The sequence below is a fragment of the Protopterus annectens genome, chromosome 1.part1 (assembly GCF_019279795.1).
Source record: "Protopterus annectens isolate FY-2018-M chromosome 1.part1, PAN1.0, whole genome shotgun sequence".
NCBI classification, from domain to species: Eukaryota; Metazoa; Chordata; order Ceratodontiformes; family Protopteridae; genus Protopterus; species Protopterus annectens.
The window spans coordinates 1098141802-1098213890 of record NC_056726.1 but is presented as its reverse complement, the minus strand read 5'-3'; positions in this window follow the sequence as shown (position 1 = coordinate 1098213890).

The following is a 72089-nucleotide window of genomic DNA, read 5'->3' as shown; positions in this document are numbered from 1 at the left end:
TATATAACATTAGCAGTTACTTACTAGTACACTCCATTCTCAAATTCAAAACCCATAAACCATCCTGGTACATACCTCTCAGCCTTCAGATATTGAAATAGGAAGAAAGGTATTTGAAAAATAGGAAACTCCAGCTAAAAATCTGGACATCTTATAAGCAGAAAATTGGAATACAAATAGCACATAACTTTTCCTGCTTCCAGTAAGAATTTGGGATGCTACTCAGAGACATGTTTAAAAACAGAGTGACAAAAATGAAGAAAAATATAAACACATTATCCAAACAGGCAATGCAAAATCTGTATCAAACAGGCAATGCAAAATCTGTATCAAACAGGCAATGTAAAATCTGTATCAAACAGGCAATGTAAAATCTGTAGACGTCAATGAGCTATGTGTCAGAATTCTACTACACGGGGCATGACTTGGATGATGGCTGCAGAACAAATTTTCTGTTCTGCAGTATTTCAACATTTCCGACAGGATTTATTCACAAAATGCACTGATATCTACTTGAAAACAATAAATCCCAAAACTGGAAGATCTACGCTTTACATCGGTTTAACTTTCATCTTATAATTCTGATATTTTTCTGCCAAATTTTAAAAGAGAAAAAAGTGAAGAAACTACAACTGAAGGAACACGAATCACCAAGATCACTCAACAGGACAACTGTATGCAAAAAGAGCTGCGGTCCACGCTTACAAACATTCAAGACTTAATGCTGAAAATTGCTAAACTTGATTTTAAAACAGACAAAATTAAAGACACTACCAAGCAGACTGAATTATTAAATGATGTCCGGAAGCAACAGAAGGCCCAAATGATAGCACTAGAAGAGTCAGTACCTGACATTGACTGCAGACTAATAGAAGGGGAAAACAGTAAAGAGTTCCTTCTACAACAAAACAACAAACTTATTAAAAGGATTGATGATCTGGAGAATAGGTCTAGATGGAATAACATAAGACTCTATGGTATACCGGAGAGAATAGAGGGAGACAATATGGTGAGTTTTTTTAACTACTTGGCTCCCAAAAACTTTAAATTTATCAGAAGCTTTATCTTTCAGAATTGAGAGAGCCTATAGATATTTATGTTCAAATACCTTGAATAGCAAAAATATGCATCTCAAATCCATCATTGTTAAATTTATGTCAAGACAAGACAAAGACCTTATTTTAAAGTCTGATTGGGCACTCTCACCTTTGAAACTAGGGGATCAGATTGTTAGATTTGTCAACGACTACTCCTCACTTGTTATTTCAAAAAGAAAGGCTTGTGTTCCCCTTATTAAATCATTACAAAACGCTGGTATTAAATCTCAACTACTCTTCCCTGCCAGAATAAGACTCTCTCTACCAGAAGGAACAAAAACCTTTGAAACATGAAGATATCAACAGCTTTGTACAAGAAAGAAACTTAATAAATTCAACGGACGTTATGGACAGCAGTAGCACATTAAGAAGAGAAGCTACAACAAAAAAATGAATGGTCTGTGAAAGAAAAGAAAAAATGCAGAGACAAATAATTCATAAACGTATTTGTAATGTACTACAATGCAACTTATTCTACGTCATTTTGAAATCCCACAAGCAAGGTGATACATTTTGTTTGACTTGTTTCTTTTCCTTTCTCCTTCCCTTTCAAAACTGAAAAAAAGCATTAATAGTTAAACTGTATGTGACACTGCAAAATTTACTAAAGACTTTAGATCAGAAATTAGATATTTTTTAAATGTCAAGTGAATTTTTAATCTCCAGGGAAGAATATAAAAAGGTGTCAGTCATATGCTGGTGCTTTGCTAAATTGACTTTTACAATTATCTTTTACTGCTTTACTTCTTTGAGGAGTCATTCTGCAACTATTTATTTTATTTTATTTTATTTATTTATTTAACATTTGTTGACCGGGAATGTAATAATGGACGTTTAAAATTATAACAGTTATAGGTGAAATAAGTTTACTCTACACTCTCACTTAACTAAACAATGCCTTAATTTAAAGTTTAGGATGTTACTGTATATCTAATTAAATTATTAATTGAACAGAACTGGTTAATTTATTGTTTATTTGTATGTTTGCCAGTCAAAAATATGCATTTAGAGCAAAAATTAATGTTTTAATACATCTGCAAACATTTCTAGCTTCACTCTACAAGCAAAAATTCCCACCAGCTTACTTTAGTTGCTGTTTAGAAAGTTTCTGCAGCAGGCTTGAGTGCCTAAAGGACTGTAAAGGCTCCATTTTTGTGCAGAGACATCAGAGATGACATACAGGAAGTAATAAACTGCGTTTGACCTTTTTACCTGAAGTTGAAACCAATGGACCAATCGGATTACAAAACGGATGTTGCCTTGCTTCCTTTTCAATTATTTTTAATGCTTTTATCGAAAATGTAATGCAAGTAATGAATCTATTATTTAATAAGCTTAATATATATATATATATATATATATATATATATATATATATATATATTAGTGATATTAAGTTTTAACAGTTTGTTGGCCTTTTTTAAATAAAAATGGGCATAACTTTAATGCTTCACAAGTCAAACGGCTGTGATATAACAGTTAACTAGTTCTGAAATGTTCTGTGTGGAGATATTGGTAATCTTTTAATAAGTAAATGAAACTGCTAAAAACATCCTGTTTCTGCTAAGAAACAGGAAAGCTACAACAGAAAAGTATTATACAAAGTTAAATATAAATGAATGTAATATTAATATTGTTTTACTTACTAAATATTAGTTAACATGTTTTGCAGTTTAAAAAAGTTTCTATTCAGATGGTGTTTATAAATGGTTTTATATGTATTACAAATATGCAATATTATAAAATGGAGGAATATGACAGTAAACAGCAGGAAGAATGTTAGTGAATACGATCATTGATGATTGCTTACTCTTTGTTTACTAGTTATCATCTGCCTGCTCTTTAAATTGTTGGTGTCTTTTGGATATAGAAACGTGAACTGTATCATTATGTATCCAAACGTTTGACATGGTAGGGTCAAAAGGTTCTATAATTTAATTATATATTACTTATAAAAAGTATAATTTGAAGTACTAATAGTAATTCTCCCTCACATTTATGTTCTACTGTGTAATGTTCTGCTTTTTCCCCTAGGTAGCCTGCTCACCAGGTAAGGACTCGACCACAGCCCACCAGGTAAGGACTCGACCACAGCTCACTAGGTAAGGAGTCGGCCACAGCTCACCAGGTAAGGAGTCGGCCACAGCTCACCAGGTAAGGACTCGACCACAGCTCACCAGATAAGGACTCGACCACAGTTCACCAGGTAAGGAGTCGGCCACAGCTCTCCAGGTAAGGAGTTGGCCACAGCTCACCAGGTAAGGAGTCGGCCACAGCTCACCAGGTAAGGACACGACCACAGCTCACCAGGTAAGGACTCAACCACAGGTCACCAGGTAAGGAGTCGACCACAGCTCTCCAGGTAAGGAGTCGACCACAGCTCACCAGGTAAGGACTCGACCACAGCTCACCAGGTAAGGAGTCAGCCACAGCTAAAAGACTATTTATGCTTGTTTTGGTCTGAATGTTTGTCAGATGTTATACACTGTATAAATAGAAAAGGAAAAACTGCAGAAGTTGTCTAAATAGATGTATTAGCAAGGGTTGGGACAGTGGCCTAATGGTTAAGGTGTTTGCCTTACAAGCACAAGGTGCAAGGTTTGAGTCTCACAAGGGATAATTGGCTAAGCTTAAAATGGCTTGCAAGGACAGTTATCTTAGTACCAATCTATGAACCTATCTATTATGACTGTGATATGGACTTCCCTCTGTGTTATTTACTGTAACATACATGCATTACCCTAAAAGGTTTCCAGAGCACTAACTAATTTGTTCACTTGTTTTTGAAAGCTTTCATAGTGTTTGTATTGAATTGCTAGCCTATACTGGATGAAACACTCTACTCTGTAGCATTTGAAATTTTATCATGCTATAACCCTGCCCTACATTGCAAATGTGCCTTAATCTCTACAGTTATAGCTTAACTAGCTAGAAAAAGACTTTCTTTTACTGTTCTTTGTTGTTTCTACAGTAGATGCATTGCTTGAAGGACAGGACAAATGCTTTATTAATACTAAGGTGTCCTCAGTCCATTACTATGTTTTGCGTTAAACATGAACTAGACTCTCTGGTACCCTGGCTTTTGCCACCCAAGAAAATTATTTTCCTGTGCCACTGTTGAGCAGAGCCACAGAAGTGATCCCCAGGGTGAATTTCCTATCTCTCATCCAATCATCAAGATTTTTCTTGAAGAGTACTAATGAGGAGCTTTGTTTGATATAGATAGGTAGTTTATTCCAGAGTATGGGAAGTCTCTGGGACAGTAATCTATCCCTCCAGCATGTCCTGTTTATTGTGGTGAAAAGGTTTATGTCCCTAGAGCATGCAGCTTGGAGGGATTGGGATTTCTTTAGGTGTAGCATGTCCAACAGCTCTGGGTTTGACATAGCTTTATATGTTAGGCAGAGATCACCTTGGAGTAGGCAATATGCTATGGAGTAAAGCTGGAGTTTTTTGAGGTGGTCAGTGTAGGGCATTTGTTTGAGGCCAGTAATCCTCTTTGTGAGGTACTTCTGTGGCCTTTCCAGTTGCTGCAGATGTCTTGTGAGGTACATTCCAAAAGGGGCATTGTACTCTATAATGGGTCTAATGAGTGTTGAGTAGAGGGGAACAATGACCTCTTTTTTCCTGGATGAGAACCCTTTTATGATGAGGTGTGCCATGTAGAAGGACTTCCTGACTACTGTGGCGATGTGACTATCAAAGGAGAGACTACTGTCCACCTGGGTCCCAAGGTCCCTTATCACACATTCGGTGTTAAGCAGATTGCTGCCTATGTGGTAGTTCATGGGAACAGAGTTTTTACCAATGGGGAGGACACTACACATTTTGGAATTGAGCTTGAGGCCATGGCTCTGACACTAGGCATCTGTCTCGGCGAGGCCCATCTGTAGGATGTCCACATCATTTGGAGACTTGACTATGGCTCCTAGTTTGCAGTCATCTGTGAACTTAATTAGCCAGAGGCCTTCTGTGTTAGCATGTACTTTAGAGAAGTAGATACCAAACAGGAGAGTTTCCAGGATGGAACCCTGTGGTACCCCACTTGTCACTGCTTTGAGGTCAGATTTGGAGTCTGCAACTTTTACAGTGTGGGTTCTGTCAGTGAGCCAGTTGACAACCCATCTTGTGATGTAGGGATTTATACCTAGTTTAGTGAGTTTAGCTATAATTCCAGAATGGGGGATGGTGTTGAAAGCCTTGGCGAGGTCAGGATAGGCTGTATGAACCACCTTACCCTCATCTACGGTTTTGGTGACTGCCTCAAAGAAGTCGATCAGGTTCAGGAGGCATGATCTGCCTTTCACAAACCCGAACTGGGTAGATCCAGAGTTTGGAGGTTACCAATTTCTTTGTTTATGAGTTCCATAATGATACATTCCATGGCCTTGCAGACCAGGCTCGTTAGGCTAATAGGTCGATGGTTCCCAGGATCAGTGGTGGCTCCCCCTTTGTGGAGAGGGATAACTATTGCTGTGCACCATTCAGTGGGCACAAAGCCTGATGCGAGGCTATTATTGAACATGGTGCTTATGTGGGGAGCCAGTTCGTTCTGAAGTTCTTGTAAAACGCAGCCTGGGATGTTGTCCGGTCCCATGGATGCTGTATTTTTGGCTTTAGAGAGTGCAGCTTTTACCTGCATAGTTGTGATTACAGGGACTCTGCATTCTTCCTGTATAGATATGGGCCCTTTAGGGGTGGGGAGGTAAAGTTAGCACTGAACATGTCTGCCAGGATGTTGGCAATATCAGCTGGTTCTGTAATTTTCATGCTGCTGTGCTGTAACTCAGAGCAGATCTGGGTGTTTCCATTGAGATTCTTGACATAGCTATAGAATGCTTTGTGGTTGTCCTTAGAATTAGTGGTGACTTTGTTTTCGTAGCTAGCTTTGGTGGATCTTATAAGAGATCTCAGCTTCTTACTGAGGCTGACCAGGGATCTCCTCCACTCATGGGATTTTACTCTCTTTTGCAACAGTTTCTTCCTTCTGTTGTACAGTTTGTTTATGGCAGGGGACCACCAGATTGGCTTCCTTTTTTTGGAGGATAGCATCTTGGTTCTGTTTGGGATAGCACGATCCATGCACTCATGTAAGTGCTTATAGAGTGCATTTGTGTAGGATTCAGCAGTTGTAACTGTATTGTCCATCTGCATGGGTGTCATGAAGTTCACCACTTCTGTCTTAAGAAGCATGAAGTTGGCTTTGGAGAATTTTTTACCGTGGTTTCCTTAATGGGGGTGGGTGCAGGATGTGGATATCAAGGGTGATTAGCTTATGGTCAGATCGGACAAATGAGGAGTTGACTTCAGGTGTGGAACACCAGTCATTCATGTTGGTAATGGCTAGATCTAGGATATTGTTGCCCCTGGTGGGGGTGTGAATACGTTGATCCAGGGTATTGGAGTTTATGAATTTCAGAAAGCATTGAGCTATGGAGTTGGTACATGAGTAGTTTCCCCAGTTAATGGTGGGGTAGTTGAAGTCACCCATTATTAGAGTGTTTGGTTGAACCCTAATATTTCCCAGTACATCAAGAAAAGAGGAGTGGGAATCCTGGGGCATGGTGGGGGATCTGTAGCAAGCTACAATTTGGATTGCAGTTTTGCCCAGAGTTAGTTGCACTTCGATAACCTTGGAGGCATTATGCTGAGCACCTAGCCTGGAGGTGTGGATATCCTTAATGAATATGGACACACCTCCACCTTTGGTGTTTCGGTCCAGGTTACATGGCTGAAAAGTGTGGTATGAGTTATAGCCTGGTAGTGCAGGGGTGCTCTCTGGAGCCTTGAACCAGGTCTCACTCACTGCGCAGATATCGATGTTCTCCATTTTAAGGAGTGCCTCGAGTGAGTGCATTTTGAGATTTAGACTTCTAGCATTGAGTAGCATTACCCTCAGTTTTTGCTTGCCTGTTCCTGTTACGGTGGTGAATTTGTTATTTGAACCTTGCCTAAAAATGGCACTATAGAGGCAGCAAGAGCCTTAGCCAGTATCTGGAATCCCAGGTGTGACAGGTGAAGGCCATCTGTGACAAAGCATTGTGGTCTGTCGACCATGTCATCCCAGGCAGACAGATACTGGATCCCTTTAGAATGACACCAGAAGCGTAGCCAGTTGTTGAAGTTAATCATTTTGTCATTGTACTGCGGTATCATTTTGGGTGATGGCAGAATGCTACTTAGGGCTAGGGTCATACCTGCCTGGGCTACAAGATCAGAGAGCTCTTCCATGCCTCTTTTCATGTTGTCCAGGGAGGTACATCTCAGGTCATTCACACCAACATGGACAATGACAGAGTCATATTTGTACTTGTTGTGGAGTGACCTGAGTGGGTGGGTTATGTGGCGGATCCTGGCACCCAACAGGCAGCTGACAGTAACCTTCTCCTTGTTTAGCCTGGAGAGTGGGACATCAGTGTGCCTGACTATAGAGTCACCTATGACTAGTGTGTTGGGTACGTTGTTTTGCCTTATTGGCTGTGGTTGAGTGGCACACTGAGTCTGTGGGCTATGTGTCATTTGGGTTGTGTTGGAGGATGGAGGTTGCTTGCGTTTCTGCTTTGGAGGTCTCTGTTGCTTAGACAAATTATTATTGAGAGCCTTTGCGTATGTTTTTGTGTTACTATGTGTGGATTTTGGTGGTGTAGATTTAATGAGACTATGTGATGAGTGTGGTGTGGTGCAAATGTTTGCCTTCTCCTCATGACTGTCAAGTTCAGTCTTGTTTGGAGAGAGCTTTACCTCCAGTTTTGCTAGATAAGTGCATCTCTCACAGGTTGTAGTGTTGGGTGGTAGGAGGAGAGGGTTGTCTGTGTGCATGAGGCAATTTCTACATTGCCTCAAGATGCCCACATTCATCATATAGACAGGAGAGAACACTGGGAGCTGACCCTTGGACATGCCTGAATAAAAAAATATTTACCTCTAGATAAGTGAGGAAAGTGAGTACAAGAGCTGCTGTTCTATAAGCAAGTGAGAAAAGTAAGTACAAAAACTGTTTTCCTCTAGGTAACGAGGAAGGTTGAGTGCTATAGTAATTGGTAGCTTATTTTGTGCTTACAAGTTCTGAACAAGTGATGAGCATGAATAAGCAAACTTAAGTGCTAAAACTAAGAATCTGTATCTGCACTAGACGAGTTGCAGGCTTTCAAATCAGAAAGTTGAGAGAGATGGAAAAGATTGCCCAAACGGCCAATAACTACAATTTCTGGGCCAGAACCACTCCTTATGTGGTAGACAGGTTACCTAGTGCTTACCACTCCCACTGATAAGCTAGAAGGCTTCCCTCCAACACAGAAAGGCTTGGGGGGGCTCAGAAGCTTACATACAGTCCTGGATACAGCAAATCTGTATCTGGAACACTAGTTACAGGAAAGGTAGGAAACAGGCTTACAATTTTTTTTTTTTACAGAAAAGTAGCAAAAACAGTAGTAAAAACAATTCACATGCAGTGCAAGCTAGCACAGTTGAGTATGCAGCAATATTAGACCAAACACAGTTTAAAAAATGCAATTAAATTAAAAAGGACTAAAAGCAAGTGCAGAAAGAGTTTATTAGGTAGAATGTGGTAAAGAGATGGGACTGGGGGGGGGGGTGTCCCAGATCAAATCTACAGTGGGGCGGGCAACTGCAAAAGCCACCAAATTTAAACTACAAGCCAAAAATAAGGTGAGTGGGTGGGACAAAACAGTTTCAACAGAGATCTAAGCAACAACTAACAGTACAAACTCTAAAACCAAAAAAATATACTTGTCATTTATTTATTTGACATTTGTTAACGAGGATAGCACTGAACATGTCTGCCAGGATGTTGGCATTATCAGTTGGTTCTGTAATTTTCATGCTGTTGTGCTGTAACTCAGAGCAGATCTGGGTGTTGCCTTTGAGATTCTTGACATAGCTATAGAATGCTTTGTGGTTGTTCTTAGAATTAGTGGTGATTTTGTTTTTGTAGCTAGCTTTGGAGGATCTTATAAGGGATCTCAGCTTCTTACTGAGGCTGACCAGGGATCTCCTTCACTCATGGGATTTTACTCTCTTTTGCAACAGTTTCTTCCTTCTGTTGTACAGTTTGTTTATTGCAGGGGACCACCAGATTGGCTTCCTTTTTTTGGAGGATAGCATCTTGGTTCTGTTTGGGATAGCACGATCCATGCACTCATGTAAGTGCTTATAGAGTGCATTTGTGTAGGATTCAGCAATTGTAACTGTATTGTCCATCTGCATGGGTGTCATGAAGTTCACCACTTCTGTCTTAAGAAGCATGAAGTTGGCTTTGGAGAAAATTTTTACTGTGGTTTCCTTAATGGGGGGTGGAGGCAGGATGTAGATATCAAGGGTGATTAGCTCAGATCGGACCAACGAGGAGTTGACTTCAGGTGTGGAACACCGGTCACTCATGTTGGTAATGGCTAGATCTAGGATATTGTTGCCGCTGGTGGGGGAGTGGATAAGTTGATCCAGGGCATTGGAGTTTATGAATTCCAGAAAGCGTTGAGCTATGGAGTTGGTACATGAGTAGTTTCCCCATTTAATGGTGGGGTAGTTGAAGTCACCCATTATTAGGGTGTTTGGTCGAACCCTAATGTTTTCCAGTACATCAAGGAAAAGAGGATTGGGAATCATGGGGCATGGTGGGGGATCTGTAGCAAGCTACAATTTGGATTGCAGTTTTGCCCAGAGTTAGTTGCACTTGGATAACCTTGGATGCATTATGCTGAGCAACTAGCCTGGAGGTATGGATATCCTTAATGAATATGGACACACCTCCGCCTTTGGTATTTCGGTCCAGGTTACATGGCCGAATATTGTGGTATGAGTTATAGCCTGGTAGTGCAGGGGTGCTCTCTGGAGCATTGAACCAGGTCACAGTCACTGCACAGATATCGATGTTCTCTATTTTAAGGAGTGCCTCGAGTGAGTGCATTTTGAGATTTAGACTTCTAGCATTGAGTAGCATTACCCTCAGTTTTTGCTTGCCTGTTCCTGTTATGATGGTGAATTTGTTATTTGAACCTTGCCTAAAAAAGACACTATGGGGCAGCAAGAGCCTTAGCCAGTATCCAGAATCCCAGGGGCAACAGATGCAGGCCATCTGTGGTAAAGCATCGTTGTCTGTCAACCATGTCATCCAAAGCAGACAGATACTGGAACCCCTTAGAATGACACCAGAAGCTTAGCCAATTGTTCAAGTCAGTCATTTTGTCCTTGTACTGCGGTATCATTCTGGGCGATGGCAGAATGCTACTCAGGGCTAGGGTCATACCTGCCTGGGCTACAAGATCAGAGAGCTCTTCCATGTCTCTTTTCATGTAGTCCAGGGAGGTATGTCTCAGGTCATTTACACCAACATGGACAATGACAGAGTCATATTTGTACTTGTTGTGGAGTGACCTGAGTGCGTGGGTTATGTGGTGGATCCTGGCACCCAACAGGCAGCTGACAGTAACCTTCTCCTTGTTTAGCCTGGTGAGTGGGACATCAGTGTGCCTGACTATAGAGTCAGCTATGACTAGTGTGTTGGGTACGTTGTTTTGCCTTATTGGCTGTGGTTGAATGGCACATTGAGTCTGTGGGCTATGTGTCATTTGGGTTGTGTTGGGGGATGGAGATTGCTTGCGTTTCTGCTTTGGAGGTCTCTGTTGCTTAGACAGATTGTTATTGAGAGCCTTTGCGAATGTTTTTGTGTTACTATGTGTGGATTTTGGTAGTGTAGATTTAGTGAGACTATGTGATGAGTGTGGTGCAAATTTTTACTTTCTCCTCATGACTGTCAAGTTCAGTCTTGGTTGGAGAGAACTTTACCTCCAGTTTTGCTAGATAAGTGTATCACTCACAGGTTGTAGTGTTGGGTGGCAGGAGGAGAGGGTTGTCTGTGTACATGAGGCAATTTCTACATTGCATCAAGATGCCCAGATTCATCAGATAGACAGGAGAGCTGACCCTTGGACATGCCTGAATAAAAAAACTATTTTCCTCTAGATAAGTGAAGAAAGTGAGTACAAGAGCTGTTGTTCTATAAGCAAGTGAGAAAAGTAAGTACAAAAACTGTTTTCCTCTAGGTAATGAGGAAGGTTGAGTGCTATAGTAATTGGTAGCTTATTTAGTGCTTACAAGTTCTGAACAAGTGCTGAGCATGAATAAGCAAACTTAAGTGCTAAAACTATGAATCTGTATCTGCACTAGACGAGTTACAGGACAGAAACAAGTGCAAATGCAGGCTTTCAAATCAGAAAGTTGAGAGAGATGGAAGAGATTGCCCAAACGGCCAGTAACTACAATTTCTGGGCCAGAACCACTCCTTATGTGGTAAATAGGTTACCTAGTGCTTACCACTCCCACTGATAAGCTAGAAGGCTTCCCTCCAACACAGAAAGCTTGGGGTGGCTCAGAAGCTTACATACAGTCCTGGATGCAGCAAATCCGAATCTGGAACATAGTTACAGGAAAGGTAGGAAACAGGCTTACAGTTTTTTTTTTGTTTTTTTTTTTTACAGAAAAGTAGCAAAAACAGTAGTAAAAACAATTCACATGCAGTGCAAGCTAGCACACTTGACTGTGTAGCAATATTAGACCAAACACAGTTTAAAAAATGCAATTAAATTAAAAAGGACTAAAAGCAAGTGCAGAAAGAGTTTATTAGGTAGAATTTGGTAAAGAGATGGGACTGGGGGAGTGTCCCAGATCAAATCTACAGTGGGGCAGGCAACTGCAAAAGCCACCAAATTTAAACTACAAGCCAAAAATAAGGTGAGTGGGTGGGACAAAACAGTTTCAACAGAGATCTAAGCAACAACTAACAGTACAAACTCTAAAACCCAAAAAAATATACTCATCATTTATTTATTTGACATTTGTTAACCAGGATAGTCCATCTGAGCAAAAGCCCTTTTTCAGTGGAGACCCTGGGAGAAAAGCACCACAATACAAGTAAGCTAGAAAAATTTACAACATTTACATTGAATACAGTGAAAAATATACAATAAAGCAGCTGGGCAAATGTAGCTAAAGCTCCACAGTACAATATAATAAGAGGCATTATAGCATTGAAGAAAAAACATAGTAAAAAAATATGGATGGAGCAGTGGTGCAGCGGTAGCATTGTCACCTCACAACAAGAAGTTCTCCAGTTAGATTCTCGGCTGGAGTGCCTTCTGTGTGGAGCTGGCATGTCTTCCCTGCATTTGTGTGGGTTTCCTCTGGGTGCTCTGGTTTCCTCCCACGTTGCAAAGACATGCATCTGGAGCATTTTCCCCCTGGCCTCCACTGAAAATTGGCTTCGTTCCAAGTCAGACTTTCCCAGTAAACAAATGTTAAATACATAAATAAATGACTATACAATAAAACATTTGAATGAATTTGCATAACACATTGGGTTATCTTCAGAGGATAATTGTATAATACAGAGCAGTTGTTAAGTGAGTTATGCTAGTAGGGAAGGGAGGAATAGAGAGGACAGTGATAGAGAAAGGGGTGGCATGTGGGGTGATAACAGATGCAAATCCACATGCTATTGAGGTACCATTTGAGAATTTTCTTGAATTCGTGGATGGGGGAAATGTTTCTAAGGGTTATGGGGAGATTGTTCCATGTAAGAGCAGGGAAGTAGCTATAGACATTCTGTCCAATAGATTTTTTAGGTTTATGAATTTGTAAGAGACATTGGTCAGAGCTTCTGAGGGATTGAGGGGGCTTACAGAGAGAGACAAGTGAGGAAATGCTAGGGCAAGAGGAGAGCTTATGCAAAATAGCATGGATAGTAAGAAGTTGGGTAAATAAGAGATGGTTAGGAAACTCTAGCCAGCTGAGTGTCTGAAGAGTGTGACAGTGGTGTGATCTTGAGGGCAGATTAGCTACAAATCTGGCAACTTTGTTGTAGGTGGTTTCAAGTTTAGGAAGTAGTGAGGACTGTAAGCTGGTTAACATTTGAGAGCTGTAAAAGTGGTTGGGAAGAAGGTAAGCTTGAGCTAGTGAGATCCTGGAGCTGAGTGGGAGGAACCTTTGGTTTCTATAGTGTAAACCAAGCTTTTGGTGGGTTTTCTTGATGGAGTTATGTACATGAAGGTCACATTTTAGTTGATCGTCCACTATTACTCCAAGCAGTTTAGTTTGTGATTCAGCTATGATCATACTGTTGTTGAGGGATGAGATGGTGAATGAGGATTTAAGATGGTAATGGGATTTTGGGAGGAAGAGAAGTCATTTTGTCTTTTTAGGGTTTAGTATGAGTTAATTGTTAGTAAGCCATGTTTCAGTGAGGTTGAGCCTTCTCTAGTTATATCAAGAATCTCCATGGCAATACCCAGATTTGCTCTGAGTTACTGCAAAATGGTACTTCCTATGAGCCAACAGATATTGCCAACATACTGGCTGACAGATTCAGTGCCAACTTTACCCCTCTCTCCCCCCAAAGGACCAATCTCAATACCGGAAGAATGCCAGGCACCCAGCATTACTGCAGCACAGGTTAAAGGTGCATTGTCTAAGGCCAAGAATACAGCTTCCCTGGGACCCGGCAATATCCCTGGCTGTATTCTACATGAATTACAAAGTGAACTGGCACCACATCTGTGTACTATATTCACTCACAGCCTCACCTCAGGCTTTGTCCCTACGGAATGGCACACTGCTACAGTCATCCCTCTCCATAAAGAAGGAGTGACTAAGGACCCTGGAAATTATCGACCCATTAGCCTGACAAGTCTAATATGTAAGGCTATGGAGCGCATCATCATGGACCTAATTAATATGGATATAGGGAATCTCCAAACTCTAGATCCCATGCAATTTGGTTTTGTGAAATGTAGATCATGCCTGCTCACCTGGTTGACTTCTTTGAGTCAGTCACCAGAGCGGTGGATGAAGGTAACGCAGTTTATACAGCCTACCTCAATCTGGCCAAGGCCTTTGATACCATTCCTCACTCAGGAATTATTGATAAACTCAGCAAAGTAGGCATCAACCCCTATATCATTAAGTGCATTGCAAATTGGCTCACATATAGAACCCACAGTGTGAAAGTAAGGATTTATACCAAGTTTAGTGAGTCAGACTGTCAACCAGACTCAAGTGGAGTCCCACAGGAATCGGTCCTGGGTCCTCTCCTGTTTTGCATCTACTTCTCAGACGTCCAGGCCAACACAGAGAGACTCTGGCTGACCAAATTCGCAGATGACTGCATGTTGGGTGTCATTATTAACTCCCCAAGTGATGCAAACATCCTACAGAAAGGCCTCATTGAGATCAATGACTGGTGTTGAAACCATGGCCTTAAGCTCAAGGCCAAAAAATGTGTCGTCATCCCCTTTGGGAAAAACTCAGTTCCCACTAATTACCACATCGATGGGAGCTCACTGAACACTGAAGGCATTATAAGAGATCTGGGGACACAGGTTGACAGCAACCTCTCCTTCGACCACCACATTGCCACTGTGGTCAGAAAGTCCTTCTATGTGGCACATCTCATTACAAAGGGTTTTGCATCCAGGAAGAAAGAGGTCATCATTTCACTCTACACTTCTGTCATTAGACCAATCATAGAGTATAATGCCCCATTTGGCACCTGCAAAAGATGGAAATGCCACAAAAGTACCTCACGAAGAGGATCCTAGGCCTTACACACATGCCCTACATGGACAGAATCAAAAAACACCAGCTATTCTCTGTATCATATAATCTTCTAAGAGGCATTTTCTGCTTGACTTACAAAGCCATGTCTGACCCAGCTCTATTAGAAATGCTACATCTAAGGAAATCCCAGTCCCTCTACACCACACGCTCGAGAGACCTCAACCTCATTACTACAATCAATGGAACATGCTAGAGGGTCAGGTTCATAACCCAGAGACTGCCCATGCTCTGGAATTGACTTCCCATACATGTCAAGCAGAGCCCCTCACTGGCCTGTTTCAAGAGAAATCTTGTTGAGTGGATGGGAAATAGAAAGTTCACCCCAGGGATCAGTCCAGTGACTCTACTTGATAGAGATACTGGGAACTAACGACGGGTGGCACAATGCCAGGACACTTCTATGTGCTAGGCTTGTAAAAGCCCCCGGGCCATTAGCCTAGTACACACCTATGAACTTATGAGCCTATAAGATGTGTGTCAGGGTTAGCAGGTCAGTGGGGCTGTCAGCGATAGAAATGATGGAGTCATCTGCGTACTGTATGAGGAAAGACTCAGTACAGGATGTGTGAAGTTGGTTAGTAAAGGATGTTAAAAAGGAGGGGGCCTAAAATAGAGCCTTGACGGATGCCCATTATGATGGGGAGAAAAGAAGAAAGAGCAGACAGCCATTTTACAGATTGCAGTCTGTTTGTTTGGTAGCTATTGAACCAGGTGATAGTTGTTGTGGAGAGATCTAAAAAGATGCAGGGCACTAGTTTACCATTGTTTCTGGCTAGGAGATGGAGTTAGTAAAGGAAGTAAGTACAGTAGTGGTGCTGTGGTGGGGGCAGAACCCAGGTTGAGTAGGGGTAATTAGGTTTTCACCAGTAAGATAAGCTGAGATTTGTTTATAAAGGCAGTGCTCAAGAATGCTGGAGAGGGGAGAGAGTATGGCAATAGGTTGATAATTAAAGAGCTCAACAGAATTTCCACCTGTGTGGATTGGTATGGTGTGGAACTTTTTCCAGAGGGCAGGAACAGTGGATTCACTAACTGAGTGGTTTATGAGGATGGAGACAGGATATGCTATGGAGTCAGCAGCAGCTTTTAAGAAGAGAGGAGGCAGCTTGTCAGCTGAAGGGGAACATGGTTTAAGTATGATAAGAGTTTTTTTGATGTAGCTGGTTGGAATAAGTTTTAGTGAGAAAGGACTGTTTTGCAGTTGAGGGGTGGTAGGGGGTGTGGAGCTGGTTGGGTGGACAGTTTGCATAAGTTTGTAGATTTTATTTATTTTTTATTTATTTTACATTTGTTTACTGGGAAAGTCTGACTGGACACAGGTCCATTTTCAGCGGAGGCCCAGGGAGAAATGCTCCACATTACAATACATTACATGAGAGTAAAAAGGTGCATACATACATACATATGGCGTATATACACACAACAGGACATCATGCTGGTGATTAACAAACATACATATCGCATATATACACACAACAGGACATCATGCTGGTGATTAACATTTCTTACAGTAGACAATCAGAGGTACATTTTTTTTTCTTTTGCAGTTATAAGTTTTGTAAGCTAAATGTACACTGGTTTGGAAGCTTTTGGGGAGAAGCTGTTTATACATAGCTGTACCCTGACAAGTTATCTTGGTATGGATTAGCCTGGTGAGTGGCATGAGCATAGTCAGTTACTTAGATAGTGGGTTTTCAGGAGTTTTTGGAATTGACTAAAGGAGGTGGTAGAAGTTATTTGACTTGTTAGTGTGTTCCAGGTTTTGGCAATGTTGTTGGCAAAGAGGGACGTACCAGCTTCATTTTTATGTTTGATGACAGTTATGAGGTTCTGGTTACTAGATCTTAAGGGTCTAGAGGGAATGTGGGGCTGAATTAGGTGCTGAAGTGCTGGAGTTATCTCAGGAAGGTAGTAGAGTTTGTGCGCTATAGAGAGTTGATTGAGTAGAAGTATATGAGGCAACTCAAGCCAGTTGAGTTGTTTAAGGGATAGACAGTGGTGGGACCTATATGAGGCTTCAGTAGCAAACTTGGCAATCTTGTTGTAGCAAGATTCCATTTTATTTAGATCAGTTTGGCAGAGATTGGTCAAGATGAGAGAGGCATAGAGGAGGGTGGATAGAAGATGAGTCCTTGTGATGGTTACTTTGGTGTGTTTTGTCATAAACTGTTTGTTCCTGTAGAGGAGACCAAGTTTTTTATTAACTTTCTTAATGGTTTGTGCTATGTGGATGTCAAACCTCAGGTTATTGTCTATTTCTAAGCCTAGCAGTTTAATATGTGTGGTTGGACTGATTTGAATGTTTTCTTTGGAGCTAATGGTGAAATTATTATTTAGGGGAGGAGCTCTGCCAGGGCTGAAAAGAATTAATTTGTTTTTTTTGGGATTAAGAAGAAGTTTGATGTTAGTGAACCAAGTCTCGGCTTGGGTGAAGTTATTTTGGGTAAGGGTTTGCAGTTCACTAAGGGTAGGGGCAGCACATACGAGGGTAGTGTCATCTGCATATTGTACTATTGAGGCAGTGGGAGAGGATGAAGATGGGGGGCACATATGAGGGTGGTGTCATCTGCATATTGTACTATTGAGGCAGTGGGAGAGGATGAAGAGATCTGATTTGTAAATGGAGAGAACAGCAATGGGCCAAGGATGGATCCTTGAGGGACTCCTATGGTTACTGGTATCAGGGGGTCAGTTGGTTCTGCCATAGGACTGCTTACTGACGGGCAGATAAGTAGCTGTTGAGCCATGATATGGAGGAGTGACATATTTACGGTGGATAGGGTATCAAGAAGCAGACTGTGGTTTACCATGTCAAAGGCTTTTGATACGTCTAAGAATATGGAAGAAACAAATAGATGGTATCTATGAAGTATGAATTGAAAATTGAAGCAGTTTCTAGGGGTGTGTTATTGGGGTAGGGGTTGAGAAGTGAAGATTTTTCCAGACTGGAGAATTTTGTTGACAGTATTCCAAAATTTTTTTAGGGTTTCTGGGTTCAGTATCTTGGGGTGAAAGGTAGTAGTTCTTTTTGTCAGAGTTTGTGTGATTTTTGGTTCCTTATATTGTTGGTAGTGTGTGGGATATTTGATCTTAGTCAAGACTTTCCAGGAGTAATCTCTGTTATGGATAAGACATAATAGAGTTGGAGAACCAAGTGGAACACTGTGATTTGACTCTGACAGATCTGGGAGGGGCAAGAGAGTTCAGAATGTTTAGGAAGATGGAGTTGAATTGAGGGGCAGCTTCATCTAAAGCTAGGGAATACAGGAAAGACCAGTCAATACCAGAGAGAGAATTACTGAATGTATCCGGGTTGATGTTGGTTATCATTCGGCATTCTTTAAATTTATGAGGTCTAGAGAGGTGGGGGAGAATCTTTGGACACTAATAGGGGAGTGGTCACTGACTGATTCTGGTAGGGATTCAGGGTGGTGATAGAGGTCAGTGGAGTAGTTAAGAGGAGGCAGTTCCTTGAGGTAAGAAACTTATGCAGGTAATAGCAACCTATCACTTGTTTTTTTATTAGTTCTGTACAGTTTTACAGCTCTTGGTATTAACAGTTGCTACAAAGACAGGAATAATAGAGGGAGAAAGTTCAGGGCAAAGGAGCCGGGAGTACAACACTATTTGAGTTAGTGAGTGTGCCAATAGTTAAATAAACACTGAAGTGTTTCACTACACATAAACTTGCCTAGTGCACCAGAAACATTTCTGAAACTAATAGATTCCTGCAAGTGAGACTTGGAGTCTTGTATTTCTTGCCAAGAGGAAACTGCAAATGGGTGGGAGAGCCAGTTAAGCAGGTCTAGTTGGGTGTGCTTGTTGGGAATTTGAGAATAACAGTCAGGGCACAGAGGAAATTCCCTTCCTTAGGAAGAAAAGGCTATTTGAAAATGGTGCCAGTTTTTGAGGGAGAATAAGTTGGTTAGAGAGTAAGTTAGTTCATCATTTCATCCCTCTCATCCTATGGTCCCCATTCCTATATCCCCACGAATCCATGATGTCACCAAGGTGCTGTGATGTCACCAAGATGCTGTGGTGCAACTCCCTCAGTAACAAATATATGTTACACATATCCTGTCTTCCTCCTCACCTGCTACAGGTGTGTGTACCTTTACCTCAGCAGATCTAGCTCTGTTAATAAACTGATGTGCTAATTTTCCTTTAGAGATCTAACTCACCCATTCCTCCCCTACCCATTCAGCTGTCATTAAGTGCCTGAGAGGCAACCCAATCCAATAAAAATGTAACACATATCCAGTCAACCTCTCCTCCTGACATTGGCCTGTTTACTGATGTAGAACACTTCTCTAGTTTTTAGACCAATGAAATCTATACTTTAAAAATCAACTAGGTATACTTTAAAGAATGAGATACTGTGAAAGGTACCGCAATGTCAATGGCTGTTGGTATTACACTATTGCAAGGCTCCTAGCATGGGAATTATGCTAATGAGGCAGCTTAAGTGGAATATCTCTGAGTCACACAGTTTGTACAATGTGTGCCTGCTCCAGAATGTGCTATGACATTTTAGCATGCCCATGCTCACGTACTATGAAATACAAAGTTATCTGTGCATGCATGAACAATTCTTTGACCTTAGAAGGGGTGCAGGCTTCTTGAAATTTACCACAAGATCCATAAGGAAGGTATGGGACTTTAATGCTATGTTTGGCAATGTGTTGACAAGTTACTTTGTATTCCCTAAAGTCCGTTTGGACAAAACTGCGGTCTGTGAGTGACGGTTATTCTAATAAGATATTGTGGATGATCCTGGTACTGATTGTTTGTCTGAATGGTTGTCTAGTATTTCATGTACTGGGTTCCTGTATAAATAAATGCACCTCATTCTGGTATTTGTTTAGATTATGGAAGTGCTTTTCAGGAGATTTTTAATTTAAATTTGGACAATGGATTTAGACAAACAATGAAAACACAACATGGCCCTTGGAGGTTTTGTAGCCGGCCTTGTTGATGACAGGGATGATACAAGCTAGCTGCTTGAATCAAGCTCTATGAAAATGCCTGGTGGCACTCCTTCAGGTGTGATTTGAACAAATTATGGAATATTGATACATCAGTGATTTATTGTGCTGTGCTGACACTAAAGAGTTATGTTCTAATATATGGCACACTAAAAGTTTAAAAAATGATGTTTCTAAAAATATGGCACCACAAGGCTTAAGGGTATACTTAGAACTGGGAATTGGTACTGAGGACTTGGACTTTTTAAAGAAATGGCATGCAATACAGTGAGCAATATTACATTTATTTTTAGAATGCCTGATTGAGTTTTATGAAAAACAGTTGCCTTTTCTACAAGAAAGGGTAAATAAAAGCGTATAAACAATGGGATGTCTTGAATGACCCCACATTTGCTGAATTGAATTACAAACATTTGATATTGAGTTACAAGTGAGGAACATAAGAGAAGTTAATAGGGACTTGAATATCTATACTAAAAATACGCCATTTACTTGAAAACTTGAAAAAAGGATGGTTTGTTTGATAGATAAATATGGTGATTGGCAACAAAAATGGTTAGAGAAAAATTAGAAAAGAAAGTGAACTAAAAGATAAAAGATTTCATCTACCTGATAATTGACAGCATCATGAGTGTCTGCTTAGGACTGATGACCCTTGATGCCTTACCAGGGCAGATGGTGATGTCACAGGTATCAGCCATCCATGTGAGAAGTGCCAGCTTCATTACAGTATTGAAGAGGTGCCACCATGACTTTATCTTCCAGTGAGAAGATGAGATGATGGAGAGCCACAGTTCTACATCTCTGAAGCAAGTGTGAGTTACTTACACTTGTTTATACATTAGTATGCATTGTTGTACAGCTGCATGAAGTCACTGCTCTTTATGGACATGTTTTCCTATTTTTGTCTTGTATCTTTTTTAGCAGCTGGAATAGTAGAGGAAAATTGGATTGATGCAACAGAAATTGCAGAAAATCCTGTCTTGGTGTTAGGTTAAGTATATGATTTTAACAGTATACCTGCATATCACTTAAACAACTTCACTGCCCATGTTTGATATCTACTAATCACTCCCAATTGCTTGCAGCTTTACTTTGTTTTATTTGTTATTTAACTTGTACCTGCAAGGTTCTGCTGTCTCTTCTATATGTGTTAAATACCTTTAAACTACAAGATTCCGCTGTCCTTCCCATGACCATGTTTTCAAAACAGTATTATGGTAATGCAGAGTGGATTGATGGTTGGTGTGCCACCACCATGGTAGGTGTCATGATCTGCTTGGGTACATGTGTGGCTGGCCTTGTTTAGTGCACGTCTATCTGTCTACCATGTCATTAATGCACAATGCTCTTGTCAGCCTGACATGTGTGGCTGGCCTTGTTTAGTGCACATGTCTATCTGTCTACCATGTCATTAATGCACAATGCTCTTGTCAGCCTGACATGTGTGGCTGGCCTTGTTTAGTGCATGTCTATCTGTCTACCATGTCATTAATGCACAATGCTCTTGTCAGCCTGACATGTGGCTGGCCTTGTTTAGTGCACATGTCTATCTGTCTACCATGTCATTAATGCACAATGCTCTTGTCAGCCTGACATGGCTTTCACTAACATTAGATATTCATCTGCCCGTGTTTATATTGATTACACCTGGCATGGAATTTCAGGCTATTGGGTGCCACTATAGTGCCCATATTATCACAGGGTTTAGTTACTACATGACTGTTTCAGTCTCTATTTGAATGTGGGGTTAACATGGCATGATGACAACATTTGCCAGCCTCTGAATGCCTCTTGTTCCTAAGTCCCTCAGGGCTGGGTCATATTTTTTTCAGGGAATTGTTTCTGCCCAGTTTCACTGCCTAATGCACTCCCAGTGGCTGTCACTCATAAACTATGTCACTGTCCTACACATGGCAGAGTGGTTAGTTGCAAACACTTGCCCCTTGTGGTATACCTAGTTCTGTAGTACAGTTGTCTCAGGTTTCTATATCACATTTGTATCACCATTGCATTATATGCATTGTGCACCTCCAAAGCCTGTCATGCCACATAGTGTATCCACTACTGATAACCGCTTTTGCTTTTATTTTTCTCTTTATTGACTTTTTTTTAAATGTGTCTTTTGTTGTTTTCTTTTCCTTTATTTACATTCCTAATCTTTGCAGTGCTGACTGAGAAAGTAAATGTGGTGCGTCACTGGGCACTGCATCATGTACCTGTCTAAAGGTCAAGTGGAACTGCATGGTAACAATGGCCATCCTATGCTGAGTAACATGATGGGCTCATTGTGCCTTATGGTGTTGTTTCCCTGATAAGGGGTGTGGGCTCCCTCTTACTGGGAATTACAGGATGGTTTGCCTGTGATCAGACTGGCAGGAGGAAGGCCTTGTGATGGCCTTTGTGGGCTGTAACTAGACACCTACATTGGCAGCATGAAAGATATCGTTATATGACTTGTAGAATGACACCGCTGTCTGGTCTTGGCCACTGAAGCTGACTCTCTTCTGATTAGATGAACACTTCACAGAGGACAGCCTGGCAGTTAGTGTAAAGGATTAATGTTCTGACTCTCTTCTGATTAGATTAACACTTCACAGAGGACGGCCTGGCAGTTAGTGTAAAGGATTAATGTTCTGACATGTTACTCAGTTAATTCCTCTTCTTAAGTCTACATGATTTGATTCCTTATACCTCTATTTGCTCAGAGGCAAACAGTAGGCACGTCACTTAAACAGAAAGCACTCCTAGGTCACACCTGAAAAGAACTGTGTCTATTTGTTTTACAAAGTTAACAAACAGATAAAATCAATTAAAAAAACTGTGCAGCTTGGCAGTCAGCCTTCAACCCCCCCCACCCATCATGGCTTTCTCCTCTCCTGGTATTTCATTTCCTTCCCAGTTTGTAGTCCAGTTTTTGTCATATCTGTGCAGCTGATGTTTTAAATATGTGGGCAGCACTGAAGCCTTGCGGTGCTCGAACACTTTCTGCAGATTTAAACCACATCTCAGTAACAGCACAGATGTCTATATCCTCCAGGGTGAGAAAAGCTTGTAGTGTGTGGTTTCTTGCTTAGAATCCTAGCATAGAGTGGCACCACCTTTAGGCTTCTTTGCGTTTTATCTGCTATGTTGGTAGGTTTGTGTATTTAGTATTGCTTAAAGAGGCTCTGACAGGCTGGATAATGTATTAGGCAATATTCAGAAGCCTAGGGGGGACAGTTGCAGATCATTCATTGCAAAGCAACATGGCTTGTAAACCATGTCTTCCCATGCTGACAAATATTGATTCTCCCTGGAAACACACTAGAAACTAGGCTAATTAGTAACTTCAATCATATTTTCTTCATACTGTGGAATCATTTTTGGTGAAGGTACAATGCTACTCAGTTTAAGGCACATACCTGCCTGAGACACATATTCAGAGACACCAGTAATGTCTGTCTTCATATAGTCCAGGGAAGTATGTCTTGGGTCTTTAACTCCCAAATGGACTACGATTTAATCATACTGGTACTAGAGTGCATGTGAAACATGGCAGATCCTGGCCCCAGATAAGCAAATCACCATTACCTTCTCCATGTTTCATCTGGTGAGGGGACATCTTTGTGTCATACAATGGAATTTCCTATCACAAGAGTCCTGGGTAATGTGTTGGCTTCCCTTATGGGCCTTGAATTTGGGGATCCACTGCAGTGTAGGCATATGTATGGAGTTTGGTGTTGCTTTTGGTGAGTGCTTTAGGGATTTCTGAGAAAATATGTTGCTGTTTATAGGATTATGAGGCCTTTGAGGTTTGGGAAGATTGCTTTTTAGGGTATCAGTATAGATTGGTCTGTGTGTGGGAGGGAGGTCGGGGGTGGACACTATGTGTGGTGGATGTAGTGTGTGTGTGCGTCAGAGGAGGTTATTGTCCCACTCTACTCATCCCTCATTAGACCCATTATAGAATACAACACCCTATTTGGTATGTACCTCTCAAGATATCTGCAGCAACTGGAAAGGATGCAGAAATACCTCACTAAAAGAATTACAGGCCTAAAGCAGATGCACTATGCTGACCACCTTAAAAAACTCCAGCTATACTCTGTCACATATCTTCTACTCCGAGGTGATCTCTGCTTAACATACAAGGCCCTGTCAAACCCACAGCTGTTGGACATGCTATACTTAAAGACATCCCAATCCCTCAGAGCCACATGCTCCAGGGATCTAAACCTTGTCATCACAATAAACAAAACATGCTGGAGGGATAGGTTCCTGACCCAGAGACTCCCCAGACTCTAGAATAGACTGCCCATACATGTCAAGCAGAGCACCTCTTTGGCTCTCTTCAATAGGAACCTTGTTGATTGGATGGGAGAAAGGAAATTCACCCCGGGGATCATGTCAGTTGCCTTGCTAGACAGGGGTCCAGGGAAGTAAATAGTGTGGGAAGAAATAGCCAGGGAATTGTTATGGCTAGGCTTATATAGGCCCTATGGTTGATAGCCTAGTACCACCCTATGAACCTATGAATATTGACGTCAATAAGAACTACTGCTTCATGAAAAATGGAGCTAGATATCCAATGGCAGATGTCTTCGAGAGTAGGGATTTTATTTCCTGGGGAATATATGAGTAGGGATTTTATTTCCTGGGGAATATATATGGCAATTATACATATTGTTTTGTGCTCATTTAGTTTAGTGTGAGAGACCAAGAACTCAGCAGACTGGAATTTAAGGAGAGAAATAGACAACGGAAAGACAGAATTTTTTTAGACAACTTAATTGCTACACCTCTACCTTTTTTATTTAATCTGTCCAAGCTGATGATTGTATAGCAAGGGGAAGAATTTCTGAGTGTTTTTTTTTTTTTACTTGGGCCATGTTTCTATAAGAATAATGTATGGCAGTGAAGAGTCATCCAGGAATGAAATTCATATAGACTTCTACTCCCCTGATGTAGTGATGAAATTCATATAGACTTCTACTCCCCTGATGTAGTGATCCTTACAGAAACATGGTTAAAACCACACATTACTAATGAGCAAATCCTCCCTGCTGGTTACAATATACTAAGAGTAGACCGACTAAACAAAAAAGAGGTGGTGTAGCTATAATATTTAAGCAGCATCTAGACATCCAGATCTTAAAGTTAGCAGCTCCCCAAATAGGTAAGGAAGAAATAATATATGCCAACCTTAAAATAAACCAAAATAAAACCCTAAACATAATAAGTTGCTACTTCCCACCTGGCCACAACATCCCTCCACTTGAAAACCTCCTCAGCTGGACTACCCACCACCTACCCCAAGAAACTTTAAATCTAGATGACTTCAACACTGACTGGCAGTCCTGCTGTAGCAACCACCCAACCCATCATGTAAATCTTCATGGCTTCACCCAACTAGTCCAGTCACCTACTAGGATAAATAACTCCAACAAACGCACTACCCTTGATTGGATACTAGTCAATAAGAGCCCCCAGTCATATATAGCAGGCTGCTTATCTGACAGCCTCAGTGATCACTCCCCAACCTTCTTATTAAGAAAACACCTTTATAAAGCAAAACCCATCATCTACCATCAAATATGCAAAAAAACTAACTTCAACCCTCTCTCATTCAGCTCATCCCTAAAAGACTGTAACTGGCAACCTCTAAAATACCTCAAACTAAATGACGCAGTTGACTACTTTAATAAAACATTCCTAAGCATCCTTAATTACCACGCCCCATAAGACGTTCCAGAACTAGAGCCCAACAATCCCCATGGCTACAAAAAAACATGAAGTCTGAAATGAAAAACAGGGATAAAGCATTGGACAACTGGCACAAAACCAAAACCCCCTCTACTAGGCAAAAATTCCTAGAACTATGCAATAGAAGCAAAAAGCTTATAAAACAGGACAAAATCCAATACTACCAGTCTGCCCTTACCTCCTCCCAACATAACCGCAAACAATTCTGGTCCTCAATAAACTCCATCCTCCACCCAGGTAAAGTAAGTACACCCAGGTTAGACAGGTAACATGCTGGTCAGTGACATGGACAGTGTGAATATAAGGGGGGATTGTGAGACAGGTAACATGTTGGTCAGTATGAACCAAAACACATCGACCACTGTGTAGAGCAACAAAGGCACAGAAACTGGAACATATAGAAGTAAAAAACTTTAATCCAAAGCACACCGACTGAGCGCTTTCACCAGTGAAACTGGCTTCATCGGAGTTGTACTGTCACTGTCATAGAGTCACTGGTGAAAGCGCTCAGTTGGTGTGCTTTGGATTAAAGTTTTTTACTTCTATATGTTCCAGTTTCTGTGCCTTTGTTGCTCTATGCAGTGGTCAATGTGTTTTGGTTCATTTTGAGTTGGATCCTGTATTGGTTCTGTTTTTTTGCTTTCGTTGGGAACATGTTGGTCAGTGATATGGATAGTGTGAGTATGAGGGGGAATTGTAAAAGAGATGAGACAGGTAACATGTTGGCCAGTGACATGGATAGTGTGAGTATGAGGGGGGATTGTAAAGCAGATGATACAGGTAACATGTTGGCCAGTGACATGGATAGTGTGACTATGAGTGGGGGGATTATAAAGCAGGTGATGCAGGTAACATGTTGGCCAGTGACATGGATAGTGTGAGTATGAGTGGGGGATTGTAAAACAGGTGAGACAGGTAACATGTTGGCCAGTGACATGGACAGTGTGCGTATGAGTGGGGACTGTAAAACAGGTGAGACAGGTAACATGTTGGCCAGTGACATGGATAGTGTGCGTATGAGTGGGGATTGTAAAACAGGTGAGACAGGTAACATGTTGGCCAGTGAGATGGATAGTGTGAGTATGAGTGGGGATTGTAAAACAGGTGAGACAGGTAACATGTTGTTCAGTGACATGGACAGTGTGCGTATAAGTGGGGGACTGTAAAACATGTGAGACAGGTAAAATGTTGGCCAGTGACATGGATAGTGTGAGTATGAGTGGGGGATTGTAAAACAGGTGAGACAGGTAACATGTTGGCCAGTGACATGGATAGTGTGAGAATGAGTGGGGGATTGTAAAACAGGTGAGACAGGTAACATGTTCGCTAGTGCCATGGATAGTGTGCGTATGAGTGGGGGACTGTAAAACAAGTGAGACAGGTAACATGTTAGCCAGTGACATGGATAGTGTGAGTATGAGTGGAGGAGTGTAAAAGTAACATGTTGGCCAGTGACATGGACAGTGTCCATATGAGTGGGGATTGTAAAACAGGTGAGACAGGTAACATGTTGGCCAGTGACATGGATAGTGTGCGTATGAGTGGGGGATTGTAAAACAGGTGAGACAGGTAACATGTTGGCCAGTGACATGGATAGTGTGAGTATGAGTGGGGATTGTAAAACAGGTGAGACAGGTAACATGTTAGCCAGTGACATGGATAGTGTGCGTATGAGTGGGGATTGTAAAACAGGTGAGACAGGTAACATGTTGGCCAGTGACATGGATAGTGTGAGTATGAGTGGGGGATTGTAAACCAAGTGAGACAGGTAACATGTTTATCAGTGGTTCACCTCACAGCCTAACTTCCCTACAATCCCTCTCTCAAGGACTCAAGAAAGGTATGTCTGTTGAATATTTCCTGCCAGAAAGTCTTTCTACTATTGTACCCCTGCTACAGGTGTTAAAGCACGTCCTGAGCTAGGGCAGCCAGCAGCCTCCACCCCCCCTCTCTTCTGTACATTAACACTCTCTCTTCCCCCATCCTCTTCAGTAACCCTCTTTGTCCAGCACCCACCTTTCCTTTTTTGTACTCCATCTAACCCCCTCTCATATCAGCCTGCAATATTAGACCTGTCCACTAGGTGGCACCCTTAGCCCAGCCACATCTCCTTCTTATCCTCTCTTATATCTAGGTACGTACGTTATTTCTCCTGTAGTCCCAGAATTGCTATTTATTCCCCTCACCTTACCCTTTACTACTACTGTCTACTACTACCTTTTCTAGGCTCACTTGTCACTGTCCTGTACCCAACTTACCTTCTGGAGTCAGTCCTGCTGATTGTTTCTTCTACAACAGCTCCAGTATCTGTCTCGTGATCTAGTCCTGCTTCCATCTCACCACTCTACTGCCTGTCACTCTCCCTGTCCTCTGTTTTCCTATCTGTCTCAGCCCATACCATTCTTACCTCTCTTACATTTTATAGCTTTACCACGCACTGCATGATGTCCAATTGCCTTCTCTGATGTTGTTCGTCCCTTGCCCCTCCTATCTGTACCTGCTCCCCGTACTACCATCCCCTATCCAGCTTTATTCCTCTGAACTCCCATAAATACCCTGGGCTTACTGGGGCGCCATCTTTAGGAATCAGGATAAGCCCTGGCTGCTGTCTGCTCCTCTCCTAGCGTCTAACCTCTGTAGTTATTTTATTTGTAGGCTGCTTATCATACCAAATGTTTTTACATGATTTTTTGGTGAGTGTGAAATTTTCAACTCATGTAGACTACTATTGATGGATTAATCTGTGATTTGCTGTAATTTAGTAATGTTAAGGCAACTTGTTTCTAGCCTTTTGTAAAGCAATTTGTAGACTATTTGTGCTCTAAAGGTTGGTTTTTAGCGTAACGTATTTTTTGGTAGGTGTGTATTTTCCAACTCATGTAGACTACTGTTGATGGATTAATCTGTGGTCTGCTTCTAATTTACAACTGTTAAGTTGACTTGTTTCTCGCCTTTTGTAAAGCCATTTGCAGAATGCTTGTGCTCTAAAGGGTGATCTTAGCATAATGCATTCTTTCTGAGGTTTGTAAGGTGATAGCAGTGTTTTTTGCATGCAAGCACCCTTGCAAAACCATACATTAGCAAGCCTTTATGGTATTGCTTGTTCCCAAGCCTGGATACGGCTCATTGCACTACGCTACCCTCATGGTGTTCCAATAAGGGTATTTAGAGCTAGCTTTCTGGTCCATCTGTGCTTGCTCACATAGTGGGTTGTTATAGCTGTATAGTTCTGCCTTTGGCTTATTAGCAAGCCAATAACATCTAGATTTATAATCCTCCCTCACTCATGCGGACCCTTCTCTGAGCGTGCCTGTATATTTTGTATGTCTGAAGCCAGTAAACGGCTTTTTGAAGCGGCGCCTCCTAAGTGCTTACCCTGAAGCCTAATTCCTCACCACATACTTACCTTGTGCTGCATATGTGTTGATTTATAAATATTTTAAGCCTATAAATGGCTTTTGAAAGGATGCCATCATTGTGAAGTCTCTCAAGGGGCTTGGGATTAATCTCATGTCTTACCCCTAAAGGAATACTAGTTGGCTCTGCCTGTAAATGGCTTCTAAAAGTAAACCATCCACATGGAGACTCTTAAGGGGCTTGGGCTTAATTATATGCCTAGCTGTTCTCAAAGTACCTCCCTCCAGCAGTGTTTAATGCTGATAATCACTGATATGCCGTACAGAAGCTGAATTACTGATATGAGTACCCTTGGGTAGCAGTCCTTAATTGCAATAGCTATCCTAGGAACTGTATAACCCTTTCTCTGTGTACTGCACTACTGCAGATTATCCCAAATTGTGAAGTGTAGACCTACTGGGCCCTCGCTCAGTGTCCTGTTTCTGCATAGTCCTTAAAGTAATCATTTTAGGATGGTTTTCTAATGCTACAGTTAATATGTATGAATATCATAAATTGCTACCTTTTCATTACTGCTACTACCTAGGGGCATATACCTATGGCTTAAAAGTGTTTTACTACCAAGGGCATATAACTATTGCTTAACAGTGTTTTACTTTGCTGCTACCAAGGATTTGGTAATATGCAACTGCTATCTATAGATATTCGACTCTGTGAATGATTAGCATAATGTGAAATGTAAGGATCAGTGAAATGTTTACTTACTATCTATATATTAGTCTCTGTGAATGTTTAGTATTATATGACCAATCTTACCTTGCTATGTGGTAACTCCTGTTTCTCATCACTACCTTGTCTCTCTTGCCTCCTTAAGATACCCTGCTCTACTTGTGCTTCCAGCACTAATCTGTAAGAATCTAAAGAACCATCTACAGTTATCAGCAGTTCACCTCAGAGCCTAACTTCCCTACAATCCCTCTCTCAAGGACTCAAGAAAAGTATGTCTGTTGAATAATTCCTGCCAAAAAGTCTTTCTACTATTGTACCACTGCTACAGGTGTTAAAGCACGTCCTGAGCTAGGGCAGCCAGCAGCCTCCACCCCCCTTCTCTTCTGTGCATTAACACTCTCTCTCCCCCATCCTCTGTAGTAACCCTCCTTGTCTAGCACCCATAGCTGGCCATAGGCATAGGCCAACTAGGCGGCCGCCTAGGGTACTGGTCTAGCAGAGGCGCTTTTTCCAGTATTTATTTGGTGTAGGTAGACCAGGATGGAGGAACCAGATAGTGTGGTGGGGGGCGCCGTGGAGCCCTTTTGCCTAGGGCACCAGTCGACCTAGGGCTGTTCCTGCTAGCACCCACCTTTCCCTTGTTGTACTCCAAATAACTCCCTCTCATATCAGCCTGCGACATTAGACCTGTCCACTAGGTGGCACCCTTAACCTAGCCGCATCTCCTTCTTATCCTCTCTTATATCTAGGTACGTACGTTATTTCTCCTGTAGTCCCAGAATTGCTATTTATTCCCCTCACCTTACCCTTTACTACTACTGTCTACTACTACCTTTTCTAGGCTCACTTGTCACTGTCCTGTACCCACGTCTGACTTTTCCAACTTACCTTCTGGAGTCAGTCCTGCTGATTGTTTCTTCTACAACTGCTCCAGTATCTGTCTCTACCCGCTCCCTACCCCCAATTCCCACCCATCCCCAGGGGTCCTACTCTTATACTTACTAGCCACACCTCTTCCTCTTCCCATTAGTCTCTAACTTTCCAATTGGCCATCTTCTCTCATATCTGCCTCCTCTTACCACTCCCCTTTAGTCTTACCACACCCTCCTCCTTTCCCACATTCTCACCATATATACCTCCATACCTACATGCAGACATCCAAATGCTAATCCTTCCCTAGGTCTAAGCCACCCACCCCATTACATGTCCTACTTTTCTTCACACTTTTACCACTACCACCTTTAACCTTAGCCTACTTACTCTCCTCCTATGTACATCTACTATATCCACACCTTCACTACCCCAATAAGCAAACCACCTCTCCATCCCTAACAGTCCTTTATAACCATGCAAATATAACATGTTCACCCAGCTACCTGATTGCAAAGCATCTTAGAATACTACATATTAAATATAACACACTAAATCTCAGGAAAGCTCCATTTCTATACAGCAGATTCCCTAACACAAGCTATCTAGAACTACTCCTCTCATTAAAGGATGGTGACATTCACCCTAACCCAGGCTCAACAACCACTCCTATCACTCCCCATAACCACAATCAGTCACCTGTTGATTCCCTTACTAAACCATCTAACTCCCTCCTAGTAGAACATCTTAATATATGTAGCATTAACAACAATGTAACTTAATATATGTAGCATTAACAACAAAGTAACAATATACGTAGCATTAACAACAAAGTAACTCAACTCCAAGCTCTATTAGAAGTCTACTCCTTTGACATTCTCTGCTTAACAGAAACATGGCTAAAACCTGTTACCAAATCCAATGAAATCATTCCACCTGGATATAATATCCTGAGACTTGACCGAGTAGCAAAGAAGGGCAGTGGGGTTGCTATTCTATTGAAATCTGGCTTACAGTTAACCATGTACAACTGTAATCTACCTCTAGATTCCAATGCAGAAATTCTCCTCTCCAAACTTCAACTTAACAATGCCAAAGCCATCTATATTATCTGTAAGTATCTACCTCCTGGTAATAACATTGCCACCATGGAAAATATATTTTGCTGGCTATCCCATCACCTGTCCCAAGAAACCATAATCCTAGGTGATATAAACATAGATTGGGAGTCCTTTTCTAGCAGCCCCCCTACCTCCCACATTAACCTTATGGTTTTCTCAAACCATTACCTCCCCCATCAGGATAAATAAAGCTAGCAAGAAAGCAAGCATATTAGACTGTATTCTTATAAACAATCATCCTCACATTTATGATTCTGGAACCCTCCCGGATGATATAAGTGACCACACACTTACCTACATCATCAGGCATAAAGCCAACACTCCCATTCCAACCTCTATCAGAAATATCAGATCCAAAAAGAACTTTAACCCTGATCTATTCCAAATGGAACTAAGAGCATGCAACTGGGCTCCCTTAAGACACCTCCCTTTAGAAGAAGCCGTTAAATACTTTAATTCTAACTTCTTTGCCATTCTTAACCGCCATGCTCCAACCAGATCTATCAGAATTAAAACCAATTGTGCCCCATGGCTTTCAAGGGAAACCAAACACAAAATCCATCTCAGAAATAAATATTGGGCCAAATGGAGAATGACTAAAAACCCTGTAGACCAACAAACCTTTAGACAGTTAAGAAATGACACCAAGAAAGCTACAATCTCTGATAAAAGAAACTACTACCTAGAATTTAAACAAGCTAACCACAACAACTCATAAAAATTCTGGGCAAGCATTAACCAATTACTCCATCCAGGTCAATCCACTACACCAAACCCTCAAAATACAGACCAAGAAAATCCCATGCATATAGCCAATACCTTCAATACCTTTTTTACTGATGTAATCCAAACACTAGCTAGTCAACTGTCGCCTAATACCTTCACTCTACCTTCCTATATTTTAACCCCACCCCCTCATTTTCATTTCAAACCTGCCCCAACCACATATAATCTAACCCTTATAAATAAACTGAAACCATGCTCTCCCTCAGCAGACCAACTACCTTCTGAATATCTGCAGTTATCGGCCAAGGCTATTGCCTACTGCATTTCCATTCTAATCAATAGAACTATTAGCGAAGGTCACATGCCTACCTTATGGAAAGTCTCCCATATTATCCCCCCTGCATAAAGGTGGACACTCCACCGAGTTCTCAAACTACCGCCCCATTTCTCTTCTTTCTCCTTTGGCTAAAATCATGGAGAAATGCATCCATAGGCAATTACTCAGCCATTTAATCCAAAATAACTTACTTTCCAACTGTCAACATGGTTTCAGACCTTAACACAGCACTACCACTGCCCTCCTTTCCTTTACTGATTGCATAAACAGTAACTGTAACCTTAATAATCTTTCCTCTGCACTATTTATCGACCTGTCTAAAGCATTTGACATGGTAAATCACCAGATTCTCATAAACATACTAAAATCACTGTCATTAGATGTACTTTCCATAAAATGGTTCCGGTCCTACCTAGATAAAAGACAACAGGCTGTATTATGGCATAACACTCTATCCACCCACCTACCTGTTACCTTGGTGTCCCTCAAGGGTCCATACTAGGACCTCTCCTCTTCTCCATATTTATTAATGACCTTCATCTAGCCATCCCCCAAGCCACATGCATACAATATGCTGATGACTCCACACTGATATGCTCAGCCACATCCACCTCTGACCTTCAATCTCTTACCCAGAAGGTATTTAACACAGTTGAACAATGGCTCACACAGCATTGCCTTCTCCTGAATCAGAGAAAAAACAAACTCCTCCTCTTCAGTCCTACTCACAAATCCTCTCCTTTTGATTTCTCTGTTACATCCACCAATAGTACCATTATATCACCAGACCCTACCACCAAACTACTTGGTATCACCATTGACAACAATCTGAACTTTGACATCCATATCAACAATACTATAAAGACTGTCAACAAAACACTTGGCACTCTTTATAGGATTAGACCCTTCCTTTCACCTACAGCCAAAACAACTATAGCTCACACTCATCTAATCTCTACACTCATCTATGCCTCACCCATTTTTACTAATCTATCTAAGAATAACCTCAGCAAATTGGAAATATCCTACAATAACATTGCCAGATTTGCTGCAGGCAACCCATTTAGAACCCATCATTGCATTAATATAAAGCAGCTAGGATGGCTAGAACTACAAAACCTGATTAAATTCCACCAACTAACCATTGCCCATAAGACTCTTTATAAACCTTCCAATACTCCAATTCTATCTACCCTCATTACCCCCAGTAAAAATCTGAAGTTTCTACGTTCATCACACAAACTTCATATACACACCTCTAAATCTAACAACAGGGCTGGGGATTCTATCTTCTCTAATGCTGTTGGAAAATGCTGGAATATTCTCCCCATTGACCTCTCCTCACTTGCCTCTTTATCACTCTTCAAAAACAGACTGAAACTCCTCCTCAGAACACACTGGTTATGCCCCTGTACTAAACCTGACTAATCATCAATCTCTTCAAACTAGGCTCTGCCTATCCCTATACTTCTCATTAAGTGTTATACCTTCCGTGTAACTATAAATTTAATTTCCCTCTAAATTACATTATTTCCAACCTCTGTGGATACTTATTATTGAGGGAACCCTTTATTAATATTACAATACAATTATCTCCCTTCCTATTTTATTATGTACTGTACATGTATGATGTATTGTACCTGAATTTTGCACTGTTATGATCCCTGCCCTCACTGAACATTCTGTGTTAACCTGTATGATGCATTGTATATGTGACTGTTGTTGTTATTTGCTATTTGTTGTTTTTTTTTTGTTGTTTATGTCTCAGAGCTTATCTCCCCGGGCCTCTACTGAAAATGGACATATATCCAGTTAGACTAGCCCGGTCAACAAATGTAAAATAAATAAATAAATAAATAAATACAATGTTGGCCAGTGACATGGATAGTTTGAGTATTAGTGGGTGATTGTAAAACAGGTGAGACAGATAACATGTTGGCCAGTGACATGGATAGTGTGAGTATGAGTGGGGGACTGTAAAACAGGTGAGACAGGTAGCATGTTGGCCAGTGACATGGACATTGTGCGTATGAGTGGGTATTGTAAAACAGGTGAGACAGATAACATGCAGCATGAAAGGTGTAAGAGGTGTGATTGTAGAAGGAGCAGAAGAGTGGAGAGATAGATGAGGAGCATATCTGGACAGAATTAGAAACACAAGTCTTGAAGACAATGATGGAGGACAGAGGGGATGTGTAGGTGTATTAATATTATAAAATGCAAAAGAAGTAGCTAGGACTTTGGCTAAATCAAGAATATGGCAAGTTAGGAATAATGACTAGAAATGAGGTAGGAGAAGTAGAAAGGAGTCAGGTGTAGAGATATGACATACATGAGATAGTAAGGGCAAGTACAAAGGGGCCTGATCGGAGGCAATGGGGTAGAGTCTAGGGGGTACAACAGAAGAAGGAAGACATGATAAGTGGGGCTTCAGGGGGTGCAGGTATCAATAGCAAGATTAGGTATAGATAGTAAGGTTAGGTATAGATAGTAAGATTAGGTATAGATAGTAAGATAAGGTATAGATAGTATGATTAGGTATAGATAGTATGATTAGGTATAGATAGTAAGATTAGGTATAGATAGTATGATTAGGTATAGATAGTAAGTTTAGGTATAGATAGTATGATTAGGTATAGATAGTAAGGTTAGGTATAGATAGCAAGATTAGGTATAGATAGTATGATTAGGTATAGATAGTAAGTTTAGGTATAGATAGTAAGATTAGGTATAGATAGTATGATTAGTTATAGATAGTATGATTAGGTATAGATAGTAAGTTTAGGTATAGATAGTATGATTAGGTATAGATAGTAAGATTAGGTATAGATAGTATGATTAGTTATAGATAGTATGATTAGGTATAGATAGTAAGTTTAGGTATAGATAGTATGATTAGGTATAGATAGTAAGATTAGGTATAGATAGTATGATTAGTTATAGATAGTATGATTAGGTATAGATAGTAAGTTTAGGTATAGATAGTATGATTAGGTATAGATAGTAAGTTTAGGTATAGATAGTATGATTAGGTATAGATAGTAAGGTTAGGTATAGATAGCAAGATTAGGTATAGATAGTATGATTAGGTATAGATAGTAAGTTTAGGTATAGATAGTAAGATTAGGTATAGATAGTATGATTAGTTATAGATAGTATGATTAGGTATAGATAGTAAGTTTAGGTATAGATAGTATGATTAGGTATAGATAGTATGATTAGTTATAGATAGTATGATTAGGTATAGATAGTAAGATTAGGTATAGATAGTATGATTAGTTATAGATAGTATGATTAGGTATAGATAGTATGATTAGTTATAGATAGTATGATTAGGTATAGATAGTAGGTTTAGGTATAGATAGTATGATTAGGTATAGATAGTAAGATTAGGTATAGATAGTATGATTAGGTATAGATAGTATGATTAGGTATAGATAGTAAGTTTAGGTATAGATAGTATGATTAGGTATAGATAGTAAGATTAGGTATAGATAGTATGATTAGTTATAGATAGTATGATTAGGTATAGATAGTAAGATTAGGTATAGATTGTATGATTAGTTATAGATAGTATGATTAGGTATAGATAGTATGATTAGTTATAGATAGTATGATTAGGTATAGATAGTAAGTTTAGGTATAGATAGTATGATTAGGTATAGATAGTAAGATTAGGTATAGATAGTATGATTAGGTATAGATAGTAAGTTTAGGTATAGATAGTATGATTAGTTATAGATAGTATGATTAGTTATAGATAGTATGATTAGGTATAGATAGTAAGTTTAGGTATAGATAGTATGATTAGTTATAGATAGTATGATTAGGTATAGATAGTATGATTAGGTATAGATAGTAAGTTTAGGTATAGATAGTATGATTAGGTATAGATAGTAAGATTAGGTATAGATAGTATGATTAGGTATAGATAGTATGATTAGGTATAGATAGTAAGATTAGGATAGTATGTGTGATTGACAGATGTGGGGTATCAGAATGATAGGTTAATTTGAACAAGAAGAGGATGGGTTATATAAAGTAAGAGGAGGGTTTTGTGTAAGACTAAATCTAGGGATAGAGGGAGTAGTGGGTGGGAACTGATGATAGGTAGGGGAGCAGAGTGAGTCCAAGTGAACCAAAGGTGAATGGAGTGGGCTACACCAGCTGTAATAGCAAAGGAACTATCTGTAGGCTTGGAAGTGAGCTAATGTAAGTGTGTAAAGCTTATGTAGTTGAAATTAATAAAATATGATGGTTACAAGAAAAGCTGCCAGGAAAGAATAAAATAAACTGCACAAGACAGTAACCCGGTGCAAAAGGAGCTGTAAAAACAGGATCATAGTTATTGTGGAGAGTTAAACGGAGAGGTTATAAAGCAGGGTTTAGCAGGTGCAGGTATATCGGTTGAAAAAGCTTAACTAAAGAGTTCATAAGCAGTGTAGTTTCTTGCAGGATACTGCAGTAAAAGACAGGAGAGAAGACATCCTAGGAAACAGAAGTATTTCAGTTTGTATTTAGCATTTAGCATTTATCAGCGAGGGGAAGGACACAATTTACAAGATAAAAGCAGACATACAGTATATGCACTGGCATTTATAGGGGAGGACAGAAAGACAAATATAGACTGCAACAAATACAGGTTAAGTAAGAAACGTAATAGTTGGTAAAGTAAGGGGGGACGGTTTGCTGTAGATATAGAGCCTAGACTAGACAGTCAGTATAGGAGCCCTAAAGAGGCCACATCTTCCAGTACATTTGATCTGTAAGTTTTCTAAAATTCTTGAACCATTTATTACCCCTCTGGGATCACCATTCATTTACTGAATCAATCTGATAATGCTTTGATTTTTATTTGAAACCATTAAGACTGTGATAGGAGGTATTTATATGTACAACTTAGTTACTGTCTTGAAAGTCAAACAAACAGAAGCTGAATATATTGCAGCAATCCTGGGTAATAGCATTTATGTGGTATTGAAATCCTTGAAGTTGGATTACTAATTTGTTTTGTACTTTTCTATCCTGATGAAGGCTGGCATCTGTTTTCAGATCACAGGCATTGTGATGAGACTATGCACTGCTTCTTGGTCTGTGGATTATTTTTCAGGCTCTGTGAAAGGTAGGAAATACAAATTTAAGGGTGTAATTATATAAAGAACTGTAAACAGCAACCGAAGCAGAGAATGAAGTGGCAACACAGTCTGATAGTATTTTTAGCTTTCTTCCACTTTAATATCACGTGGACTTCTTCAGAAAAAACAGGACGCCTCCCTACGTCCTGGTTTTATAATCATTGAACAGGAAATGATGTTAAAATCATGAACATGATTATTTACATTCAAATATAAAAATTTCAATTTTTAAAAAAGTGAAACACTAAAATAACACTATTATGTACAACAAATTGTTGCTGTTATTCGTAATTGGTGATCCCTTAAAAATGACATACTTTGAAATGCTTTTGTTTTTACATTTTTTCAATTGACCATATAACATCCCATTTAACATAAACGTGGATTTAAAGATACTGGCCATATAATACCAACTCATGCCAACATAACTTGGAATTGCAACAGTGTATAAATAATTGTATATGGATATGAACTGATCTAGCTAAAAAAATCTACTATATGATAATGACTCCCTATACTGTGTTACCTCATTACTTCAATAATTATGAGTCACTATCTAGTGTAGACAAATGGTTGTGACAAACCTAAGTCTGTCCAATATGTCTCCCTAATTAGGACCATGTTGAAGTGTGAGCGTGTCATTTGGGCCGTGTCCTTCAAGAAATGTCATCAAGGGTCAGATAATCAGGCTTAGCAGATTAACATCTGAAGACAATATTTACCAAGAAGAGTTAGCACAGTTAAGAAATTTATTCTTGGCTAGAGGCTACAAAAAACATATGATAAAGAGGATTGAAAAGGAAGTTCGAGGGCTCCGCAATGGAGTAGCCAGACCAATTTTGTCAAGTAACAGAATGAGACACATGGAAGAAGTTTCAATAGGTGTCACTTCAAACAGAGACAAACATGTAGATTTCCACATAGCTTTTCCTCTCCCAATTTCTAATCAGTTGGAAAACATCAGAGGTATCATAGAAAGAAATTGGGGTATTATTGTAGGAAATAGAGATCTTATGGCATGTGTAGGCATCAAACCATGTTTCACATATAAAAATGTCATTAATGTAAAGAGTATGTTAGAAATAGACCACAAAAAAAGAGTGGTACCGAACAGGGACATCAGTAAAAAGAAGGGAACCTTCGCTTGTCAGAATTGTAGACAGTGTAGGTTCATAACAAATACTTCTTTTGTGACAATCAAACATATAAAAAGGACATTTTGGGCACAAAAGTTTTATAACTGCAACAGCGAATACGTGGTTTATTTAGCCACCTGTTCAACTTGTGACAAGTACTACGTGGGGAAAACTAAAAGAATGCTCAAACGTAGGATATACGAACATAATTTGGCCGTTAAGAACAAAGATAGGAATAATTCTTTGGCAAGACACTCACAAGAGTGTGTAGATTTTAAGAAATTTGAATTTTTTGTTTTAGACCACGTAGACAAATGTCTACTCAAGGGAGATCTGAACAACAAATTAGAGCAAAAAGAGTCACTATGGCAGTTATGTCTAGGGGCTGATGAACCCCCAGGTTTAAATGAAGGGATAAATATCAAATGCTTTTTAAACAACATAAAATAATTTTTTTATCCTACATATGTAACAAGTGTTGACAGGTATACAGCTTGGCCATAATTTTTATAGATGAGATTGGTTCCTTCTTAAATGCACGGTCATTCTCGGCAGTGGTAGTGGATAGAACACACACATGTTCATAATGTGCGGTCCGCATCACATTTGCACATTTTCGGGAGTAGTTAGGTGTCCAGGTATTTACTGGAGGGAGCTATGGAGAGATCTACATTGCAGCGTTACGAGTCTTGGGTAGAAGGAGGACGTTAGGAGTGAGGCGTCTAGGAACATACATGTGGCCACATTGGTGGGCACAGTGGTCAGTTGGGACGTGAAGGACACGGCCCAAATGACACGCTCACACTTCAACATGGTCCTAATTAGATAGTATGATTAGTTATAGATAGTATGATTAGGTATAGATAGTATGATTAGGTATAGATAGTAAGATTAGGTATAGATAGTATGATTAGGTATAGATAGTAAGATTAGGTATAGATAGTAAGATTAGGTATAGATAGTATGATTAGGTATAGATAGTAAGTTTAGGTATAGATAGTATGATTAGGTATAGATAGTAAGATTAGGTATAGATAGTATGATTAGGTATAGATAGTATGATTAGGTATAGATAGTAAGTTTAGGTATAGATAGTATGATTAGGTATAGATAGTAAGATTAGGTATAGATAGTATGATTAGGTATAGATAGTATGATCAGGCATAGATAGTAAGATTAGGTATAGATAGTAAGATTAGGATAGTATGTGTGATTGACAGATGTGGGGTATCAGAATGATAGGTTAATTTGAACACGGAGAGGGTGGGTTATATAAAGTAAGAGGAGGGTTTTGTGTAAGACTAAATCTAGGGATAGAGGGAGTAGTGGGTGGGAACTGATGATCGGTAGGGGAGCAGAGTGAGTCCAAGTGAACCAAAGGTGAATGGAGGGGGCTACACCAGCTGTAACAGCAATGGAACTATCTGTAGGCTTGGAAGTTAGCTAATGTAACTGTGTAAGCTTATGTAGTTGAAATTAATAAAATATGAAGGTTACAAGAAAAGCTGCAGGAAAGAGAATAAAGTAAACTGCACTAGACAGTAACCCAGTGCAAAAGGAGCTGTAAAAACAGGATCATAGTTATTGTGGAGAGTTAAACGGTGAGGTTATAAAGCAGGGTTTAGCAGGTGCAGGTATATCGGTTGAAAAAGCTTAACTAAAGAGTTCATAAGCAGTGTAGTTTCTTGCAGGATACTGCAGTAAAAGACAGGAGAGAAGACATCCTAGGAAACAGAAGTATTTCAGTTTGTATTTAGCATTTAGCATTTATCAGTGAGGTGAAGGACACAATTTACAAGATAAAAGCAGACATACAGTATATGCACTGGCATTTATAGGGGAGGACAGAAAGACAAATATAGACTGCAACAAATACAGGTTAAGTAAGAAACGTAATAGTTGGTAAAGTAAGGGGGGACTGTTTGCTGTAGATAAAGAGCCTAGACTAGACAGTCAGTATAGGAGCCCTAAAGAGGCCACGTCTTCCAGTACATTTGATCTGTAAGTTTTCTAAAATTCATGAACCATTTATTACCCCTCTGGGATCACCATTCATTTACTGAATCAATCTGATAATGCTTTGATTTTTATTTGAAACCATCAAGACTGTGATAGGAGGCATTTAAATGTACAACTTAGCTACTGTCTTGAAAGTCAAACAAACAGAAGCTGAATATATTGCAGCAATCCTGGGTAATGAGCATTTATGTGGTACTGAAATCCTTGAAGTTGGATTACTGATTTGTTTTGTAGTTTTCTATCCTGATGAAGGTTGGCATCTGTTTTCAGATCACAGGCATTGTGATGAGACTATGCACTGCTTCTTGGTCTGTGGATTATTTTTCAGGCTCTGTGAAAGGTAGGAAATACAAATTTAAGGGTGTAATTATATAAAGGCAACATGGCCCACCTGATCTACACAATTTCACAACTATTGGGTAATATGCAGAGCCTACATCACTCACGGTGCCTGTATGTATGAATATATGTATAGATTTATGTATGCATTTACTATTGGTTGCAGTATATTCTGTCAAATGCCCAGTTTACTGACAGAGAATACTGCTTTTATTTACATAAAAAGTCACTTTTGTCAACTTTCCATTAATTTTAAACACTTGTCTCATTAGTTGCTGTTTATTCTATGTTGGCTGTGCTTTCATGGAGGTAAGTATAGACTTCTGTTAGAAATACTGAAAGCTTTGGCATTAGTAACAGGGGTGTGTGGGGGGAGTTAGGCAGGTCTTAATTTAGATTATGTGATAGTTTGTTTTGTTTGTTTTTTTTTGCATGGTGTATTTGTGTGTGTGTGTGTGTGTGTGTGTGTGTGTGTGTGTGTGTGTGTGTGTGTGTGTGTGTGTGTGTGTGTGTGTGTGTGTGTGTGTGTGTGCATGTGTGCATGTGTGTGCATGTGTCTTTCTGGGTTAGGGTTAGAGTAACAGATATTCAGCATGTTCTATGTGTGCGAGATGGTATATGTGCAATGATGATGTATCCTAGGGTCTTGTTTAGTAATCCTGTCAGGGAAAGGGTTTTTAGTTAGGTCATTTGTTGGGTTAGAATTTGGGACAGTCACAGGTTTGATGATAGACTTAGCACAAGTACGATGGTACACACCTATATCATATCATCGTCACCTAAGTGTTGAATACTTAAAATAACAAATGGCCACATCATCAGATTCTTTCCTTGGGAAAGAATTTGGGTGGCCATCCGTAAACAAAATAAACACACGCAAACATAGTGGGGGGCTTTGCCACCCACATCCACCCTAACTAAATATACCAACTCCGACATCGCTCTACATTGGGAAAAGAGCAAATCCCTGATAACAGCCATGCAAATTCTTTCCAGAGGAAAGGATTCGATGATGTGGCTGTTCGCTATTGTAAGTGTTTGACACTTAGGTGTCGATGATTAAGCATTCGACAACCTATGCTGTTGACAATTCAATAGGAACCCGATAGTACAGGGCTGTAACCTAACTATGTCTAAAGCATGTAAGAGATTTGGTTTCTTTATTTTTGCAATCGAATATAGTTTTGATATTTTTTAGATTTGATTGTTTTGATGTAAAGTGTATAAACATTTTTTCATGTCAGTTTATAGAAATATAGTCATTTATTTATACACACGTGTATGTATTTATGCCTTTCATAAGAATTATGCTATATCTGTCCCATATATGCTAGTATGGCTGTACAATCCATTTAGGAATGTTGCTCCACTACTGAACTACCCTTTCTGTGAAAAAAACAACAAAAAATGTCCATAATTTCCCTGATCCTTCTATTCTCATTGCAGATTAGGTCACTTCTGTTTATTTTTTTTCTGATAAATTGTTTATACAGTCATAGTAAATTCCATTGAAGTGATCAAGTATTTTAATCATATTTTTCATCTATCCTTTCTCTGAAGTTTTAGAATGCTGATTATTTCTAGTTATCTATTTGACAAGTACTCCTCTTGTATTTGTGATGACCTGTTCTGAACATACTATAACTTTCACCCTTGTAAAATTGAGTTCTGTGGCACTGCAGCTATAATTTTTACCAGATGAGTATTAAAAGAAATAACATTTCTCATGATATACTCACATATATCATGGAGTCTCACTGGACCTCCTTTGTGCTTTCTCGGATAGACTATTTATATTTTGTTAACTTGATATGACATCTTCCAGTGTATTTTCCACTTTAGTCTCGACTGCACTTTACCTTGAAATAATATATTTCTTTTCTGGCTAATTACTGCACAATTAGTCATTTTGCAATTTGTTGCACTAAATTTAATTTATAATGTGTTAGACCTTTCCTCCAGTCTTCCAAATTACTTTCACCCTTATCTCTCCTTCTGTATCAATAGTTTTGCATGTCCATCTGGAATGTTTCTGATATAAGCAAAGTATTAGATCCTGTACTAATTACTGTGATACACACCGGCGAGTACTTTTTTTTGCATGGGAATCTTACTATTACTTCCCATCACTCTTAATGCTCTTCTAACAAGTATTTTACCCATAATGCAGCAGTACTCTGAACTCATCACCTGCATCTCGTTTGTTTAGTGACTTTTGTCTGATACCTTGGCATGTGCTTCACATAACCTGTGTGCTCTGATAACGTTGTCAAAAGACTGATTTCAGAGAGCTTCCTCTAAAAAGACAGAAGCCAGTGCATATGTAGCAAAACAAAACAAAGAAAGGAAGACACAAGTATTCATGTGTTAACTGTTAAATTCTTCTGAGCAATGTCCAACTTCAGGGAATTACCTGAAAACATGTTCAATATTAGCAGTGCGTTATTAAATTATTAAAAAAGAAAATAAGTTAGCCCAACTATTTTACTAGCATAATAATGATAATTAAAATGTATAATATTCAGTGGCTGAACATCGACTGTGATATACACTCATGAACATAGAATTATACAAACACTTAGTACATTTGTTCAGCATAAATTTAAGTCACAGAGTACTGTAAAAATGCAAAGAAACATTATCAGCATTGAAAGGCTAGAGTGGGAAATGTGCGGACAAGTAAAACTCCCAAAAATATACAACTTAACAAAGTCCATATAGAATCATAGGCTATAAGTTATTTAGGCAAGATTGTGCTGATGTTTGAAAAACAAATTTTAAAGATTTGCTGATATATGAGGTTTGGGAACAAATCAGTTTGTCATGGGACATCTTCAAGTGTTGGACGGTAGGTGAGTATGTCAGGAGTCAGCTGGGGTTGGGGAAGGGATTAGGCAGGGATTGTAAGTTGGGTACGTGTTAAAATTGTGTAGTAAAGGGTTAATTTATTGTAGGAAGGAGGGAGGAAGTGAGGTAGGTGTAGGGTGGGACATAGAGCAGTTTTATGTGTGGGTAGTTGGTTAGGGAGCACATTTTGGCATGATGTTACTGCAAGCAACACGTCCGTGATGACCAGTAGGTACTCAGGTACAGGTAGGCCTTGGACTACTTTTAGTTGGTGCTGCAGGAGTTAGATTAGCTTGTTCGGCTGCAGCAGTCCGGCTGCTCATGGCTTCAGGGTCATATTTTATTAGATTATTTAACTGGTTCTCAGCAATTATTTTTCTTTTAGAATGTAATTTGTATGTGGCTACATACTTTTATATTTAGCTATATGTTCCTTTGTGTGTTTTCTTATTGCAGATTGTGTCAGTGACTGAGTTTGCTTTGGGATGGCTGTAGTAGATGGCAAGGGTTCAGACGTTGCTGCAGAGATAGGTAGACATTGTGGGAGAGATCAGCAGACATTGTGGCAGAGATCGGCAGACATTGTGGTGAAGGCTGAGGACTTGTTTTGTAAGCTGCCAAGCATTGAGACTACTGTGCCAGCTGAGCAGGGCTGAGCCAGTATTAAGAGAAGGCAACCAGTGAAGGGCAAGAAGTCAACCAGAGGGAAGAGAATACATCAGTCACAGTTGAGTGAGGTGATTGCAATGGATGCTTTGGCTGCGGACACAGCGCATGTTGTTCCTGCAGGTTATATGTTGGTGGAAGGTTCAGTAGACATGTTGGACATGGGGTGAGGGGGCTCAGCCTGGGTGAAGGTGGTGGCAGGTCAAGTCAGGAGATGGGAGGACCTTGCAGGTGGTTTTGGGGGTCAGCAGAGTTTTGGTGGATAGGGGCATTGTTTCAGGGACCAGGTTTCGGGGTTGGGTAGCTCAGACATGTCAAGTCAAAAAACTTAAGGCCAGCACACAGTGGAGTGTAAATTCCAAATTGCTTTATTAAAGCATGTATAAATCAAGCACCAACAGACCCGTTTCGGCTGTAAAAATCAAATAGCCTTTCTCGGTGCAAATGAAAAACCACAGAAAATACAAGTGCCCTTTTATACTGTCAAAGAAAAACAAAACTGAAGCTCATTGGTTATTTATAAGTTCTCATTTAAACCAGGTGGAAATTTGGAATTTACACTCCACTGTGTGCTGGCCTTAATTTTTTTGACTTGGGCTGTTCCTTTTTGGGGCTGTGCACTTGCCATACTTGCAAGGATAGTTTTTGCCTAGCTCAGACATGTGCAAATATAGTTTGGCATCATCCATGGGAGGGCCAATTCCCACTTGCATGAGGTGAGGTCAGATTTTGGGTTTTGACCAGGTGATTGGCACCGAGGCAGGGTAGTGAGGCAGTATTCCTGACCCCTCACATAACTTCCTCAGTCAAAGGAATGATCTGGAAGAGGGAGTATGCCAATATTTTTGACTTAATTGACGCTGATGGTGTCAGCGTTTGCTGTAAGCAGACACAGCAAATGGTAAAGACCTCTTGGCAGCCTTAGCTGCTTTGGGGCAAAGACGGGTGGGTAAATGCATCTGAGAATGTGTGAGAATTGGGTGTTGGGCTTTGTGTACTATATGACAGTATGGATGGAGAAGGATAGTAAGTTAGTCCTTTTGCTCTTGGTGTATTTCTTGATAATACAGGACATTCATAGGTTCATAGGTTGGTACTAGGCTATTGGCCCAAGGGCCTAAGTAAGCCTAGCCAACAAGGTTCCTTGGCTTATGCCACCCAAGAAAGTTATTTTCCTGTGCCACTGTCGAGCAGAGCCACAGAAGTGATCCCCGGGGTGTATTTCCTAATTCTCATCCACTCTTCAAAATTTTTTTTGAAGAATGCTAAAGAGGAACTTTGCTTGACATAGATGGGTAGTTTGTTTTAGAGTATGGGAAGTTTCTGGAACAGGAATCTATCACTCCAGCATGTCCTGTTTATTGTGGTGACAAAGTATAGGTTCCTAAAGGCATGTAACTCGGAGGGATTGGGATTTTTTTAGGTGCAGCATGTCCAACAGCTCTGAGTTTGACATAGCTTTATATATTAGGCAGAGATCACCTCAGAGTAGGCAATATGCTACGGAGTAAAGCTGGAGTTTTTTGAGATGGTCAGTGTAGGGAATCTGTTTGAGGCCAGTAATCCTCTTTGTGAGGTACTTCTGTGGCCTTTCCAGCTGCTGCAGATGTCTTGTGAGGTACATTCCAAAAAGGGCATTGTATTCTATAATGGGTCTAATGAGTGTTGAGTAGAGGGGAACCATGACCGCTTTTTTCCTGGATGAAAAACCTTTTGTTATGAGCTGTGCCACGTAGGAGGATTTTCTGACTACTGTGGCAATGTGATTATCAAAGGAGAGACTACTGTCCACCTGGGTCCCAAGGTCTCTTATCACACATTCGGCATTTTGTAGACTGCTGCCTATGTGGTAGTTCATGGTTACAGAGTTTTTACCAAAGGGGATGACAATGTACTTTTTGGCATTGAGCTTGAGACCATGGCTCTGACACCAGGCATCTGTCTCAGTGAGGCCCTTCTGTAGGATGTCTACATCATTTGAGGACTCAACTATGGCTCCTAGTTTGCAGTCATCTGTGAACTTCATTAGCCAAAGACCTTCTGTTTTAGCCTGTACTTCAGAGAAGTAGATACCAAACAGGAGAGGTCCCAGGACTGAACCCTGTGGTACTCCACTTGTAACTGGTTTGAAGTCATATTTGGAGTCTGCAACTTTTACAGTGTGGGTTCTGTCAGTGAGCCAGTTGGCAACCCAGCTTGTGATGTAAGGATTTATACCTAGTTTAGTGAGTTTATCTATAATTCCAGAATAGGGGATGGTGTTGAAAGCCTTGGTGAGGTCAAGATAGGCTGTGTGAACCACCTTACTCTCGTCTACACCTTTGGTGACTGCCTCAAAGAAATCGATCAGGTTTAGCAGGTTTAGGAGGCATGACCTGCCTTTTACAAACCCAAATTGGGTGGGGTCCAGAGTTTGGAGGTTACCAGTGTCCTTGTTTATGAGTTCCATGATGATACGTTCCATGGCCTTACAGACCAGGCTCATAAGGACAATAGGGTGATAGTTCCCAGGATCAGTGGTGGCTCCTCCTTTGTAGTGGGATAACTGTTACCGTGCACCATTCGGTGGGCAAAAAGTCTGATGTGAGGCTATGATTGAACATGGTGCTTAGGTGGGGAGCCAGATCATTCTGAAGTTCATGTAAAATGCAGCCTGGGATGTTGTCCAGTCCCATGGATGCTGTGTTTTTGGCTTTAGAGAGAGCAGCTTTTACCTGCATATTTGTGATTACAGGGACTCTGCATTTTTCCTGTATAGATATGGGCCTTTAAGGGATGGGGGGGTTAAAGTTAGCACTGAACCTATCTGCCAGGATGTTGGCAATATCAGTTGGTTCTGTAATTTTCATGCCATTGTGCTGTAACTCAGAGCAGATCTGGGTGTCACCATTGAGATTCCTGACATCGCTATAGAATGCTTTGTGGTTGTCCTTAGAATCAGTGGTGATTTTGTTTTCATAGATAGCTTTGGAGGATCGTATAAGAGATCTTAGCTTCTTACTGAGGCTGTCCAGGGAGCTCCTCCACTCATGGGATTTTACTCTCTTTTGCAACAGTTTCTTCCTTCTGTTGTAGAGTTTGTTTATGGCAGGAGACCACCAGATTGGCTTCCCCTTTTTAGAGGACAGCATCTTGGTTCTGTTCAGGATAGCACGATCCATGTATTCATGTAAGTGCATATAGAGTGGATTTATGTAGGATTCAGCAGTCGTAACTGTATTGTCCATCTGCATGGGTGTCATGAAGTTTGCCACTTCTGTCTTAAGAAGCATGAAGTTAGCTTTGGAGAAATTTTTTACCATGGTTTCCTTAATGGGGGGTAGGGGATGTGGATATCTAGGGTGATTAGCTTATGGTCGGATCTAACCAACAAGGAGTTGACTTCAGGTGTGGAACATCGGTCACTCATGTTGATAATGACTAGGTCTAGGATATTGTTGCCCTGGTGGGGGTGTGGATAAGTTGATCCAGGGCATTGGAATTTATGAATTCCAGAAAGCATTGAGCAAAGGAGTTGGGACATGAGTAGTTTTCCCAGTGAATGGTGGTGTAGTTGAAATTTCCCATTATTAGGGTGTTTGGTTGAGCCATAATATTTTCCAGAATATGAAGAAAAGAGGAGTGGGAATCCTGGGGCATGGTGGGGGATCTGTAGCAAGCTACAATTTGGATTGCAGTTTTGCCCAGAGTTAGTTGCACTTGGTTAACCTTGGATGCATTATGCTGAGCAACTAACCTGGAGGTGTGGATATCCTTAATAAATATGGACTCACATCCGCCTTTGGTTTTACGGTGCAGGTTAGATGGCCAAAAAGTGTGGTATAAGTTATAGCCTGGTAATGCAGGGATGCACTCTGGAGCCTTGAACCAGGTCTCAGTTACTGTACAGATATCTATGTTCTCCACTTTAAGGAGTGCCTTGAGAGAGTGCATTTTGAGATTTAAACTTATAGCATTCAGTAGCATTACCCTCAGTTTTATCTTGCCTGTTCCTGTTACAGTGGTGAATTTGTCATTTGAACTTTGCCTATAAAAGGCACTATAGAGGTGGCAAGAGCTTTAGCCAGTATCCAGAATCCCAGGGTTGACAGGCTGTGGGCTGGTAATGCTTGGTTGTGGTGTGATCAGAGGTCCCTGCATTGGGAGGTGAGGTACCCGGACATATGGCTGGCCATTATAATGGGCAGTTTCAGTGTGGGTAGCAGGGGAGGTAAGCTTGGAGGAGAGGGGGTTGGGGTGATGTTGGGTTTTAATGCAGGGAGATGTTCATGGGTGGCATGTAGGTTTTTGCACACTTGTTCAAAGTTTGCAAAACATGCACTCAGCAGTGCAGTGTGGCCAGCAAGAAGGTAATATGGCCAGCCAAGCTTCATTTTCCTCTGCTCCAAAAGGGTTAACAGTGACATTTCAGGGATCTCAAAGTATACGTGGTATGGGGAATTTTCTAGGGTAGAGAGGTGGGGTGCCTTTTGGGTGGCAAGAGAGACTTGGGGGCACACTCTCCCTTTAAGGTACAGGTGTTGTGGGTCATGTTCCAGCAATTTCCACTTGTAGCATGGTGGAGGAGCTGATTGAAACATTTTCAAGAGGATTTTCTATTAAATCAAAGGTTGTGGGAGATGAAACAGTTGGTAAAAACTTCAGATCAGTGCGGGGGAGGGAAGATGTTTTGGAAGCTTTGAAGAAGGAGCATCAGGCAGGTAGGATACTGGGTCTTTTTGATAGCTCCCCCCTTTGACAGTTTTAAGATTTTGCCATTGGGTTTGGTGCCGAAGAAGAAGCCAGGTGAATTTTAGATGATTCACCATTTCTTACCCTGAAACTCTATAAATGATTTTATTTTGGCAGAAGGGGTTAAGGTGAGTTATGCATCATTGGATGACACAGCATGGGTTATTAGGGGATTTAAGGATCTGTGGTTCATGAAGGTGGATATTGAATCTGCTTTCCAACTTCTTCCAGTGCAGGAGGAAGATTGGCCAATGTTGGGCATGGTGGTTGGAGACAAGTTTTATTTTGGCAAGGCTATGCAATGGGATGCTCTGTATCCTGTTCTACTTTTGAGAAGTTTAATATGGTATTACACTGGATTTGGCAGCAACGGGTGGATAATCAGAGGGTGATTCATTACTTGGATGACTTCTTTCTAGTAGGTGAGTGGCATGAGGGAGCTCTGGTTGCTATGCTACAGTTTGTGGGAATGTGTAAAGAACTGGGGGTTCCATTGGCTGGACAGAAATTGGAAGGTCCAACGAAGTCCTTGGATTTTCTCGGATTGCTGCTGGATGCAGAATGTGGATTGTTTTGTCTAGTGAGGGAGAAGATAAATCTGTTTAAAAGAAAAGATAGCTTGGGTGAAGGCTAGGGATAAAGTGCGGGTTAAGGACGTCATGGAGCTTTTAGGGCTTCTGAATTTTGCATATCGGGCTGTTCACCCGAGATGTACTTTTTGTAGGTCTGTGGCCTTTTTACTGTAAGGGGGAAAAGCAAGCAGCATTGGGTCGGACTCGACAAATTGACATGTGAGGACTTAACTCTCGGGTTAGCATTTTTAGAGCAATTTAATAGTGTTACCTTTTAGCAGTCAGAGTAGGTTGATCATTTGGATTTGCAGTTATTTACAGATGCAGCACTGGGAATTGGTATAGCAGAATTTTTGGGGGGCAAGTTATTTGCAGTTCAGTGGCTGTCTGCATGGCAGGATGATTGGAAGAACGATGCTGTTTCTTAGAGTTAATGCCAATTTGGGCTGCATCTGTGGTTTGGCAGAAGTGGTTGTGGGGAAGGAAATTTATATTTATTTATTTTTTTATTTCTTATTTATAGGTTAGTACTAGGCTAACTGCTCTTGTGGGCCATTTAAGCCTAGCCAATTACCGCATGTGAGAATCAAACCCTGCACTTTGCATCTGCAAGGTAAACAACTTAACCATTATGCCAGCCTCCTACCCCGATTTGTTTTTGGACATAAAATTTGTTTACCAGGATGGTATGACTGGGTCTACAGAACCCATTATCAGCAGAGGCCCGGGGAGAAAAGCTCCACATAGAATACAATACAAATATATTATAATACAATACAATACAAATATATTATAATACAATACAATACAAATGACAAGAAATACTGTACAAAAATAAGTTGAAAGAACATAAACTATGTTACAAGATGTTACAAGATATACTACACATCTAGTCAATTTTATAGAGTTAAAACATTATAGACAATTATAGTCACTCTCACCATATACATAGCCTATGAGCAGATAGTGTCCAAAAATAGTATGTAGGTATGTGCAATGTATGACATTAACTGTTCTAGTACATGAAAAAAATAGAATGTTGTTTGCAATTAGGAAAGTAATAGTCAGAAAGTTTGTGATGCAGGAATATGGTGAGAGAGTTAGGAATAGATGCATTACACCCTGAGCAGTAGTTTAAGGATATGGTATAGAAACAGAGCAGAAGTTAGGAGAGCCTCAGGATCTTGCAGACTGTGAGGGAGTGAAATGTGACAGAAGAGGAGGATGAGGCTAGTGTGGAAGAGGGCATGCTGAGCATTAAGAAGGCTTTATGCAGGAGCAGAGACATGTATTTTTGAGATGATTTTTAGAGGCTTTGAGATGGGTTAGGCCAGCCATAGACCAGGTAGCTAAAGGTAGTGAATTCCATAGTACAGAGACAGAGTATAAGTACACAGTGACCTGGTTTTCTTGTGTGTTTTGAGACAGCTAAGAGATTTTTATCTTCCAATCATAGGGATTGATTTGGTGTGCAAATTGTCACTAGATAGGGCAGGGCAGGCAGAAGGCTTGACAATCAGGTTGTGAAAGTTGGTTGGGGAGTTCAAGCCAGTTTAGTTCTAGGAGTGGTTTACAGTGGTGTGTGTGATAGTTAGAGTTGGTGGCAAACTTGCAACTTTGTGGTAGCACTGTTCCATCTTGCTTAAGGTAGACGTTTCTTAGTTATTTATGACAGGGGCACCATAAAGAAGGGAAGGAACTAAAAATGTTTTTCAAGGGTAGTTTTGGTTGCTGCAGTAAAGAACCGTTTCTATACAAGAACCCCAGTTTTTGATGAGTTTTCTTTATCTTATGCTGTATATGGGGGTGAAAGGAAAGTTTATTGTCAAAGATAACTCCTAGAAGTTTTGCTTCCTGCACTATTTCTATGATAATGTTGTCAGATACAAGGATGTTGAAATTATCAGTGACAGTGGAGGTGTTTTTGTGATGAAAGAGACTTCTTTGGATTAAGAAAGAGTTGGGCATTTCTTAGCCTGGATTCAACTGCTGTAAAGGACTATTGAGTTTTTGAGAGTAGATCTGGTAGTGATTGAGCAGTACAGATTGAGTTCCTATCACGTCATCAAACTTTTACAAGTACGAACCACATATGGTCGAGACCATATGTTCGAATTTGTAAAAGTTTGACCGTATGAATGGAAATCTCCATAGGCAGAGGTTTCCATTCACTTCAATGTGGTGCGATCTTGGAGTTGGTATATTTAAGTAGCAGAGGGTGTGGGGGGGTTCAGAGGGGCTTTCCCCCCTTCTTACAACAGTTTATTTTGATGTCTGTTGTGTTTTTTTTTTTTTTAGGTAGTCAAAGTTATGTAACTTCGAACATAATGGTTTGACCATCAGGTGTTCGAAGTTACATAACGTCGACTATGTGATATAGACCCATACAGATTATGGTGGAATCATCAGCATATTGAATAAAAATCTGAGGGTGAGAGGCAGTGTGAAGGTTGTTTGTGAAAATGTTGAAGAGTAGGGGTCCTAGGATGGAGCCTTGGGGGACTCCAGTAGGGTTGTAGTGGAAGGGTGAGAGTTCATTGGACCATTTCACTGCTTGTTAAAGATCCTTGAGGTAAGTCTGAAAACATTTTACTGTGTTATGTGAGAAGCCTAAGTTAGACAGTGTGTTCAATAGTAAGGGGTGAGACAATGTGTCAAAGGCCTTGGAGAGATCAAGGAATACTGAGGCTGTATATAATACTGCATCTCTGGCCTTGTTTACGGTGTCTGTAAAAGATAACAGAGCTGTAGCTGTGCTGTAGCTAGGTTGGAAGCCATGTTGGATTTTGGTTAAAAGGTTATTTTGCAATAGATAGTGCATTACCTGCTGATGGATACCTCTCTTGAGAATTTTAGATATGGGTGACAAGATGGATATTGGACAGAAATTGGATGGTTCAAAAGAGTTGCCTCCTTTGTGGATGGGGGAGATGTGAGATTGGTTTCATAGGGTAGGTACTTCTGATTCAGGTAAAGACCTATTTATAAGGATACTGATTAGGTTGGCAATTGAGTTGGCAGCCAGTTTGAGGTAGTGTGGTGGAAGATTATCAGCTGAGGTGGAGCAGGGTTTTAGTTTTTGTAGCAGTTTCTTAATGGTGTCAGTGGGTATGGGCTGAAATGAGAATGGGGTTTGTATGACATTTTGTTGATGGGGGGGTTGTTAATGATAGGGTTAGAAGTAGTTGATGGTCTAAAGTTGGTGTCTGAATAGGTTGAAGGGTGGGGGGTAGCATTAGTGGTATTAGTTAGTAGACCTGATATTGATTTTATGAAGTGCTTATTAAAGTTTTCAGCCATTTGTGATGGAAAGGTATCAGGTGATAGGTTGTGCTCTCTGTTTTCTCCAGAGTTAAGTAGAGAAGATATAGAGTGCCAACATTTTGTGGGATTGGTTTTATGCTGGAGCTGAAGCTGGGAAAAGTATGACTTCTTATCTCTGATTAGTTTTCTCACTTTGTTGCATAGTGTTTTGAAATTGACATGATTTTGTTCATTTTTGTTTAGTTTCCAGGTTGTCCAGGTTAGGCCCCTTTGCTTCATCAGGTCTTTGCATTCCTTAGAGAGCCATGGTGCTCAGGTCTTTTTGATTATTCCATACAAATGGGAGCTAGGGTATTAAGTATGTGAAGGAAGGTGTTATTAAAGTATAGTACAGCATCATTAAGGGGTAGTCATTTAAGGGGTGTCCAGTCTATTTCCTGTAGAAGATTGTTGAATTTATGCTGACAAAAGTTGAATGCCTAACCAATTTTACAGTGTGCACTCTTAGTTGTTGTTGTTGTTGTTGTTTTGTTCTAAGGGAATAAGTTGGCAGATGCTCATGCAGGGAGCTAGACAGTTTACAGGAAGAGGGGAAATTGGTGGGGTGGGATACTAGGATCCAGTCTAGGGTGGACTGGCAGGTAAGATCTATGCTGTATTTTGTTGGAGTATTTATAAGCTGAGAGAAAACATACAGATGTATGCTATTTGTGGGGTAGTTGGAAGCTGTGGTTTGCCAGTCTACATTTACATCTCCTAAGATTATTGTCTCGAGGTTTATTGTTTGGGATGTCCAGGATAAAATATTTTCCAACACTGGTATATTGTGACTTGGAGGGATATATAGTAATATTATGCAAATTCTTTTTGATGTCTTGAGGCTCAAAAAAGAGATCAGTACTTAAGAATTAAACCAGATGGGTATATTACTGGTGGGGGGTGTGATGGTGAGTGTAGAAGGATATAGAAGTGCTACCCCCCCCATTTGTTTATATCTGTCTCTTCTGGTTATTGCAAAGTTTGGAGATATTATTTCTGAGTCTTTTACATCGGGGTGTAGCCATGTTTTGGTAAGGGCTAGTATGGCAGGTTTATTTTTGATCAATCCAGGCATGCAGAGAGGCTATTTTATTACATATACTTCTAAGGTTCAGTGTAAATATGTTTAAATCTTTGAGGTTACTCTTGTGGTTAGGATTAGAGTGTGAGCCTGGGTTAGGATGCATGTCTCCACATTTGAGTAGATAGCTAATGAGGAATGAGTACCATGGAAAGTGTTTTTTTTTTTATTCACATGCAATGGTACTGATAGCAAGTGTGGTTTCATAGGAGGTGAGGAGGCCGATTTGTGGCTTGAATAATATGGGAGGGTATAGGGGAAAAGCTAGGAGGAGATATGTGAGAAGCTGAGTTGTTTGTTGGTGAGCTGGTTGGAGGAAGTCGTGTATTGGTGTGTGGGGGTATGTCAGGATATAGTTGTAGCCAGGTTGAGAATTAATAGCAAAGAAGTTAGGCAGGTTAGAAGGAGCATGTCAACTGTGATGGTGGGTTTAAAAATAGTAAAAGTGGTATTTATGTGTTAAAATGTAATATCAAGTGCAACAATAGATTTATGTTATCTAGTGATATGTGAGCAGCTTAAGTTATGGTTGGAAATGTTTTGACTTCAAGGTGGGCTTTGACATTTTGGTTATGTGTTTTGCCTTGTGGTTTGTGATAAGGAGGGGTGGGGGAGATGTGATTGATCAGTAGTAAAATTATGGTGCAATGTTAGTTTGTGTGTAAAGTAGTACAGAAGGTGATAAGTCTGGAGGTAATGCAAGATAGTTTGAGGTGGTGATTGTATTGTGATGGTGAAATAGAGTAAGATGCAAAGTATTATAGTAGGGGGATGAGAATTCAAGGTGATGGATGTAAGAGAAAGCAGATAAGTTTGGTTAAATAAAATTAGGTAAGGTGTGACTGAAATGTGGGTGTGGACAGGGTACAGTTGTATATAACTGGATAACGGGAATGAGAGGAAGTGGCTTGCTTGGGATATGAGTAGAAATGCTAGGGTGGGTGGGATATGAGTAGATGTTCTGGGGTGGGTGAGATATGGGGGCAGGGGAGCAGAGTGAACAAAGCAAATGGAGTGAGAAGAACTCCCCCCAAATGGTTTACCATCAAAAACAATCAGTATGGTAGAATGTTCATGGATACAAAAACATTGTCTCTGAATTCTAAATACTTGAATTGAGTCACAGCATTTAATTTTCTGGCTATGAGCTTTTCATTGTCTTTCCAGTGATATATTACACCGATAAGAGTAAAATATGCTAAAGTGTTAATATAGCTTCACCTTCAGCTGTAAAAGGTCTGTAAGTGATCAAGTGGGGGTTTGGATATCCTTCCAGCAGATTCAACACTACAAAACAGAGCAAACTAATGCAAAACTTAACAAATTAAGCTATTAGTGCAAGTCCTGGAAATTGCCCTACATAGGTTTAACTCAATGTATTGTTCCTTGTGAACTTTTGCAACTGCTGGTGAAATTCAGCTGTGAACGTTCTTTAGCTAGTGGGATGTGATAACTTTTGCAGCAGCAGGTGAAGTTCAGCTGTGAACGTTCTTTAGCTAGTGGGATGTGATAACTTTTGCAGCAGCAGGTGAAGTTCAGCTGTGAATGTTCTTTAGCTAGTGGGATATGATAACTTTTGCAGCTGCAGGTGAAGTTCAGCTGTGAACGTTCTTTAGCTAGTGGGATGTGATAACTTTTGCAGCAGCAGGTGAAGTTCAGCTGTGAATGTTCTTTAGCTAGTGGGATATGATAACTTTTGCAGCAGCAGGTGAAGTTCAGCTGTGAACGTTCTTTAGCTGGTGGGATATGATAACTTTTGCAGCTGCAGGTGAAGTTCAGCTGTGAACGTTCTTTAGCTGGTGGGATGTGATAACTTTTGCAGCAGCAGGTGAAGTTCAGCTGTGAACGTTCTTTAGCTAGTGGGATATGATAACTTTTGCAGCTGCTGGTGAAGTTCAGCTGTGAACGTTCTTTAGCTGGTGGGATATGATAACTTTTGCAGCTGCAGTAATTAGACTTACCACGTACTCAGTTCACTGGGAGAGAGAGAGATAAAAGGTAATAAGGATTGAATGATGGATGAACTAGATAGGTAAAGTACCACTTGTCTATACTCAGCCACATTAATGTTTGGCAAACAAGAGTAGTGCAGTATATTTCACAGTTGTGCCTTTCTGCTTTCTAGCCTTTAAACGGGAAATTAAGGAAGCAAACAAAAAATGGCTGCTATGTGTGGCATCTCCGGCAACAATAAAATGTGAATAACAACAACTTATATCGGAGAACGCCCTGGCAGTGCGACCAACTCTGAGGCAGATTCTTCATTTTGTGGATTGTTTGTGGTGAGGTGAAAACCGACCAGGAGAAAGGAATAATTTGCCATGTATTTAACGGGCACTGTATTTACAAGTCAGTATCCAGCTTACTCATTCCGAAGAGGTGAATTAACTTTACTGTTTGTTATACTACATGGGCAGTCTCCGACTAGCCTCTGTCAATCGTTTTTGTAGCTGTTTGGAGACTTTTTATCGCAAGTTTCATGAGGAGTGTTTTTTATTTGCATTAACTAACTGCTAGTAAAGAAGTGAATCTGCCTCAGAGTTGGTCACACTGCCAGGGCGTTCTCCGATAAAAGTTGTTGTCATTCACAGGAAATTAAGGAAGCTCATGAGATATTTGTAGGCATGCAAGTGTGGGATTAAAAACAAAAATGGTGGCTTCCACAGTATAGAAGGACAAAGAAAATGTTTTATTTATTTATTTAACATTTGTTAATCAGGTTATTCCAACTGGGCCAGAGGCCCATTTTCAGTGGACACCCAAGGAGAAAATCTCCAAAAATACAAACAATTTTAGGTACATAAGATTAACATTACAGACAGTTGAAGGTACATACAATTTACATTCAATTAAAAAAGAAATTTGCAATACATTCATGTAGAAAAGAAATTTACAATACATTCACGTAGAAAAGAAATTTACAATACATTCACGAAGAAAAGAAATTTACAATACGTTCATGTAGAAAAGAAATTTACAATACATTTTTTGTGAAAGTATGAGCAGTAAAATACCTAATATAGAGAGAGCAATTGATTAAGTAAAATAGAAAGAAGTATTTAGAGCTGGGGAAGTAATAGTTAGCTATGTCCATGGGGTGAATGTAGTAGGGGAGGGGATCATTTAGGAGTAAGACTGTGAGTAAAGGGAGGAGGCTAAAGACGTTCTACAGTAACTTGTCTGTGAGGTAAGATTCATTAGTATAGTATGCTAGGTGGGGTTATTACAGGGGCGAGACTTGGTTTTTAGCAAGTGAAGTTTAAGTTCTCTTTTGAAGACTTTGGTGTGGGATAGATGTAATGTGTGCAGTGAGTTTGCTCCAGGCTTGTGCTGTATTGAATTTGTAAAGTAGCTTACCAATGTTTTTGTGAGGTTGGTAATCTTAAAGTAGTAACCAGCTAGAGGTGCAGAGAGTATGATTAGGGGTGAAGAGGAGACCAGGGTGGAGCGGGAAGGGCAGGAGGAAGGTTTGTGTAGTGTAGAGTGAGGGATTCGAAGCTGGGATAGGAGAAGTTGTTGGGGGAACTCCAGCCATTGGAGAGAGTTTAGAGGAAGGCAGTGGTAGGAGTTGTAAGGAGCGTTAGTGACAAATCTAGCTGTTTTGTGGTACGTTTGTTGTAGGCTGGACAGGGTTGTAGATTGTATGTTAGTTAGGATTGGGGCAGCAACGAGAAGGGAGTGGGGAAGAAAAGCATGATTCTCTGTTTGGTATTAAGGCAGAAGAGGTTTTAAAGAAAATGGAAGACAAAGCAAAGTCTATGCAAAGTGTTAAAAACTTCTTACAAGTGCAGCCACCAAGATTCAGTAGACACTGGCCTACAAAAAATTGGTCCTTTCCTGTGTCAGATAGAGCTCAAAGGGGCAAATCCAGATGCCCTAAGGGCTCCAGATACCAGGCGCAGGATTCTTACAGGTCAAAGCAATGGGGTGCTTCCACCTCCAAATCTGGAGGAGATAAAGCGCAAACCTACAGAAAGCAATCCCAATGACTTCCCTCTGCCTACCCCAAGCACTTATCTTTTGGCAGCACCTATAGGGGGAAAATTAGCACTTTTTGCTCAAAACTGGCAGGTAATAACCCAGGACAAACAGGTACTAAACATCGTATCACAGGGATACATATTCCATTTCCACACTCTGCCAATGGCAAATGGTTGGCCAGATCTGCCAAAAAATCAGTGGGAAGAGGCACAGAAACAAGTTACGTCCCTTATGGATATGGGGGCCATTCAGACATTACCAGAACAAGAAAAAGGACAAGGTTTTTACTCAAGACTGTTCTTGGTACCCTGAAAGGACAAGGCCTGATGGCCAATACTGGATTTATCAATTTTGAACACTTACCTGGACATTCCAAAATTGAAAATGCTGACTTTGCAGCAGCTTCTGCCCATGCTGGGCAAGAATGCTTGGCTGGTGACTTTAGACCTAAAAGAGGCATACCTGCATATCTCAATAAGACAATCGTGCAGAAGATACCTCTGTGTCAAGGCTGGCTTAATGCATTACCAGTTCTCTGCACTGCCCTTTGGCTTATCTACTGCACCCAGGGTCTTTACAAAGTGCCTGGCACCAGTAATTGCATTTTGCAGACAAAGAAGTATACAAATATATCCTTACTTGGATGACTGTCTCATTTAAGCAGAGTACAAGGACACTCTTCTTCGACACATGGTGTTTGTGAAAAGGCTTCTAACTTGCCTAGGGTACACAATAAACGAAAAGAAATCACAACTGGTACCCTCTCAAAAAAATAACATTCCTGGGTGCAAGCTTGGATACAACTAACCAGATGGCTTACCTCACGCTAGACAAGCAAAGGCAACTAACTGCTTATTTCAAACTGATGGCAACAAAAAAACAGTCTTCTGCAGGATCTGTGCTTCATGGCATCCTGTATCCTACTAATTCCATATGCAAGACTGCATATAAGGAAACTTCAATGGTACCTAAAAAGTTTATGGAGTCAACATTCACACAGTCTGGAAACAATGATTCCTCTCATTCCTTGCCTGCAACAGGAGTTTCTATGGTGGGCAAAGGCATGTCACCAAAACATGGGACTGCCCTTCACTCTATCCCCTGCCAGCCAAACCTTAACAACAGACGCAGCAGATTATGCCTGGGGGGGCCCACATGGCAGGAACATGCATTCAGGGCTTATGAGCACAAAAACAAATGCATCTACATATCAACCAGAAAGAGATGCTAGCTGTTCTAAATGCCCTAACAGCCTTCAAGGACTTACTTAATCCAGGACAACTACTGATAAAGATGGACAACACCACAGTCATGTGGTATATAAACACGCAAGGGGGCACACACGCATACCCCCTTTGCAGATTAGCCATGGCACTGTGGAGCACAGCTTTGTTCTACCAAATACATTTTCAAGCTCAATTCCTGCCAGGAAAACAAAACACTCTGGCAGACAATTTAAGCAGAAACATTATGGATCCTCACGAGTGGAAACTAAATCCACAAGTCTTCAGCATGATAACAGAGAAATGGGGGAGCCCAGACATAGATCTATTTGCTCTCCTCAAAATTATCACTTGAGAAGATTCTGCACAAGGACTTATCACAGACAAGCATGGAAAGTGGACGCCCTATCCTTCAGTTGGAAAAACTTATCAGTTTACACCTTTCCTCCTCTGCCTCTTCTACCCAAGGTCCTCCTAAAAGTCAGACAAAAGAAGCCAAAGATGATATTAATTGTCCCGGACTGGCCATGCCATACTGGTATCCAATCCTAAGGAACTTGGCTCTATACCTACCTTGGACCTTGCCTCAAAGACCACCATTATCTGCATGGGACCTTGGTAATGTGTTGGAAAAACTCACCCTCCCTCCATTTGAACCGGCTACTACTGCTGATCTAAAGTTCTTATCATGGAAAACAGCTCTGCTACTAGCAATGACTTCAGCAAGAAGAGTTTCAGAGCTACAGACCCTCATGGCTGTAGAGCCTTTTATCATCTTTTACCCAGACAGGGTGTCTCTAAGGACAAATCCTACTTTTATGCCTAAGGTGGTTATCAGTGTGGCTCTCAACCAAACAATTCATCTGCCAACATTTTATCCAAATCCGCAGAACAAGGGGGGGAGAATTCTGCATTCCTTGGACGTACACAGACAGCTAAGATTCTACTTGAGCAGGACAAAAGCTCTAAGAAATACTGAGCAATTACTAGTGTCATATGCTGCAGGATCAGAAGGAAAATCTTTTCAAAGCAGATAAATTCAAAGTGGATAAGCCACTGCATCCGTTTCTGCTACTTACACCATGGTAAACCTGTGCCCAAGGACATTAGGTTTCATTCCACCAGAGCTGCAGCTACTTCAGCAGCCTTTCTCAGAGGAGTACCAACCAAAGACATTTTAGAGGCTGCTACTTGGAGTTCTGTTCACACCTTTGCAAAGCATTACCATTTGCCTCTCTACTCTAAGTCCAGGGCAGGCTTTGCCACTGCAGTGCTGCAGGGCCTTATAGCCGCATCTAATGCTGTTTAGCTCCAGCCTCCCAACCATAGCTTTAGGATTCTACCCAAATGTAATGACTGCAACAGTGAAACACAAAGAACATAGTACAGTTGTGTACACTTACCATAAATGTAGATGTTCGAGTGTATTCACTGTTGCAGTCCGGGTTACCCACCCACCATCCCCCTGTCATTCTGGAGATTATCTTTCCTTCTCTCTCTTCTACAACCTATGTGGTGTATTTGCTTGTAGATGAAGGAAAAGTTTATATTGATGCATGTGTATATATATATATCTATATATATATCTATATATATATATATAATATATATATATATATATCTATATATATATCTATATATATATATATATATATATATATATATATATATATATATATATATATATATATATATATACATATATAAAATGTTGCTACCTTTTTGGGGGCACCTGACATCGGGGGGAGGCAAGAAAAACTAAAGAACATGGCGTCAGCTGCATGTTTTATACCCCTGACGACCTGACGTCATGGAAGAGAAGACAGCAACTGACGCAGGACCCAAGACTTTGAAATTCAGGCCGACTGAGGGCAACCTGCCAGCAGATGACCCAAATGTAATGACTGCAACAGTGAATACACTCGAACATTTACATTTATGGTAAGTGTACAAAACTGTACTTTCAGTGCCCTGCGTTCTTTCACTCCCATGACAATATCACAATTTGGACTTGGACAATTCAGTAAACCTCACAATGTAGTACTCAGAATGGCATCTATACACCCTGGCATCTAAGCAAGTGTGTAGAATGCTAAGCAGATAAACAGCATGTAAAATAACATAATGAAAATCATTTTATCAAATGCAATAGTTTAAACAGTTTCTTCATAGCATTTTCAAAACAACTTTAAAAACAGAAGAGCTACAAACTGGTATTGCAGGCAGAGAAAGACTCACCACTGATGCTCAGCTGAGACCACCTCTCAAATGGCTTGGCTGACAGGTACTAATCAAACCCTCCTGAATGTCTAAAGCTTGAACAGCTCTGCAGACTATTTATAGGTGGAACAGAGCCTGCCTTTCCCTTGATCATAATTTGCTACCTCCAATACATTTTGTATGCTTGTATTAAAGTGTGTAAACCTTAAAATGTGCTCATCTGCAGGGGGCAACAAGGGCTGCAGTCCAAAACCTAATGCAAACAATTATGCCAAGAACAAAGGAAACAAAATGCCTTGCAAAGGCTGTAACACCTTAAAATGCACATTAGGCAGAAAGTTTATGTACCATTTTGAAACAATCCTTAAAGTACATCCTTCTGTAAGCTATCAGAGATGTGAATTGTGTCACATGATGATGTAAGAAAAAGATCTGTGGGTGTGAGGTAATAACTGATTTTAATGGATGGTGGACAATCCGCTAGAAATAGTTATTCAAAACATGTTGTTGCATAGAAAAAGAAACTAAACATTCCAAAAATAATGCATTTTATAAACACAGCAGGTCTAATTGTGTTTTATGTTTGCCTTGTGACGAAAACTGTGGGTAAGGAATGTTCAAAAAGACCACTGAAAAGTAGGACAGCTCCAAATACTAGTGTCAAAATTCTAGAAATAAGTAAGTTAAGTAGTTTTTACAGCTATTTATGTATTTGCTTATATACTGGCTAAACCAACTAGGCTATGCCCATTGTTCAAGCGTGATCTAGGAGAATTGCCTTACTCAAGCAACAGATAAATAGACATGATGAGATGAAACCCAGCCTAAAGGATCAGGGTTATTAGCTGCTCATATTGTTAATTCACTGCACTAAACTACCAGATGAAATTTCATCTCTGAGCACAGGTGGCCAGAATCTGGCATAACTTCTTCCAGAAAGGAGCCCACAAGCTATCTACCTGCTATGGGAGTAGCTGCTATAGACAAGGAGTACATGGACCACAGTGGACACCTGGAGAAGTGAGATTAGCTTTGTACAGATATAGTTCTTCACATGTTATTCTCATTTCTTAAGCTGTCCTACCATGGTTTTGTCAGCTTGAGCCATCATCACCTTCATTTAAGGAGCATGCTCAGATCCTTCACATAAGGAAACCATGACTGAGAAGTAGCAATCCACACTAAGAGAGAAACAAAATCATCTTGAGAGGTTTAATAGTTAGGAGAGTACAACATGGAGTGGGAGAGGTCAGGAAGATATAGTCTATATAGTTTTTCATGGGTAGAAGGCACAACTTACAAATCTTCAGTATCGCAGACGCAGACACTTATAGTGGTAAGATGTCAAGTGGTTCTCCATTCTGGAATAAAGACCTGTTTGGAAAAAGGGAATACAGCACTGCAAGAGGGATATAATGACTAAGAAGGGGCCCTAAGATACCCGCTCACACTTTGACTTTCTCACAATAAACTTCAGTCCATAGTTTGGGTAATGATAGGGAACTTTTGTTATCATTCACTTCAGCCAATGGCTGGACAGCTGGTACTTCACTCCAAGATTTCACTTCACTGAAGAATGGGGTTATATTTGGGGAGATGGAGCCCAGTTCGTTCTTACTAACCTTCACTCCTGCCTGCTCTCCAAACTGGATCAAACTTAAAATAAAATCACAACATTTGCAGCTAACTTAAGCTAATTTACCTAATTCCACCCAACATTGCCTTGCTCTCTAAAGGATAGACTGGATTTAATTTCCCAATCATCTCAAATTATCTCAGCTCCATATAACCCACTTCCTTCTCAATAAACCCACTGCTTGTCCCTCTCGCTCCAGTTTAGTCACCTACTATACCCCTTCCCACCCCTTACACAGTACAGACAAATTTTCTTCCTCAAACTTCTAGGTCCAAAATCGGCAATCATTTATATAAATCCTCCATAACAAAATTCTGGAACAACCTCCCTGCCAATTTACATAGCATTACGCAAACTAGCAGCTTCAAAAAAGAAGTAAAACCTTTCTCCAGAAACCTTGGTTATTCCCCTGCTTGTTCTATCGTCTGTCTCTGCCACGTTTAAGCTGTACGTTTTCTGGTGCTGCGCTATTTAGGTAATGCTATTGAACTATATAATCTGTAGGAATGTATCATGCCTATATCATTATAATTAGTTGTTTCTTATTGTTTCATTTTCTTTTTTCATCCTTATACAAAACTCTGCAGTGTTACTGTATATGTATACTGTGAAATTGTCTTTGTTACTTTTTGTGAAACCTATTACTGTAAAGTAAAATTGTCATTATTTTTTTCTTGGAGCTTTTCTCCTCAGGTCTCCACTGAAAACAGACCTGTCCTCAGTTGGACCAACCCGGTTAACAAATGTGAAATAAATAAATAAATATACAGTTCCATAAAGCCCTGCATTTAACTGAGAGATGAAGAATGCTCTTAGAAGACAGGTTCAAGCATTAATTAACAGTGACTTAAACCAGACAGGATTGAAGGATTATTAAACCATGAAGAAAATGTTGTCTTCTTCTCTCAGATCATTAAAGTACTTAGTGAAGAGAGCTCCAGAAATGGGACTTAAATATAGGAAAAACCATGTGATTAACAGTTCACTTCCCTGCTATAAATACTGCATTTGCCCGATTTTGCGTGCCGCACACTGCCGGTAAGCTAGCGTAAAACTATTCCCGGCTCCACAAAGTCTCCTCTTCAATTCTTCCCTTGGAACTAGACAAACTTTCAACTTAAGCACTCAAGCTATTCATTTTTCAGCCTGGCACTTGCTCAAAACTTATAGCAAACACTGATAAACCCTAGCCTAGACCCTCCTGTACTGTACAGAAGGACAAGGCTCTCTATTTGACTTACCAGCTATCCAGTAAAACAGTTCACTGTACCTATACAGGCATGTCCAAAGGGCAGTTTCAGGTGTGCTCTCTAGTCCAACTGGTGAATCTGGGCATTTTGTGGCAATGGTACAACTGCCTCATGTACACAGACAGCCCTATCATCCTACCACCAAACACTAATACATGCGAGAGATGCAATTATACAGCCAAACTGGAGGCTAAGCTCTCTCATCCCAAGACTGGATCAGACAGTCAAGAGGAGAAGGGAAATACTTGCATCACAACACCAGTCTTACACAGACCCATTAAACCAGCACAGGCAAAAAACACATGTAAATACACGAAAACATACTCAGAGGCTCTAAATACAAATCTGCAAGACCAACAGAGACCTCCAATGCAAACATCCAAGCAATCTCCACCCCCCCAACACAAACCATGAAACACTTACTTCACAAAACCAGTGTGCCATTCAATCACAGCCCTTAAGGCAAAATAACATACCCAACATAGTAGTAATAGGTGACTCTATTGTCAGGCACACTGACGTCCCATTCACTAGGCTGAATAAGGAGAAGGTTACTGTTAGCTGCCTGTCGCGTGCCAGGATCCACCACATAACAGAAGCACTCACGTTACTCCAAAACAAGTTCAAATATTTTATTTATTTATTTATTTGTTGACTGGGCTAGTCCAACTAAATATATGTCCATTTTCAGTGCCCGGGAGAAAAGCTCCAAAAAAATCAAATTTATAAAAATAAAAAAATAAATGGTAATTAGAAAGGTATATTACACATTGGCATACATAGCATTTCATAGGATTTTAGTATTTAAATACGAAAAAAACAGTGAAAACAGTTTTGATGGATTTTATTGAAAATATGTCAAAAAGACACTATAATTATAACACACACACAACACATGTCACACAAACACACAAAGTGTCTAACAGCATGGGTATTCATACAAAGTATGTACAAGTACAATATTATGTAAAGAGACCAAGAAGAAGATAGCTATAGATAGTCATTCAAAATAAAAACAGGACACACATTATTGTATAGTATAGTCATATTAACTTTATTATCATTAGACACAAGATTATACTCATGAGAAGATAGGAGTTGAGGGAACGGTTTGGTAGTTAGTCTGGGTTGACACTGACTCTGTCATTGTCCATGTTGGTGTGAATGACCTGAGCCATACCTCCCTGAACTACATGAAAAGAGACATGGAAGAGCTCTCTGATCATGTATCCCAGGCTGATATAACCCTGACCCTGAGTAGCATCCTGCTCTCACCAAGAATGATACCACAGTATAAAGAAAAAATTCTCAATTTCAACAATTGGCTAAGTTTCTGGTGTCATTCAAAGGTGATCCAGTGTCTGTCTACCTGGGAGGACATGTTCGACAAGCCACTCTGCTTTGCTAGAGATGGCTTGCACCTGTTACCTTTAGGCTTTTGAATACTGGCCAAGGCTCTTACCACCCCCATAGTGCCTTTTTTAGGCAAGGCTCAAAAGACAAACCCACCACCGTAAATAGCACAAGTAACAAAAAACTGAGGGTAATGCTACTCAATGCCAGAAGACTAAACCTCAAAATGTACGCACTAGAGGCACTCCTTAGTATGGCGAAAATCAATATATGTGCAGTAACAGAAACCTGGATTAAGGCTCCAGAGAGCACCCCAGCACTACCAGGCTACAACTCATATCATACATTTCGGCTACAAAACCCAAACTGAAATACAAAAGGTGGGGGCATATCCATATTCATCAAGGATACCCACACCTCCAGGTTAGTGGCACAGCACGATGCTTCAGAGATCATCCAATGCAACTAACAATGGGAAAAACTGCAATTCAAATTGTAGCTTGTTACAGATCACCCATCATGTCCCAGGACCTCCATTCTGCATTTCTGGAAACACTGGAAAACATAAAGGTCCTACCAAACACCCTAATATTGGGTGATTTCAATTACCCAAACATTAACTGGGAGAACTACTCAAGTACTAACTCCCTTGCCCAACATTTTCTAGAATATTAAATTCAAATGCCCTGGTTCAACTGGTCAACACTCCCACCAGAGGTGACAACATATTGGACCTGGTCATCACCAACATGGGTGACCAGTGTTCCACACCAGAGGTCATCCCCTCGCTGGTTAGATTTGACCATAAACAAATCACTTTGGATATCCATATCCCCCCCCCACCACCACCACCCCCGGACAAGAAAACCACCATGAAAAACTTTTCAAAAGCAAACTTCATGTTACTTAAGACTGAGGTGGAAAGTTTCAAAGCCCCCCATGCAGAAGGATAACACTGTCCAAGCTGCAAAATCCTTTACTAATGCATTCTATGGGCAGCTACAAGAATGCATGGATCATGCCATCCCAAGCAAAACCAAGACTCACTCCTCCAAGAAAAGGAAACCAGTTTGGTGAACTCCTGCCATAAACAAGCTATACAATAGAAGGAGGAAACTAGTACAGAAAAGAGTAAAATCCCAAAAAGGGAAGACATCCCTGATTAGTATCAGCAAGAAACTACGATCCCTCATAAAATCCTCCAAGGCGAGCTTTGAAAGAAATATTGTCAAGGACTCCAAAGATAACCACAAGGCATTCTTTAGCTATGTCAAGAATCTAAGTGGCAATGCTCAGATCTGCTCAGTTAGTGCAGAATGGCACAAAATACACTGAGCCGACTGATATTGCCAACATTCTGGCAGACAGGTTCAGTGCAAACTTCACCCCCCCCCCTCTCACCCCCAAAAGGGCCCATAAGCATACCAGAAGAATATAGAGTCCCTGAAATCACAGACACTCAGGTTAAAACAGCCCTCTCCAAAGTCAAAAAAGCAAAGCATCAATGGGACCGGACGGTTTCCCAGGCTGGGTCCTACATGAGCTCAAAGATGAACTAACCCCTCACCTAAACACACTGTTCAAACTCAGTCTCTCCACAGGCTACATACCCATAGAGTGGTGCACAGCAACGGTTATTCTGCTCCACAAAGGTGGAGCCACAACAGACCCTGGGAACTATTGCCCTATAAGTCTGACTAGCTTGGTCTGCAAGGCTATGGAGCGCATCATCATGGAACTTATTAACAGAGACATTGAGAACCTCCAAACACTGGACCCTACCCAATTTGGATTTGTTAAGGACAGATCATGCTTCCTAAACCTGGTGGACTTCTTTGAGACAGTTACCAAGGCGATAAATGAGGGAAAGGTGGTACACACAGCCTACCTAGACCTTGCGAAGGCCTTCAACACCATTCCCCATTCTGGTATTATAGACAAGCTCACCATCCTGAACATAAACCCCTATGTCACGAGATGGGTTGCAAGCTGGCTCATGGACAGAACCCGCATGGTAAGAGTTGCGGGAGCTAGGTCTGACTCTAAACCAGTTACAAGTGGCATTCCCCAGGGCTCAGTCCTAGGACCCCCTCTGTTTGGCATATACTTCTCAGAGGTACAGGCAAGCACAAGAGGACTATGGCTGACCAAGTTCGTAGACGACTGCAAACTAGGGGCATAACTGACTCGCCGGCTGACAGAGACATCCTCCAAAAGGGTCTCACTGAGACAGATACCTGGTGTCAAAATCATGGCCTCAAGCTAAATGCCAAAAAGTGCATAGTCATCCCCTTTGGAAAAAAACAAAGTACCCACAAACTACCACATAGGTGGTAGTCCCCTTAATACAGAAGATGTAATAAGGGATCTGGGGACCCAAGTAGATAGTAATCTCACCTTTGATAATCACATTGCCAAAGTGGTTAGAAAATCCTTCTACGTGGTCCACCTAATCACAAAAGAGTTCGCATCCAGATCAAAAGAGGTCATTGTGCCCCTCTACTCATCACTCATCAGACCCATCATGGAGTACAACACCCTATTTGGGATGTACCTTACAAAACACCTGCAACAGCTGGAAAGACCACAGAAGTACCTCACCAAGAGGATCACTGGCCTCAAACAGATGCCCTATGCAGCTTGACTGAAGAAACTCCAGATGTACTTGGTTGCATACCGCCTACTCAGAGGTGATGTCTGCCTGACATACAAGGGCATGTCCAACCCAGAATTGATGGACATGCTCCACCTAAAGAAAACCTTATCCCCTCAAGGCACACGCTCTAGGGATCTAAACATCACCACAACAATAAATAAGACATGCTGAGGGATAGATTCCTGTCCCAGAGACTTCCCATGCTTTGGAACAAGATCCCAATCTACATTAGGCAGAGTTCCTTGCTAACACTCTTCAAAAGAAACCTTGACAAGTGGATGGGAAACAGAAAGTTTACCTCGGGATCACTTCAGTGGCTCTGCTGGACAGAAACACAGGGAACTAATCTAAGGGGGTGGCGAAAGCCAATACATTCTGGCTAGGCTTATAAATGCCTTCGGGCAGATAGCCTCGTAGCAACTATTGAACCTATGAACCTAAATATACACAAATATTTTGTATAATATTGTAGTGTTCTGTTATATATAGATCACCTTTAGAAAATGTCTTAATATTTCATGACTTTTTAGTTCTTAATAATCAAAAATATGGACTGTCTTGTGAAAGGACTGTTGTGTTCACCCTAGATGGAGGGTTGTGAAAAACATTAGGACAAGCTACGAAGAAATGAGACAGTGTCTCAGAAATTTGTCAATTTATTTATTTATTATTTATTTATTTGCAGTTGGTTTACCAGGATAGTCCATTGGGCCAATAAGAACCCGTTTTCAATGGAGTCCTGGGGAGAAAAGCTCCAAAACAAAGGTTACAAAGAGATTACAGCAGTTTACAATTTCAATCATTTGTAAGTTAAAGACAAAGCTTTAAAATATTGGTAAACAAAAAAGATTACAGCAGTTTACAATTGTGGTAATTTGTGGGTTCAAGACAGAACAAAAGATTAAGCATTTACAAAGGATTTTTTTTTTCTTTTTTTTTTTTTTTTTTTTCATTTTGTAGAAACACTAAGATTTAAGCAGGTATAATAAAAATGTTAAGGTTACATTTTGTAGAAAAACAAAGCATTGCTGCAGTAAATATATAGTTTCTTGAGTGAAATAGTAGAATAAAAGAATTATAAGATGTCATTACAGTTGGCTTATTATTCGGTGTCTGGTAATATATTGTAAAGCTGCCCATAGGAAGTGAAGAATAAGCTAGGAGGGGTGGGAGCAGAAAGGATTAATTCTGGTTCTCAAACTAAGTTCTATGAAGACAAAAAACAACATAGCACATGAGAACAAGACAGCAGCCTTCAATGTCTTTTGCATCTTAATTGGGAATTCAGTAGGTTATGAAGCAATCTGAAATGAGTGAATAGCAGTTGATGTCTACAGTTACTTGAATGGCTAGCAAGTATAAAGAGCCTGCTTTCACACATTATATTGTGCCATTTCTTCAAAACCTGCTCAAAGCATACTTCTATGACAAAGCATTAGGAGCTCAGAAAAATATGCCTAAGGCCACACGGCAGTATGACGGTGTGTGAGGCACTTAGGTTCATAAGTCAATAGGCAGGTAGGCAGTCTGCAGATCATCAAATCTAGTCAAAAATCCTTTCCAAAAGAACCTTCTACCCTCAAGGAGGGCGAGATAAGACAGACAGACAATTTGAAGCTGCACTTCCAGTTTTCTATGTTTCCTTGAATGTGACAAGAATGGTCCTCTGCTTGACATGCAGCAGAAGTTTGTTCTGGAGGTGAAGCATTCATTGGGGTTTGAATGTCACCTGATATCCTTATACTTTTCATCAATCACATTATCTCCTGATGAAGGTTTAATTCCTTTAACCAGGTATCTGAGGTAATATTTGCTCTGTAAAGAGACAGGAAGTCAAAAAGACCTGGATCTTTTATGGCTTAAAAAGTAGGTACAGTTCTGTATGGCTGTCTATAAGAAACTGTGTACAGAGAGAGGGCTTCCAGTCTGTCCTAATAACTAAGGTTTGAGACCACTGATCCTTTTAGTTATGAATCTCTGAAGTCTGCGGAGGAGAGTGACATATTCAGACAAATACATGCCAAAAGGTGCATTATATTCAATAACTGGTCTGATGAGACACAAGCAAAGAGGAATTAAGACTTCTTTGTATATTACCCTTACAATATAATTCTTCAATAGTACAATTTCCACAAGGTCTACTAAAAGTCTTACTTTATAGATGATAGAAAACTGAATTCCAACAATGCTTCTTTAAACAGCAAAAACTGTTGTCCATCTGGAATATTTGAAAATAAGTTAACAACATCCATGGTACAAAAAATAATGTTCTGATCCCAGCTGTCCTTATTGAATCTACTCAAACAGTCCCAGGAGTTCTCTAAAATATAAGTGTAATAGGATATGTATAACTGAAGAATTCTGACTAAAAAGTAAGTCTTTAAACCATGAGGTGCCACAATTGGTCTAAGAGGTGGTTTTACTATGTCCCTATGGACCTTTGGGTTTCCAAAGATAGGAATTATTGTCTGGGCTATATGAAAAAATATGAACAATTCATGTTTTATGATGCTGTGTGATAACAATCATCAAAAAATAACCATAACCTCTGGTATGCTATGTTGATTTTATTACTTGAAATATATGCATGCCTCCCTTAATCTTGTAATGGCATAAACACTAAACTGGCGTTAATCTGTTTTGTCCATTAAGAACAGCTGTCCCCCTTTATCTGTCTTTACTGTTGTAATGGTCACATTATTGCTAAGAGAGGCCTAGTGTTATTTTTTCATCTCTAGTTAGATTCTACCAAAGCCATTGCTTTTTGCCCTCCATTAACTGGTACAAATGCTTTACACAGGCTTTTTCAAATACAAAAATATCTGGGTTCATAGGAGGATTAAAAATACTCTGCTTCCTTAAATGCTTGTCTGTGGCAAATTAAGGGTGTATTTTTTAAGTCAACCACCAAGTTCAACATCCTTGTAAATACTCTCAATTCAACCCAGTAATTGACAATATTGCCCTTTCTTTTCTGTACAAAACTGATACTTTTTTTTCAAAAACTGCACAGTGTTCTTCAGTAATTATATGATGACAATGTTTAAAAATATTGTGCCCATTATGACTCACCATGATGCTGTCATGTGACATACAAATAGGGACAGTGAGTGTTCCATTTAGTGTACCCCCCTTCCCTTTCCTTTCCTCTTCCTCTTGTTCGTCTCTGCTAACTTTGGCTGCCCTGGGAGAAGATTGATTGTGTTGCTGGAAAGACTTATTTCCATGTACATCCTTTCTGAGGGGTGAGAATAGCTTGCAAGCCTCTCTGACCTTCGGGGAGTGGAGAACCTAAAGGACCATTATGTGATGGGGTGCCAGCATTGTTAGATTATGGTAGTAATT